The 72,089-nt window shown below is 43.6% G+C and overlaps 3 protein-coding genes and 1 long non-coding RNA gene across 5 annotated transcripts in view; 2 read left to right on the top strand and 2 right to left on the bottom strand.

Moving 5' to 3' along the window:
- Positions 1–34,185: 34,185 nt before the first annotated feature.
- On the top strand, positions 34,186–35,885 carry LOC139534093 (uncharacterized). The gene is made up of 3 exons (XR_011666905.1): positions 34,186–34,300; positions 34,713–34,824; positions 35,121–35,885. It is a non-coding gene; the product is annotated as an uncharacterized lncRNA (long non-coding RNA).
- Positions 35,886–36,734: 849 nt separating this feature from the next.
- Positions 36,735–53,349, bottom strand: etnk1 (ethanolamine kinase 1). 2 transcript variants are annotated; one of them, XM_071332826.1, is made up of 8 exons: positions 53,077–53,349; positions 47,998–48,257; positions 47,067–47,207; positions 45,968–46,110; positions 42,545–42,628; positions 42,071–42,231; positions 40,720–40,793; positions 36,735–40,246 (listed from the first exon to the last, which is right to left on the bottom strand). In XM_071332826.1, the coding sequence occupies exons 1-8, from the start codon at positions 53,221–53,223 to the stop codon at positions 40,174–40,176; spliced, it is 1,083 nt and encodes a 360-aa protein (XP_071188927.1). In that variant the 5' UTR covers positions 53,224–53,349; the 3' UTR covers positions 36,735–40,173. The 2 variants fall into 2 exon arrangements, with proteins under 2 accessions (XP_071188927.1, XP_071188928.1); XM_071332827.1 differs by lacking the exon at positions 47,067–47,207.
- A 9,123-nt stretch (positions 53,350–62,472) lies between these two features.
- On the top strand, positions 62,473–64,483 carry nopchap1 (NOP protein chaperone 1). Its single transcript, XM_071332828.1, is given in 3 exon segments — positions 62,473–62,624; positions 63,342–63,437; positions 63,439–64,483. Coding segments are annotated over 3 exon segments (354 nt in total). The 5' UTR covers positions 62,473–62,474; the 3' UTR covers positions 63,547–64,483.
- Positions 64,484–65,819: 1,336 nt separating this feature from the next.
- The window catches only part of LOC139534088 (mitochondrial 10-formyltetrahydrofolate dehydrogenase-like), a 15,088-nt gene continuing 8,818 nt past the window's right edge, over positions 65,820–72,089 (bottom strand). The window contains exons 11-23 of the mRNA XM_071332824.1: positions 70,759–70,878; positions 70,472–70,599; positions 70,121–70,271; positions 69,860–69,930; positions 69,578–69,683; positions 69,201–69,288; positions 68,879–68,972; positions 68,689–68,788; positions 68,484–68,582; positions 68,124–68,289; positions 67,485–67,590; positions 67,177–67,376; positions 65,820–66,917 (exon numbers count right to left, since the gene is read on the bottom strand). Of these exons, the coding sequence (XP_071188925.1) occupies positions 66,862–66,917; positions 67,177–67,376; positions 67,485–67,590; positions 68,124–68,289; positions 68,484–68,582; positions 68,689–68,788; positions 68,879–68,972; positions 69,201–69,288; positions 69,578–69,683; positions 69,860–69,930; positions 70,121–70,271; positions 70,472–70,599; positions 70,759–70,878 (1,485 nt within the window). The 3' untranslated portion in view covers positions 65,820–66,861. The remainder of the gene's footprint in view (positions 66,918–67,176; positions 67,377–67,484; positions 67,591–68,123; positions 68,290–68,483; positions 68,583–68,688; positions 68,789–68,878; positions 68,973–69,200; positions 69,289–69,577; positions 69,684–69,859; positions 69,931–70,120; positions 70,272–70,471; positions 70,600–70,758; positions 70,879–72,089) is intronic.

Raw genomic sequence — 72,089 nt, 5'->3', positions numbered from 1 at the left:
TGCGGTCCAGATTCGCTAATTTACGAGCTTAACATGTCTAAATGTTATTAGTATAGCTGAGGAGGTTAGCAGAGCTGCTGGAGGGAGAGATTTGTTATCCTGGCGAACAGAACAGAACAGCAGAGAGTGTTGGAGTGGTGCAGAGACATACCTGACACCCACTTTCCTATAAAACATACACACACGCACACACACACACACACACACACACACACACACACACACACACACACACACACACACACACACACACACACACACACACACACACACACACACACACACACACACACACACACACACACACACACACACACACACACACACACACACACACACACACACACACATTGGGCTGAACTCACCCTCAAGGGCAATATACAAACTTGGCTCATTCCTCTTCTCTTCTGTTCCACTCCTCTCATTCTCTAATGTGTCTTCCTCTTCTCCATTTTCTCTCTCATCTCCCTCTCTGTTCAGGCCCACTCACAACATCAAACGAAGGGCATATTTGAGTTGTCATTGTCATTGCTCTCTTATGTAAAAGTTAGATGTGTCATTCAGTACATGGTACATCTCACATATCTGTCAGTTATAATACTTGGCTCTGCAAAATAGCACATACGGTAACGGTCCTTACAGAAAACCATGATGTAAAATGTCCAACAATCTGTTATTGAGACACAGCCTGTACTGTGTCAAGATTGGATACACAGCAAATATCCATCCTTCATATCTTGTCCTGGACTTTGTGACGTTGCTATTACTAATAGGGTTTGTTGCTTTCACAGAAACGGCGACTTGAGTGGTGACACTGAGTGAGGTAAGTATCATTTAGGCCAGCAGTATTTTTTTAAAGGAAATCAGTTGGGCTTTCAACTTAATCTTTGAAGTTCTAATAGTAGAACGCATAAGGTGCAATTCCTAAATTGGGTAGTGCATTAGCAGTTTCCTCTTGTCCTGTCAGTCATTGCAGAGCTATTTATAACTTGTCAGAAATGTCCAGATCAACTATCAACTCAGCTAACACTGTTGGGTTTTCAGCCCATTGATGCTGTTGTAATGTTTGAGTCACTCAGATATCCCATGAACACACATAATAGATGGCAAAATGTGTAAAATTTTAGGAGTGGATGGGGGGGTTGGAAGAGGATGGAAGTCCTTTCCTCTGACAAGGACTGCACACTGAATATTTACTAGTCACTTTGTTCTTTGAGATATATATCACAGTGATCTGTGTCACAGTGAGATAGATGTGTGTCACAGTGAGATAGATGTGTGTCACAGTGGGATAGATGTGTGTCACAGTGAGATAGATGTGTGTCACAGTAAGATAGATGTGTGTCACAGTAAGATAGATGTGTATCACAGTAAGATAGATGTGTGTCACAGTGAGATAGATGTGTATCACAGTGAGATAGATGTGTATCACAGTGAGATAGATGTGTGTCACAGTGGGATAGATGTGTGTCACAGTGGGATAGATGTGTGTCACAGTGAGATAGATGTGTGTCACAGTAAGATAGATGTGTGTCACAGTGGGATAGATGTGTGTCACAGTGGGATAGATGTGTGTCACAGTGGGATAGATGTGTGTCACAGTGAGATAGATGTGTGTCACAGTGAGATAGATGTGTGTCACAGTGGGATAGATGTGTGTCACAGTGAGATAGATGTGTGTCACAGTAAGATAGATGTGTATCACAGTGAGATAGATGTGTGTCACAGTGAAATAGATGTGTATTACAGTGGGATAGATGTGTGTCACAGTGGGATAGATGTGTGTCACAGTGAGATAGATGTGTGTCACAGTGAGATAGATGTGTGTCACAGTAAGATAGATGTGTGTCACAGTAAGATAGATGTGTATCACAGTGAGATAGATGTGTGTCACAGTGAGATAGATGTGTATTACAGTGAGATAGATGTGTGCCACAGTGAGATAGATGTGTGCCACAGTGAGATAGATGTGTGTCACAGTGAGATAGATGTGTGTCACAGTGAGATAGATGTATGTATAGAAGTGAGATAGAAGTGTGTCACAGTGAGATAGATGTGTGTCAGTGAGATAGATGTGTGTATAGTGAGATAGATGTGTGTCACAATGAGATATATGTATGTATAGTGAGATAGATGTGTGTCAGTGAGATAGATGTGTGTCACAGTGAGATAGATGTGTCACAATGAGATAGATGTATGTATAGTGAGATAGATGTATGTATAGTGAGATAGATGTGTGTCACAGTGAGATAGATGTGTGTCACAGTGAGATAGATGTGTGTCAGTGAGATAGATGTGTGTCACAGTGAGATAGATGTGTGTCACAGTGAGATAGATGTGTGTCACAGTGAGATAGATGTGTGTCACAATGGGATAGATGTGTGTCACAGTGAGATAGATGTGTGTCACAGTGGGATACATGTGTGTCACAGTGAGATAGATGTGTGTCACAATGGGATAGATGTGTGTCACAGTGAGATAGATGTGTGTCACAGTGAAATAGATGTGTGTCACAATGGGATAGATGTGTGTCACAGTGAGATAGATGTGTGTCACAGTGAGATAGATGTGTGTCACAGTGGGATACATGTGTGTCACAGTGAGATAGATGTGTGTCACAGTGAGATAGATGTGTGTCACAGTGAGATAGATGTGTGTCACAGTGAGATAGATGTGTGTCACAGTGGGATACATGTGTATTACAGTGAGATAGATGTGTGTCACAGTGAGATAGATGTGTGTCACAGTGGGATACATGTGTGTCACAGTAAGATAGATGTGTATTACAGTGAGATAGATGTGTGTCACAGTGAGATAGATGTGTGTCACAGTGGGATACATGTGTGTCACAGTAAGATAGATGTGTATTACAGTGAGATAGATGTGTGTCACAGTGGGATAGATGTGTGTCACAGTGAGATAGATGTGTGTCACAGTGAGATAGATGTGTATTACAGTGAGATAGATGTGTATTACAGTGAGATAGATGTGTGCCACAGTGAGATAGATGTGTATCACAGTGAGATAGATGTGTGTCACAGTGGGATAGATGTGTGTCACAGTGAGATAGATGTATGTATAGAAGTGAGATAGATATGTGTCACAGTGAGATAGATGTGTATCACAGTGAGATAGATGTGTGTCACAGTGGGATACATGTGTGTCACAGTGAGATAGATGTGTGTCACAGTGAGATAGATGTGTGTCACAGTGGGATAGATGTGTATATAGTGAGATAGATGTGTGTATAGTGAGATAGATGTGTGTCACAGTGAGATAGATGTGTGTCAGTGAGATAGATGTGTGCCACAGTGAGATAGATGTGTGTCAGTGAGATAGATGTATGTATAGTGAGATAGATGTATGTCAGTGAGATAGATGTGTGTATAGTGAGATAGATGTGTGTCACAGTGAGATAGATGTGTGTCAGTGAGATAGATGTATGTATAGTGAGATAGATGTATGTATAGTGAGATAGATGTGTGTCAGTGAGATAGATGTATGTATAGTGAGATAGATGTGTGTATAGTGAGATAGATGTGTGTACAGTGAGATAGATGTGTGTCAGTGAGATAGATGTGTGTCAGTGAGATAGATGTGTGTATAGTGAGATAGATGTGTGTATAGTGAGATAGATGTGTGTATAGTGAGATAGATGTGTGTCAGTGAGATAGATGTGTGTATAGTGAGATAGATGTGTGTATAGTGAGATAGATGTGTGTATAGTGAGATAGATGTGTGTCAGTGAGATAGATGTGTGTATAGTGAGATAGATGTGTGTATAGTGAGATAGATGTGTGTCACAGTGTGTCTCAGTGTTTGGATCTCCCAGTGTTGTTCATATTCCAGAAACAGGAGTCCTCCTTCACTTCAGCCCTCTGTTACCCAGACAGATGAGTTTAACCCCTCAAAACACACACCACTCCCCCCACCTGCCTGCAGAATGGGGTAGCAGATGCAGGTTAATAAGAGAGAGAGGAGGACAGAGAGAGAAAGCGAGATATAGGGGGGGAGAATGAGAGAGACAGAGACAGAGGGAGTGCTTAGACTCACCTGCCAACCTGAGTTAGTAGAGACGTAGCATACCCTCTCTGCTCCTGCAGGCTTAGTGTCAGGGAGGGTGCCATGCCAGTGTGTGTGTGTGTGTGTGTGTGTGTGTGTGTGTGTGTGTGTGTGTGTGTGTGTGTGTGTGTGTGTGTGTGTGTGTGTGTGTGTGTGTGTGTGTGTGTGTGTGTGTGTGTGTGTGTGTGCGTGCGTGTGTGTGTGTGTGTGTGGCTCAGCAGGGGTTTCCCCTGAAGCACCTCTCTTGTCTCAGCTGGAGGTGGGGCGGGATGGCAGGCACTATGTCAGCCGCCTAAAGGGAGGAGCCGGAGGACCCCATCCCTGCCAGACAGACAGAGATGAGCGACGGAGAGGCGAGGCCGGCGGTGGGTGCACCTCCATCTTGTCTTCCTCTGCTGTTTGCCCTGCCATGGCTTCAGTGGAGAGTACTTAACTTGGATTGGTTGCGTTGCTCTGTTCTGACTTCTGAGGAGCACATTTGGCTCTCCTGCTGAGTCTATGCACACAGAAAGGTTTGATGCTTTCCATTCTGTAGCTATGATGCTAATCCTCTCACCTTTAATCCACCCGTCTAATGTACTTTGCCGTGTTGGTACTGTTATTATTCATGTGAGATTGACCAATAGGCTGAAAGCATTCTGTTTCAGACATCACTAATGTCCCTGAAGGGAATAACATCTCATCATCCAGCCTCAAATGGTACAACTGTATTGTTCTAGTTAGCTTGGCTACCAAAGTGCTGTTTTTTGTGTTTGGGTTGTGTATTGGTCTGCATACCGACACTTTGTATTCTACTGTATTTCACATAGCAAAAATGTTATTTAGCTGAGTCTTTGATTGAGGCTTTCAGCATGGGTGGACCTATGGCCCGGCTGTGCCATTCAAATATTCCATCTATTTCTGTCACATTCTTTACCGCAAAGAACTGACCAATGAACATGGACTACATCAGCATCAGCACCATATATGGTGATTTATGATCTGGTCCAGTTGAGAGGCAGGAAGCAGGACAGCCTTGAATAAGCCATAGTCTCTGACAGCTATGTGGTGAGTGCCAGTGAATTACACTATAATCACAGTGTAATGAAATGAGTGGATTACACATTTTCTGGTGGTTCATTACCTGATTAAACAACTACAACATGGACCAATTCAGCATTGACCAATCATTGAGCCACATAGTACTTACATCATATTCATGGCAGTTTCTGATTGCTCTATTCTCAACCAGTCTAAGTTATGCCTCAACTAATACTGTCAGAACTGTAAATGTGACCGAGGCAGGGTTGAACAGTGAACTTATTGGTCTGACGTTGACTTTACTGAGGTTCCCATGTTACACATCCTTGCCCCAATTACCCATTACCCATGTTACACATCCTTTCCCCAATTACCCATTACCCATGTTACACATCCTTGCCCCAATCCTGTTGAGGCCATAATTATTTTTAAACTACTACATAATTTGACATCTTACTCCACTTCGGACAAGTCCTGGTCTCCATTGACAACGACTCAAAGGCCATCTGCGAGATCAGTAGGCAGGTTTCCATTGACCCAGGTTAATTCAACAAAAGCAATGTCAACAAAGAAACATTGCGACGTGTGTAATGGGAACGGCGGCTGTGCGAGACATGTTTCTACAGATGGACAGCATTTGGATCTGTTCGACAGGGGCGGATTGTTCTTTTGTCCAACGTTCTTTCTTGCAACAAGTAGCTCTGTTTCCGTGAACTTGTCCTGTGATTCTGTGTCGACATTTAGAAAGTTCACACAGAAATAGATGCAACAATTGACTGCCCGGGCTGAGCTTACAATTAGCGATCTTGTGTCGATTAAATCAGCTGGATGTAATGACATGGTTGAAGGGTTTCCATTACCCATTTAGGCAAATTGCACTAATAAACTGGCGACAGCTTGTATGCCCTCCCACCTATCTGTTTCAGGTCTCAGGTAGCCTGCAAAAGCCAGTATGGATAGAATGCAATAATTGACTAATATTTACCATATTCTAATAACTCTCATGTGCCAATATATGGCCAAGGTCCGTGGCATGTTGAAACTTGCATTTCTGTAGAAATAATTGGATGGTTAAACGTACCAGGCAACCAGAAAAGCAAGGCGAAGCAATTGAGGCATTCTTGAAAGTCAGGACAATCCTGACTGCAAAGAAACATATAAACAACATTATTTGTTGAAATGTTTTATTTTGCCCGCAGTAGGCATTTAGAATTAAATGTGGTGTGGAGCTTACAGTTATGTGCTTACATCACCTTCAAAAGTATTCGGCCATCATAATTGACAACGAAAAACACAGTTTCCACCATAATTTGTCACAATACAGAAAGTTCTACAAAAGAAAAATCAACTCCTCTCGAACAGACGGATAAGAGTGTTGTCGATGTTTCGAAAAATGTCCCTATGCCGTTTCCATTACACATGTCGCAATAATTTCTTTGTCACCAATTTATTACTGCGCAATTTGCCAAAATGGATCATGGAAACACTTCAACCACTTCCCTTTTATTAGACATTCTAGGTTTTTGAGAAAACATTTTCTTTTTGGGGGGAGTGTGACGTCATTATGTCCAGCTGTTTTTATCGACAAGACAGTTCAAAGGAAACGTAGCAGGTAATTGTCCCATCTATTTTCTATGCCTAGAAGGCCAGCATCCCAGAGTCGCCTCTTCACTGTTGACATTGAGACTGGTGTTTTGTGGGTACTATTTGATGATGCTGCCAGTTGAGGACTTGTGAGGCGTCTGTTTCTCAAACTAGACACTAAGGTACTTGTCCTCTTGTTCAGTTGTGCACCGGGGCCTCCCACTCATCTTTCTATTCTGGTTAGAGCCAGTTTGCGCTGTTCTGTGAAGGGAGTAGTACACAGCGTTGTACGAGATCTTCAGTTTCTTGGCAATTTCTCGCATGGAATAGCCTTCATTTCTCAGAACAAGAACAGACTGACGAGTTTCAGAAGAAAGGTCTTTGCTTCAGGCCATTTTGAGCCTGTAATCGAACCCACAAATGCTGATGCTCCAGATACTCAACTAGTCTAAAGAAGGCCAGTTTTACCGCTTCTTTAATCAGTACAACAGTTTTCAGCTGTGCTAACATAATTGCAAAAGGGTTTTCTAATGATCAATTAGCTTTTTAAAATGATAAACTTGGATTAGCTAATGATGGTTGCTGATAATGGGCCTCTGTACGCCTATGTAGATATTCCATAAAAAATCTGCCGTTTCCAGCAACAATAGTCATTTACAACATTAACAATGTCGACACTGTATTTCTGATCGATTTGATGTTATTTTAATGGACAAAAAATTTGCTTTTCTTTCAAAAACAAGGACATTTCTAAGTGACCCCAAACTTTTGAACGGTAGTGTAGCTACAGGAAGAACTAGTGTTCACTGTTCACTTTCATTGTAGCTCAATGTCAGACGCCGGAATGAAAACTAAATGGTGTACTGGAATTAAATAAAACCAACGTCAGTATTTCAAAGCAGTTTAATTAATATAACCAGTGCTGTTGCAAGAGAATATCTTCAACACCTCAGACATTATTAGAGACAATTAACAGGTGACAGACAGGTGATAGTAAAGGTGCTTGTCCCACCTCCCTCCCTCCTCTCTTCCTCAACCCCATCCACCCTCCTAATTCTTACCTCTGTCTCTGTCTCTTTCTCTTATTTCCCCCTTACCTCTTTCCATCCCTATCCTCCATCCTCATTTTTACCTCTCTCCCTCCCCTTCTCCCTCCCGGTTCGTACCTCTCTGTCGACTCTCGCCCACGCGGGCCTCGCGTGTTTCTCCTCGCCAACTCTCAGGGCACCCGTCGATGCCCGAGGCTCTGAGCATCTCTATCTGTCACACACACGCCAACGCCTCTCTCACACACACTCACACACCAACACACACACACATTCTCTCTCTCTCTCGCACGCATACACACACACACACACACACACTCCTGTCACCTCCACAGCACCAAGCCATCTGTAGAGCTCCGGCACACCGGCACACAGCCCAGCCACTCACAACCTTACAGTCCTATTTGGTAACTAACTTCCCAATCAACTCAAGAGAGAGAGAGAAAGTGTGCGTGTGTGTGTGAGAGAGAGAGAGAGAGAGAAAGTGTGTGTGTGTGTGTGTGTGAGAGAGAGAGAGAGAGAGAGAGAGAGAGAGAGAGAGAGAGAGAGAGAGAGAGAGAGAGAGAGAGAGAGAGAGAGAGAGAGAGAGAGAGAGAGAGAGAGAGAGAGAGAGAGAGAGAGAGAGAGAGAGAGAGAGAGAGAGAGAGAGAGAGAGAGAGAGAGAGAAAGAAAGAAAGTGTGTGAGAGAGAGAGAGAGAGAGAAAGAAAGAAAGTGTGTGAGAGAGAGAGAGAGAGAGAGAGAGAGAGAGAGAGAGAGAGAGAGAGAGAGAGAGAGAGAGAGAGAGAGAGAGAGAGAGAGAGAGAGAGAGAGAGAGAGAGAGAGATAAAGAAAACAGAGAGAGAAAACAGAGACGGTTGAAGGGCACAGATGTTGAAAATACAGGAACAAAGAATCTGAGAGACATAATGAGCATAGTGAAGGACATCCAGCAGTAAGGCAGGGCAGAGCTGGGGCTGGGTGAACCCATCTATTGATGCTGTAATTGGGAGCGTGACCAACAATTACCTGTACCCTATCTTTTTGAGGCTCTCCACAATGGAAACACAATGGAGAGAACCCTTTCTACACCTTTTAGACGTGCTACTAGGCTATGCTACAAAAGTCTATAAGTCATTTGTTGATATCACCTCACATCACCACCCCATTGGAGACACTTCCTGAGAAAAATGTTCAGTAATTCCTAGTAGAGAAAACAACCTATTACTCTCCTCTCCTCCCTCTCTCCTCTCCCCCCTTGTCTCCTCCTCCTCCTCTCTTCTTTTCCAGAGAGGTTCTACAGGCCACCGAGTGGAGGCTGTTGAAAATCTCACGACACTTTAATGACTTATAATGAGATTCATAAAACACGGATAAAAACTTGCAGAAAGAGAGAAAAAACAGTGGCCACGCTGACAGCGAGCAGGCTTGACATTTGGCCTTTCGTAATTAGTGAAGTGCCAGATCCCATCCCACTAAATCTCGGCGCTAAATCATTATTCTCCGCGGTGTTGACTCTGTCATGACGCTCGCCTATAAGGCTTTACCATTTCTGTAAATATTGCAGCCAAAATTACATTAAAAATTTTTGCAAATCCCCCCACCCTCCCCCTTTAATTGCTTGCCCTCCGAACACAAGCTGCTTTGGCAATACATAAGATGGTATGTGAGTTAATATAGACAGGGAATTGGCAGGGAGGGAGGTGTGTGCGCACGCGTGTGTGTGTGTGGCTCTGAAAGGGAGCACTAACAAGATGAGATGAAGTGTGTGTGTGGAGTGTGTGGAGGAGCTGGAGAGAGAGAGCGACTGATCACACAGGCAAGCTGAGGAACAGCAGGCCCATGCCATAGGAGCACGGTTGTCAGCAGAATGGAGGAGGGAGGGAAAGAGTAGACAACACTGTACAGAGAGACAGTGAGACAGAATGTAGAAAATGAAAAAGTACAAGTGAAAAGGTACAAGGAAGAAGTAGGTGTATGGATGCATGAAGAAGGTATCAGAATCTGAGGTGATTTTTTACCTGTAAAGGTGGGATAGTGACAGGTGTAAGAGCGGGAGAAGAGAGAGAGCATTATCTGAATCTACATAATAGTTACCATGACACCCATCCAACATCAGCTCACCTACCACCTATGAAGAAGTTTAACAAAGTTCCCCCTCTCCTCTCTTCCTCTGATCATCTCAGTGGGCACTTAAAAGAGGCATCATTCAGGGTCAGTAATCTCAGTGATGTGGTGATGGCTGAAGGACCCTTGGGTTGACAGGGGCTCAAACTACACCCGTAAACCCTACAGCTATTAACCACTAATCCCTATGGGCGAGCCGAAGGACGGAGAGACTGAGACGACACCCAGTAAATATCAATAACAAATAAGACAGCTGGTATGGTGGTATTAGGGCCCCTAGCCCCTACAGCTGCCCTCTCCTAGCCTCATCAGACCCCAATCTTATATTTATGGGGATTTGGGCTGTTTTAATCTGTGGGGCCATTCCTGACACTCAATTAAAAGAGAAGAATGTTCCTCTCTCTCTCTCTCTCTTTTTCCCTCTCTCTCAATCCCTCGTTCTCCCTCACTTGTCTCAGCCCAGCACTGTGGAGTTCAAGGCTCTCTCTCGATCCCTCGTTCTCCCTCACTTGTCTCAGCCCAATACTGTGGAGTTCAAGGCTCTCTCTCGATCCCTCGTTCTCCCTCACTTGTCTCAGCCCAGCACTGTAGAGTTCAAGGATAACTTTTTATTCCTCTCCTATGAATGACTAGAGTCGTGATGATGTTAGACCCCCTGCAGATGTGATGAGATGAAATGGGAAATGATGGGATGGGGGAGAATTGGGTAATTATAGGGTTATACTGTAGTGTGGTTATAGCATGGTAGACACGCACAAATTCACAATGATCTTGTTTGCAGACGGGGCAATTATAGATCATATTGGATGTTCCGGCTCACATGTGGGGTAATGGTACAGATGTAGGATCTTAATTTGAGCCTGTTTGCTGCAGCAGGAAAATAATCCTGCAGCAACAAGAAATGTAAATTATTATGTGGATCATAATTAACGGACATTTTTCGTATAGGGACAATCAAGTTTGAAATGCCAAAGTGGAAATTGCAAACTTCAGAAGCTTTTTTAAACCTCAAATACACTACACGCTTTACATTTTTAAAGTTCTCCTGCAACAGGGGGATCAAATTAAGATCCTACATCTGTAGTTAGATTCGCTCTCAACAGCCCTAGGGTTAAGGCTGGAGTCAGGGTGAGGGTTTGGGATAGGGTTTGGGATAGGGATAGGGTTAGATAACATGCTAGTATTTTCAAAATGTAGTTAAAAAGTAGTAAGTTGTTGCAAAGTTGCTAATTAGCTAAAATGCTAAAGTTGTCCGCAATGAAATTTCAACACGCAACCTAGGGTTAGGGTTAGGGTTAGGGTTAAGCTAAAAATAAATATGTTGATATATACTATTACTGTAAGATGAGTGAAGGAGCAAAAGAATGCATTAGTGAAAATCAAATGTGTTTATCAACATTCACTCTTACAAGTCACACAGCATACCAAAGACAAGACAAGGCATGAAATCAAAAAATAAGTCCTGAGTGTGTGTTGTTTAGTGTTGCCTCATGTTTAGAACATGTGGTTTAAAAAATAAATAAATAAAAAGATTTGTGGGTTGTTCTAAGGGCAGCCACCCAGGTGCTGCTGTGAACCAGAACAGAGAGGCTAAACAAGGCCCGAGGATCCCCCTGGTCTCCTTAACACCACTCCCAGGACAGAAGCTCTTGAGGCCAGCCTGACCCAGCCCGACCAGCCCCTGCCCGGCCCTGCTCTAGACCTCAGACTTCAGCTCCAGACCTGGCTTCAAATAGTATTCGTTTTCTTTCAAATCATTTTGAGCGTTTGATTTAGCCTGCCTGGAGTGCCAGGAGAGGTGGGGTTTGCACTTTTGGGACTATTCCACTGGTTTCATGTGTAGTAGGCAAGCTCAATCAAACACAGCTACTTAAGTATTTGAATGAAGTGTCATATTATTTGAACCCAGGTCTGCTCCGCTCAGGGAACAGGGAATACGACAATAGCCAAGAATGTGTTTGGAAATGTCATCAGCATTAAACCTCCTCTGACTTGTTTGGTTTTCTCTCACAGTCAGTTTGTATGTGGTTGTCAGCGTGAAGACCTCTACTAGAACAACTCACTGGGTATTATTCCTGTGGTGGATGCACATCTGTTTTGACAGCCTACTTAAAGCTTGGCTGTTGACAGCAAATGTTTTCACTCAAGCACACTTTTCAAATTATTGTTTGTGGCTGCTTAGAGAAATAGCTGGAATAATTTCCTTCAGATGGCTCTTGTTCTCAGTACTTTCTGTTTGAGCAATTTCCCTTCAATGAAACCTGCCATTGTTGTGCTGAAGTGTTTGAATTGTTGTTGCAGTATAGATTATCTTTCTGTTTCATTCAATCTAAGCAAATGTGCAATTCCTGCTCAAATAGTGAAGTTCCGTACACAAATTTGACAAGGCACAAATGAAAAATGAAAATAAACTGCAACTCAAAGCATTCCATTTACATTACATTTAAGTCATTTAGCAGACGCTCTTATCCAGAGCGACTTACAAATTGGAAAGTTCACACATATTCATCCTGGTCCCCCCGTGGGGAATGAACCCACAACCCTGGCGTTGCAAGCGCCATGCTCTACCAACTGAGCCACACGGGACCGTTCCAAATTAACTTTTCAGTCTTATCCCAAAACCTGACCAGCGGCTTTGACTGAATAGGGGGATCTGTCTGTCGGTCCGTCTGTCTGTCCCGGCTATTATAATGCAGCAGTATCGAAGAGTGGCCCCTGTTCTGACCTCTCATTCCCCCATCTGTTCTAACCCAGACTTGATGACATTGACCTGGGCCACGCTCTACGCTTATCTTCCCTGGTCCACAATAGCTCCCTGTCCTTCACCCACCTGAGAGAATGGGAGAGAGACATGGTGGGGATTTGACACTACTACTGCTCTGATGGATGTAATCATATGATTTCTATTATCTAAAATGAACCCACTAAAGTGACTCTGTTTGACCTTACTGATGTGTTTTAGAGTGTGAGGACCATGGTATATAAGGAAATGACTCAGACCGTTACTGATGGCAGAATAATATGTGAGAGACCCACTAAAATAGCACAAGGCAGCGCTAAACACTTATTTACAACTATTATTGTAATCTGAGGACCAAGTACTTTCACTATACAAGTATCTTATATCTTTTTTTATCTGACCCTCACTCTTTACCATTTATTTTACATTACTTTTTAGTCATTTAGCAGACTATGGACTTCCCACTGGGCACAGACGTCAGCTCAAGGTCTAGTTTTGGTTTACGTTTGATTGAGTTTTCAACTAACGTGAATTCAATGTGAAATCAACCAAAAATTGCTAAGAATTTGGGTGAAAAAAAGACTAAATGCCCTTAAATTGATGACTTTTTGCAAATCCAATCAGTTTTCCACATTGTTTCAATGTTCTCACATGGATTGTGTTGGTTGAAATGACATGGAAACAATGATAAGATTGCGCTTGTTAATTAAGATGGCGCCGACAGAGATGGTCGACCTCGCTTCGAGTTCTTAGGAAACTTTTAGGAAACTATGCAGTATTTTGGTTTTTTTCATGTATTATTTCTTACATTGTTACCCCAGGAAATCTTAAGTCTTATTACACAGCCGGAAAGAACTGTTGGATATAAGAGTGATGTCAACTTACTAACATTACGACCAGGAATACGACTTTCCCAAAGCGGACCCTTGTTCGGACCACCACCCAGGACAATGGATCTAATTCCAGTAGACGACCCAAAACAACGACGCCGCAGAAGGGGCAGACGAAGCGGCCGTCTGGTCAGACTTTGTAGACGTGCACATCGCCCACCGCTCCCGAGTATACTACTAGCCAATGTCCAGTCTCTTGACAACAAGGTAGACAAAATTCGAGCAAGGGTTGCCTTCTAGAGAGACATCAAAGATTGTAACATTCTCTGCTTCAAGGAAACATGGCTCTCTCGGGATATGTTGTTGGTAGCGGTTCAGCCACCGGGCTTCTCCATGCATCACGCCGACAGAAATAAACACCTCTCTGGGAAGAGGAAGGGAGGAGGTGTATGTTTCATGATTAACGACTCATGGTGTAATCATAACAACATATAGGAATTCAAGTACTTCTGCTCACCCGACCTAGAATTCCTTACAATATAACATTTTACCTACCAAGAGAATTCCTGTCAGTTATAGTCACAGCTGTGTACATTCCCTCTCAAACAGACACCAAGACGGCCATCAAGGAACTTCACTGGACTATACGCAAACTGGAAACCATATATCCTGAGGATGCATTTATTGTAGCTGGGGATTTTAACAAAGCAAATTTGAGAACAAGGCTACCTAAATTCCACCAGCATATTGATTGCGCTAAGCGCATGGGCAAGACCCTCGACCACTGCTACTCTAACTTCCGCGATGAATACAAAGCCCTCCCCCCGCCCTCCCTTCAGCAAATCCGACCACGACGCCATCTTGCTCCTACCGTCCTATAGGCAGAAACTCAAACAGGATGTACCAGTGACGAGAACACTCCAACTCTGGTCCGGAAGCCACGCTTCAAGATTGTTTTGATCACGCGAGCTGGAATATGTTCCGGTCAGCCTCAGAGAACAACATCGACCTATACGCTGCATTTATAAAGAAGTGCATTGGAGATGTTGTACCCACTGTGACTATTAAAACCTACCCTAACCAGAAACTGTGGATAGATGGCGCCATTCGTGCAAAACTGAAAGCACGATCCACCGCATTTAACTATGGAAAGAGGTCTGGGAATTGTTCCTGTACCCAAGAAGGCAAAGATAACTGAACTAAATTAAGTGTCATCATGAAGTGCTTTGAGAGGCTAGTCAAGGATCATATCACCTCCACCTTACCAGCCACCCTAGACCCATTTCAGTTTGCATACCACCCCAAAAGGTCCACAGACGACGCAATCACCATCACACTGCACACTGCCCTATCCCATCTGGACAAAAGGAATACCTATGTAAGAATGCTGTTCATTGACTACAGGTCAGCATTCAACACCATAGTACCCTCCAAGCTCATCATCAAGCTGGAGGCCCTGGTTCTCAACCCAGCCCTGTGCAATTGGAACCTGGACTTTCTGACTGGCTGCCCCCACGTGGTGAAGGTAGGAAACAACATCTCCACTTCTCTGACTCTCAACACTGGGATCCCACAAGGGTGCGTGCTCAGCCCCATCATGTACTCCCTGTTCACCCATGACTACATGGCCATGCACGCCTCCAACTCAATTATAACGTTTGCAGACAACACAACAGTAGTGGGCTTGATTACCAACAACGACAAGACAGCCTACAGGGATGAGGTGAGGGCACTCGGAGTGTGGTGTCAGGAAAACAACCTCTCACTCAACATCAACAAAACAAAGGAGATGATCGTGGACTTCAGGAAACAACAGAGAGAGCACCCCCATATCCACATCGAAGGGACAGCAGTGGAGAAGGTGGAAAGTATTAAGTTCCTAGGCTTACACATCACCGACAAACTGAAATGGTCCACCCACACAGACAGTGTGGTGAAGAAGGCGCAACAGCGCCTCTAATTTGGCTTGTCACCCAAAACCCTGACAGACTTTTACAGATGCACAATCAAGAGCATCCTGTTGGGCTGTATCACAGCCTGGTACGGCAATTGCACCGCCCTCAACCTGCAAGACTCTCCAAAGGGTGGTGCACAACGCCATCAGAAGTTAACCAGCTAATTAGATACTAGTTATTTAGTCATTGTTGGCCACTGCTAGCGGCCTTTACCTTCTGCACAGGCACCAACCATTCTTTTTAGCCTGGATAATACCTACCAGCCTCGGACTGTTTCTCTACACTACAACGCCGGATTCCTGCCGTAAAAACCTGGACCATTACTCCTGATCATCCCAGCTAGCTAGCTGCCACCGAGTGACCCAGCCCCGAAGCTAGCCCTGAGCCAGGCCCACCTCCCGGCCTACTCTGTGATTACCCGGCTACCCAGCCGATGCCTCCCGGACACGGCTAGAATCCACTACTCCACCGGATATTTGCCGTAAGCTCTGGACCTTTGCAGCGGATCATCGCTGCTAGCTAGCTGTTACCAAGTGGCTATAGTGGCTAACGCCCCTGCCCCGAAGCTAGCACCAGTTAGCCGCGAGCCAGGCGCATCTCCCGGCTAGCAAACAAAATTACTACAACTACAATACCTCTTTCGCCATCTGGCCCGGACCCTTTGTCGACACGGCGCCCCGCCGTGCCACCACGACTGGTCCACAGACGTAATTCCATCTGCAGTGCCCTCAACCGGACGTTGCTGGACGTCTGAGCAGACGCTTCTACTTACCCCAGCCTGCTAACTTTAAACGCCGTGTCTCCCGCGTGCTAGCGTAGTAACGACTACCCCGCGGCTTCCCTGTTCCATCTATTGCTGTTCACTGAACCATATGATCACTTGGCTACATAGCTGATGCCTGCTGGACTGTTCATTTATCAAGGCACTCCATTTTGTTTATTTTTTTTGTTTATCTGTCAGCCCTAGCACCGAACTCAGGCCCTGTGTCTAGTTAACCGAACCTCTCTGCCCATTCATCGCCATTTTACCTGTTGTTGTTGTCTTAGCTAGCTCTCCCAATCAACACCTGTGATTGCTTCATGCCTCGCAGTGTTAATCTGCTAAATTGTAATTATTCGATTTATTGCCTACCTCATGCCTTTTGCACACATTGTATATAGATTCTCTTTTTTTCTACCATGTTATTGACTTGTTTATTGTTTACTCCATGTGTAACTCTGTGTTGTCTGTTCACACTGCTATGCTTTATCTTGGCCAGGTCGCAGTTGCAAATGAGAACTTGTTCTCAACTAGCCTACCTGGTTAAATAAAGGTGAAATAAAAAATAAAAAAATTATGTCTCTGTCAAATGTCAATATGCCTTGTATACTGTTGTTTAGGATAGTTATCATTGTTTTAATTTACAGTGGAGCCCCTAGTCCCACTCTACATGCCTCAGATTCCTCCTTTGTCCCATCTCCCACACATGCGGTGACCTCACCCAGTATAACCAGCACGTCCAGAGATGCAACCTCTCTTATCATCACTCAGTGCCTGGGCTTACCTCCGCTGTACCTGCACCCCACCATACCCCTGTCTGCACATTATGCCCTGAATCTATTCTACCACGCCCAGGAATCTGCTCCTTTTATTCTCTGTCCCCAACGCACTAGATGACCAGTTTGGATAGCCTTTAGCCGTACCCTCATCCTACGGGTGATGTTCCTCGGGTGATGTGGAGATTAACCCAGGCCCTGCGTGTCCCCAGGCACTCTCATTTGTTGACTTCTGTAATCGAAAAAGCCTTGGTTTCATGCATGTTAACATCAGAAGCCTCCTCCCTAAGTTTGTTTTACTCACTGCTTTAGCACACTCCGCCAACCCTGATGTCCTTGCCGTGTCTGAATCCTGGTTTAGGAAGGCCACCAAATATTCTGAGATTTCCATACCCAACTACAACATTTTCCATCAAGATAGAACTGCCAAAGGGGGAGGAGTTGCAATCTACTGCAGAGATAGCTTGCAAAGTTCTGTCATACTTTCCAGGTCTATGCCCAAACAGTTCGAGCTTCTAATTTTAAAAATTAATCTCCCCAGAAACAAGTCTCTCACTGTTGCCGACTGTTATAGACCCCCCTCAGCTCCCAGCTGTGCCCTGGACACCATAACTGACATTTATTCCTGATTATTATTTGACCATGCTTGTCATTTATGAACATTTTGAACATCTTGGCCATGTTCTGTTATAATCTCCACCCGGCACAGCCAGAAGAGGACTGGCCACCCCTCATAGCCTGGTTCCTCTCTAGGTTTCTTCCTAGGTTTTGGCCTTTCTAGGGAGTTTTTCCTAGCCACCGTGCTTCTACACCTGCATTGCTTGCTGTTTGGGGTTTTAGGCTGGGTTTCTGTACAGCACTTCGAGATATTAGCTGATGTACGAAGGGCTATATAAAATAAACTTGATTGATTGATTGATATGTGAATTGATTGCCCCTCATCTATCTTCAGAGTTCATTCTGTTAGGTGACCTAAATTGGGATATGCTTAACACCCCGGCAGTCCTACAATCTAAGCTAGATGCCCTCAATCTCACACAAATCATCAAGGAACCCACCAGGTACAACCCTAAATCTGTAAACATGGGCACCCTCATAGATATTATCCTGACCAACTTGCCCTCTGCTGTTTTCAACCAGGATCTCAGTGATCACTGCCTCATTGCTTGCATCCGCTATGGGTCCGTGGTCAAACGACCACCCCTCATCACTGTCAAACGCTCCCTAAAACACTTCTGCTAGCAGGCCTTTCTAATTGACCTGGCCCGGGTATCCTGGAAGGATATTGACCTCATACCGTCAGTCGAGGATGCCTGGTCGTTCTTTAAAAGTAATTTCCTCACCATCTTAAATAAGCATGCCCCTTTCAAAAAATGTAGAACTAAGAACAGATATAGCCCTTGGTTCACGCCAGACCTGACTGCCCTTAACCAGCACAAAAACATCCTGTGGCGGACTGCAATAGCATTGAATAGTTCCCGCAATATGCAACTGTTCAGGGAAGTCAGGAACCAATACACGCAGTCAGTCAGGAAAGCAAAGGCTAGCTTTTTCAAACAGAAAACTCCAAAACATTTTGGGACACTTTAAAGTCCATGGAGAACAAGAGCACCTCCTCCCAGCTGCCCACTGCACTTAGGCTAGGTAACACGGTCACCACCGATAAATCCATGATAATCGAACATTTCAAAAAGCATTTCTCTACGGCTGGCCATGCTTTCCTCCTGGCTACCCCAACCCCCCCCCCCCCCCCCCCCACCACCACACCACACACACAGCTACTTGCCCGAGCCTCCCCAGCTTCTCCTTCACCCAAATCCAGATAGCAGATGTTCTGAAAGAGCTGCAAAACCTGGACCCTTACAGATCAGCTAGGCTAGACAATCTGGACCCTCTCTTTCTAAAATGATCCGTCGCCATTGTTGCAACCCCTATTACCAGTCTGTTCAACCTCTCTTTTGCATCGTCCGAGATCCCTAAAGATTGGAAAGCTGCCGCGGTCATCCCCCTCTTCAAAGGGGGTGACACTCTAGACCCAAACTGTTATAGGCCTATATCTATCCTGCCCTGCCTCTCTAAAGTCTTCGAAAGCGAAGTTAATAAACAGATCACTGACCATTTCGAATCCCACCGTACCTTCTCCGCTGTGCAATCCGGTTTCCGAGCTGGTCACGGGTGCACCTCAGCCACGCTCAAGGTCCTACACGATATCATAACCGCCATCAATAAAAGACAGTACTGCGCAGCTGTTTTCATCGACCTGGCCAAGACTTTCGACTCTGTCAGTCACCGTATTCTTATCGGCAGACTCAACAGCCTTGGTTTCTCAAGTGAATGCCTCGTCTGGTTCACCAACTACTTCGCAGATAGAGTTCAGTGTGTCAAATCAGAGGGCCTGTTGTCCGGACCTCTGGCAGTCTCTATGGGGGTACCACAGGGTTCAATTCTCGGGCCGACTCTTTTCTCTGTTTATATCAATGATGTCGCTCTTGCTGCCGGTGATTCCCTGATCCACCTCTACGCAGACAACACCATTCTGTATACATCTGGCCCTTCTTTGGACACTGTGTTAACTAACCTCCAAACGAGCTTCAATGCCATAAAACACTCCTTCCGTGGCCTCCAACTGCTCTGAAATGCAAGTAAAAACCAAATGCATGTTTTTCAACCGTTCGCTGCCCGCACCCGCCCTCCCGACTAGCATTACTACCCTGGACAGTTCTGACCTAGAATATGTGGACAACTACAAATACCTAGGTGTCTGGCCATACTGTAAACTCTCCGTCCAGACTTATATTAAACATCTCCAATCCAAAATCAAATCTAGAATTGACTTTCTCTTTCGCAACAAAGCCTTCTTCACTCAAAGCTTCCTCAAACCTACCCTCGTAAAACTGACTATCCTACCGATCCTCGACTTCGGTGATGTCATCTACAAAATAGCCTCGAATACTCTACTCAGCAAACTGGATGCAGTCTATCACAGTACCATCCGTTTTGTTACCAAAGCCCCTTATACCACCCACCACTGCGACCTGCATGCTCTAGTCGGCTGGCCCTCGCTACATATTCATCGTCAGACCCACTGGCTCCATGTCATCTATAAGTCTTTGCTCGGTAAAGCTCCGCCTTTTCTCAGCTCACTGGTCACGATAATAACACCCACCCGTAGCACACGCTCCAGCAGGTATATCTCACTGGTCATCCCCAAAGCCATCACCTCTTTGGCCGCCTTTCCTTCCAGTTCTCTGCTGCCAGTGACTGGAACGAATTGCAAAAATCGCTGAAGCTGGAGACTTATATTTCCCTCACTAACTTTAAACATCAGCTATCTGAGCAGCTAACCGATCACTGCAGCTGTACATAGTCCATCTGTAAATAGCCCACCCAATCTACCTACCTCATCCCCATATTGTTTTTATTCACTTTTCTGCTCTTTTGCACACCAGTATCTCTACTTGCACATCATCATCTGCTCATTTATCACTCCAGTGTTAATTTGCTAAATTGTAATTACTTCACTACTATGGCCTATTTATTGCCTACCTCCTCCCGCCATTTGCACACACTGTATATAGACTTTCTTTTTTTCTATTGTGTTATTGACTGTACGCTTGTTTATTCCATGTGTAACTCTGTGTTGTTGTTTGTGTCGCACTCCTTTGCTTTGCTTTATCTTTGCCAGGACACAGTTGTAAATGAGAACTTGTTCTCAACTAGCTTACCTGGTTAAATAAAGGTGAAATAAAAATAAAAAAATTACCTGCCCTCCAATACACCTACAGCACCCGGTGTCACAGGAAGGCCAAAAAGATCATCAAGGACATCAACCACCAGGTCAGTACAGGTGCATCAAGACTGGGACCGAGAGACTGAAAAACAGCTTCTATCTCAAGGCCATCAGACTGCTAAACAGGAATCACTAACTCAGAGAGGCTGCTGCCTACATGGAGACCCAATCACTGGCCACTTTAATAAATTGATCACTAGTCACTTTAAATAATGCCACTTTAATAATGTTTACATATCTTACATTACTCATATCACATGTATATACTGTATTTTATACCATCTATTGCACCTTGCCTATGCCTCTCAGCCATCACTCACCCATATACTTATATGTACATATTCTCCTTCACCCCTTTAGATTTGTGTGTATTAGGTTATTGTTGGGGAATTGTTAGATTACTTGTTAGATATTACTGCACTGTCAGAACTAGAAGCACAAGCATTTCGCTACACTCGCATTAATATCTGCTAACCAGGGGTTACAATTCCTGCAGTCATCTTAAAGGGGCAATCTGCAGTAGCTACATCCATTTTTGAACCTAGAAATGAATGATAAGTAGGCCTACCCATTGAGCTTAGTTCAACTGTTGTAACCCGTCAGTACCCAACATATAAGCTTGTTTATTTACTCCAATGTAAGTAAACAAAATCAATTTAAACAAACACTGTATAGCCTCAAAACATGGTTAAAACTAGCATTTTTATATCATGGATGGTCAGTCCTTGCAGCCATAGCCCTGTCTATGAATTTGAGAGTGGTTACATGTCTCCAGCCCAGTCCATTAGCTTCTTGGCGAAACTGTGGTGAGATCGCTTTGTTATTGTTTCAGCTGCTGATCGCTGTTTTCTAGATACCATAACTTTTGATCCTCAAAGCCATCTGTCAGAGTGTGTGTGTGTGTGTGTGTGTGTGTGTGTGTGTGTGTGTGTGTGTGTGTGTGTGTGTGTGTGTGTGTGTGTGTGTGTGTGTGTGTGTGTGTGTGTGTGTGTGTGTGTGTGTGTGTGTGTGTGTGTGTGTGTGTGTGTGTGTGTGTGTGTGTGTGTGCGCGTCCGTGTTTGTTTAACTATCCTTGTGGGTACCAGAAGTGCTCACAAGGATAGTGAAACTAGGAAAATTTGGGCAAGTGGTGACATTTTTCCAGTCCCCATGAGGAAAAATGCTATTTTAGGCTTAGGGGTTGAGTTAAGGTTAGAAGTCAGGGAAAATAGGATTTTGGATGGGAATCAATTATTTGGGGTGTGTGTGTGTGTGTGTGTGTGTGTGTGTGTGTGTGTGTGTGTGTGTGTGTGTGTGTGTGTGTGTGTGTGTGTGTGTGTGTGTGTGTGTGTGTGTGTGTGTGTGTGTGTGTGTGTGTGTGTGTGTGTGTGTGTGTGTGTGTGTGTGTGTGTGTGTGTGTGTGTGTGTGTGTGTGTGTGTGTGTGACCTGTAGGCTGCTGGTTGTGGGGCGTTTTGTGGCGAGTGGTCCAGCAGGCCTTTTAGAGTGAGGCTGAGTGAGCAGACTCGCCCGGCTGAAGCAGCCGAGGACAAGACACACAAACACACACACGGAGGAAAAACCCTGAGCTTTGTTTATGCTTTAGGGTCCTTCGTTGCTCAAAGAGCGAAATGGGGAAATAAAGTCATCCTTCACTCCCTAGCCACTGTTCTGCAATGTCGTCAACAAATGAAGTCAGCACCTCACACCAAACAGATGGTTTGGGGAAGAGCCCGTTGATGTAACAAACAGCTACTCTGAAGACATTTCCCTACTTACTAATCAATGCTATTCCCTCAAAGAGCTAAGCTTGTTGTCAGACTTAGGCCTATTAGGATCTGTTGATACAGGTTGATGGAATACATAGAATGGAGAGACAGTACTATTGGGCTATGTACTGTACATCTATGTTTGGTAATAGGTTTGGTAAAGGGTACATGATCCTAGTAAGAAGACACAACCAACCAACCAAAACACCTTGATCAGACAGAAGCAAACAAATCATTTAACCCCCCCAAAAAACACAATCTATTTTTTATAAAATATATATTTGTCCTCTAAAACGTCTTTTTGTTTGTATAAATCCTTTATTCTTCACACCCCGGTGAAGTGTCTCTGTACGCGGCAGATAAATAGGAATTCCTAACTCCAATGGTTCATTTGTCATGGTATGAATTCCAAGGGTGGAATCTAGAAATAGCTGCAGCAATGTTCATGTGCGACGCCTGAGGCTTCCTAGCATGTAGGAGGTTTTAGTGATATTTTATTTTTGCATATTTTGTTCTGCATTAAAATAAAAAATTTGGGGGGGGGGCTTTCCATTGCAAACATTTTTTGGGTTCAGTTACAGTGCTGTAGTAGGAGGCTATGCCCATTATTGTGTTATGACATTACAGTTTCAATTTAATTGAATCCAATTTATTCTTAAGAAAACTTTTAATTAATCACCATATGGACAGATTGTGGAGAGAAGTGGCCTCTGTGATTTTCCTTAAGGGGAAGCACAATTAAGAATATGAACTATAATGACACACAGCGATACTGGAAACGGGCCGTCTCAATAGGCCTTGTATAAAAGCTATTGTCATCGCCCAGACATCGAGAAGAACAGACTCCTTGGAGAGAATATAACTCCCCGAGCAGAGGTCTCCTGAGTAGAACTACCCATGGATGGACAAACTGAAGACAGAGGAACGAAAAGGTGCCTGTAGACTGTATCTAAGGACAGTTTGCAGCTTCCATTTAAAGCTGAAAAGATGAGGAAACTGAAGAGAGGAAGCCACTTAGACTGAGTGAAATAAGAAAGTGAACGCTCCTTCACAATAAAGCATTGTATTCACCAGTACTGTTTATCTGTGACCCTGAAAACCTGTACTATTGTGGTCCAAACACACAGACCGAACTATAGCACTGTTGGATCTTGAAGGAAACTTCCATATTCACAAAAATGCTACAAAGCAATGACACACAATCCCCTGTCTGTTAGCTCGTCCAATACTGTCTGTACAATACTGCACTACAAAACACTGCCTAGGACAATAAGTGCGGTGGAGAAGACTAAGCCTATGGATAATAACTGTTGAAGTGCTGTGTTCTGTACAGTACTGTAGGAGTTAATGAGTCAAGGGAAATAGTTTTCAGGGAACAATCGGCAGCCTAACGACACATTCCTGTAGTGAAGGTGCAAAGCAAAGGAATAGTCAGGCGAAGGTGTAAAATGCCTGCGACACAAAAGGAGAGCTCAGAGAGAGGGGAGGAGAGGAGAGAGGAGAGAGAAGAGAGACCCAAGGAGAGGGAAAGCATTCAGGCTTGGATAACAAGAAAACAAAGGCATAGAGAAAAGAGAGAGAGGGAGTGAGACGTATAAAAGATAGGAAACAGTGTTTGGCGCAACAGAACTCATTTACAGAGTGGTGCGAGACTTGAAAGCAATTATCAGTCATCTCCCTCCTATAAACCTCTTTTCGCTCGCTTTGTTTTGGCCTTTGTTTTTCTCAAGGACATATTCATTATTTCAGATGAGACCCATTTGGGTCTAGATGAAGAATTTCTATTCCACTCTCTCAGATCGCAGGTCTTGTGATGTTCCTTCTGCATCTGAAGGGAGAATGAAAACACATTTGAAAGCGCTTGATGAAAGTACGTGTTTGTGTTTTGGTAACGCAGCTTCCGTTCCTCAACGTTTTTCCTCTCTTTCTCTTTCCCCCTTTTCAGGAGTCTGATATTTGATATTCAACCTCCCTGGTTTCCTCTACCTTTGGAGGGGAATGTTATTTTAATATCTCGCTCTTTTTCAACCTTTCCGACCCGACGAAGCCTGTATATCCGTGTTTGAAAAGGCTTTTGAAACCAGGCCACACATTCTTCCGAGTGCTGAAAGGAAAAGGCGTCCATTGATCACAGCTGCCGAACAAAACAGCGCTAACAAATGGTAAACAACAGCCTGAGAAGTCTTTCGTGACCGATGGAGATGTCACCGGGCCAAAGAGCAGGCTTCTGAACACACCAGGGCTATTCCTCCTGGGTCACAATGGCATCCACATGGAGTCATACTGCCGGAGTCATCACAGGGCCCGAACGCACACACACTCCCACATACACACGCACACACATTTGCACGCTTGCTAGCGTGCATGCACGTGTACGCGCGCGCACACACCCACAAAAGCCTTCAAGAGTGCTGCATTCCACACTTAATTGACAATCCAGCAAAGTGCACCCTGTAAAGTAAACTTCTCAGAGTTGCGCGTCGTCCAATCAACAGCCAAGGCTAGGTCTCTAGGGTTCTGGAGTCCCCGCCCTCTAGATTTGGGCACAGATGACCTACTGTCCCACCAACACTGGGCGCGCACATACATACACACATAAGCACACACACACACACACACACACACGCACACAGTCACACACACACACCACGCAAGCATATGTAGCCTCTCTCTACTCTTCACAGCTCCATAATATTTGGACTTTCCTTACAGCACAGTGTGTGTGACCTTGACACAAGTCATACATATAAAAAAAAAAATCCTCTCACTGTCAACTGCGTTTATTTTCAGCAAACTTAACATGTGTAAATATTTGTATGAACATAACAAGATTCAACAACTGAGACATAAACTGAACAAGTTCCACAGACACGTGACTAACAGAAATGTAATAATCTCACAGCAAGAACTGGCAAATCTGGTGCAATCCATGAGGAGGAGATGCACTGCAGTACTTAACAAAGGGGGGTCAAAATCAAAAGTAACAGTCAGTATCTGATGTGGCCACCAGCTGCATTAAGTACTGCAGTGCATCTCCTCCTCATGGATTGCACCAGATTTGCCAGTTCTTGCTGTGAGATGTTACCTCACTCTTCCACCAAGGCACCTGCAACTTCCCAGACATTTCTGGGGGGAATGGCCCTAGCCCTCATTACACCGAGTACAGGCCTCGGTGTAATGATCATTCCTTTGACGATAAACATGAATCCGACCATCACCCCTGGTGAGACAAAACCGCGGCTCATCAGTGAAGAGCACTTTTTGCCAGTCCTGTCTGGTCCAGCGACAGTGGGTTTGTGTCCATAGGCGACGTTGCTGCCGGTGATGTCTGATGAGGACCTGCCTTACAACTGGCCTACAAACCCTCGGTCCAGCCTCTCTCAGCCTATTGCGGACAGTCTGAGCACTGATGGAGGGATTGTGCGTTCCTGGTGTAACTCGGGCAGTTGTTGTTGCCATCCTGTACCTGTCCCGCAGGTGTGATGTTCGTTTGTACCTATCCTGTGCAGGTGTTGTTACACGTGGTCTGCCACTGCGAGGACAATCAGCTATCCGTCCTGTTTCCCTGTAGCGTTGTCTTAGGCGTCTCACAGTACGGACATTGCAATTTATTGCCCTGGCCACATCTGCAGTCCTCATGCATCCTTGCAGCATGCCTAAGGCACGTTCACACAGATGTGCATCTTTCTTTTAGTGTTTTTCAGAGTCAGTAGAAAGGCCTCTCTAGTGTCCTAAGTTTTCATAACTGTGACCTTAATTGCTTACCGTCTGTAAGCTGTTAGTGTCTTAACGACCGTTCCACAGGTGCATGTTCATTAATTGTTTAAGGTTCATTGAACAAGCATGGGAAACAGTGTTTAAACCCTTTACAATGAAGATCTGTGAAGTTATTTGGATTTTTATGAATTATCTTTGAAAGACAGGGTCCTGAAAAAGGGACATTTTAGTAACTTTAACTTGAAAAAATATTTGTTACTGTGTTTTTATTTATTTTCTAGAGAAGGTGGTTTTAAAACGCTAATGCATCACATAGGAGTAATAGGAGGAAGACATATTTAGGCCAAAAAAATTTGTAAAAATGAGAACGTTTACAAAGTGGGTTACTAAGGTTACTGAAATTGATGTTTTTGGATTAGGAATCTTTCAAGCACTCTACACATACAAAATACAAAAACCTTTCTATATATTTTCTTCTCCTCTCTTCTGTTATCGTCTGTCTCTATATATGTAGAAGCATGAGTACATTTAGACTAAATCAATAACTTTCAATGAAGGGAAAATGATCTTGTTGGAACATTGGAATTACACGATCAAAGAAATGTCAGCGCAGTAATGTATAAATAACATGAACAAATAAATAATGTTATCATTTTAGATGCATTATGTTGATTACAGTGACACCTGCCAATCAACGAACACATATAGTAACATCTCTTTTATGTTCTGTGTGGAGACCTGTTTTTTCTCTGGTAGTTAAAGCAGGATAAATGTGTGGTAAATAACTCATAGACTGACCATAGAGATACAACATATTATGATGTGTACTATCTAATTATGTGAGACTGAACAACACTTGCTTTGCCTCATAGTATATTTCCCTCCATTTTGTCTGAAACAAAAATGTGCATTTTGGGGCACAATTTCGCACCTGGTCTCTAAAGTAAAATATATTTTAAAGGAATGTCTAGAATTATTTAAATGTTCTATTCTATCATGTCTGCCATATTGTATTTTGCCCTGTGTTTTGAACTTGTACAGTGTTTAGATATATTATCACAATTCTCAGTAAAACAACTCAAAATTAATGAATTAATCTAGGTTGATCCGTTATATTTATAAGTATTTAATCCAGATATTAAAAGCTAAATTGTTAAGAGGATGTGAATTGGAGTTTAATTATTGTAGTGCATTAGAATCTCTCATATCTAACAACTGAAGAATATATTGATTACATTCATGTGGACTTTTTACTTGTGCTCAAATGTACCAAATTATCAATTGTAAATATATCCTTTCTATTGAGGCGATTGTGATATTATGCCGTCAATATTCAGAGGTATCTAGATAAGTGTTCATTAAAGGTCTGCCTTAAGATCGATCTATCTCAAGTTTAGTCACATCGGCCAAATGATAAGACCTAAACATTTTTGCAAAGCTCACTGCTACCATCTGGCGGAAAAACTGGGAAATTTACAATTTGTGTGTTGAAAAAGAATTCCTCGTGCACTCGGTCAGTATGAGCTATGAGGTGCAGGAGGCATAATGTTTCTATAGAAATGTTATCTTCCCTCTCTGACTCACAGACCGAAATCACTTTTATGTAGGGACTGTGTGTGTGTGTGTGTGTGTGTGTGTGTGTGTGTGTGTGTGTGTGTGTGTGTGTGTGTGTGTGTGTGTGTGTGTGTGTGTGTGTGTGTGTGTGTGTGTGTGTGTGTGTGTGTGTGTGTGTGTGTGTGTGTGTGTGTGTGTGTGTGTGTGTGTGTGTGTGTGTGTGTGTGTGTGTGTGTGTGCGCGTCAGTGGAGGCTGCTGAGTGGAAGAAGGCTCACAATAATGGCTGGAACAGAATAAATGGAATGGCATCAAACACATGGAAACCAGGTGGAATGGATTTAATAACATTCCACCTATACCTCTCCAGTCATTACCATGAGCACGTCCTCCCCAATTAAGGTGCCACCAACCTCCTGTGGTGTGTGTGTGTGTGCTTTTTATCAAGCAACTGTTTCCTGCCTTCTGTCTACCTATTCTCCTGTTCCCCGACTCCCACAATGCCCTGCTGTCCATTTGGCCCCCCTCCACTTTGCCAGAATGCTCCTGTGAGCTCCTGACGTATCTCACCATCCCAGCTCCTAGGCCACACACACACACACACACACACATACACACACACACATACACACATACACACACAGCCCTCTTGAGCCAGACAGAGAGGGCAGAGAGAACATGTCGTATGTGATGTGGATTGTGTTTAATGTAGTCTTGTTGGGTGCAATCTGATTGGTTTCACAGCAGAAGGCCCCACAGTGTCCCCTCCGTAAGTCTGTGTCAACAGCCCTTTCGCTCAGTCCTCACAGGGACTGGAGATATGTCACTCCACAGGAAGTGTGTGTGTGTGTGTGTGTGTTTGGGGCAGGGTGTGTGTGTACGTGTGTGTGCGCACACACGTTCGTGTGTCACTACTAATGATGACTAGAACACTGGAGGCGTTCAGCGTTGAGTGGCTAGGGAAATTAGTCCCACGAATATGTATGAGCAAAACAATTAAAAAATAAAAACAATTATAGCAAGTTTATCTAATATGAGAGTCACTGGTAACGGATTTTACCAAGCGGTTCTTTTGCTAATACTGTAATTGCGAGGCAGCATTCATATTGGTGATCGGCAGCTCAGGGGCCTTACAGTGCATTCATACAATACTAAACCGCTGTTGGCTAAACAATGTGGCTACACTGGTAATAGTACAAGCTGAGTGGCTTACAATACAGCTATGTTGTTGCTGATGGATCCCACAACAGGGACAAACAAACTCCTGACAAAGGGGTTTAACTGTATTAGTCGTCCATCATCAATAGTGTCAGCACCACACTCTGTTAATCTCACAGTAGATGCGAGAATAGCAGAGTTGAGATTAGCCCCCGAGGCCTGTGAGTGAGAGAGAGAGAGAGAGAGAGAGAGAGAGAGAGAGAGAGAGAGAGAGAGAGAGAGAGAGAGAGAGAGAGAGAGAGAGAGAGAGAGAGAGAGAGAGAGAGAGAGAGAGAGAGAGAGAGAGAGAGAGAGAGAGAGAGAGAGTGAGAGAGTCTGTGAATGCGAGAAACGGACAGAGCGAGGGAGCGAAAGAGCGAGAGAACGAGAGAGCGAAAGAGAGATTGAGATAGAGAGTAACAGCTCTGGGAGGCAAAGCCTGTTTGATCCTGAGGGGATCGGAGGGGATGTAAGACGTTTGAAGCTGACAACCCCTTTGTGATGATAACACATGTTTTCCAGCGCATTATCCCCCCCTCTGCTCTCCTCCATCCCTCCACCGCTCCATCTCTCTATTGTATTAAGCCCTTCCAGACGGAAGCTCCCTGTATTGTAACGTCAGCGCTAATCTGAAACGATATCTTTAGCTGTCTGAGTTTATGAACAGCTGTTGGTATTGTGAGAGCCATGTTAATCTGGTTCAGTATCTTTAGCCCGTCATTTAGTGCTTTGATCCTTTCCCATTATGGTGTGGCCTCTGTTTCTCTCTCTCACACACACACACACACACACACACACACACACACACACACACACACACACACACACACACACACACACACACACACACACACACACACACACACACACACACACACACACACACACACACACACACACACACACACACACACACACACACACACTGGCTGTCGATCTGTGGTGGAATCTTTCCACATGGATGAAAATAAAATCTCCATTATCGGCCATCTATTAGCAGATGTAAAATAATCTCTGTTATGTGCATTGAGATCTAATGAGCTGTTACACCTTTTTAATGCTGTTCAGAAAGAGGATTGACACACTAGGCTTCTGTACTGTATTATCTCTGTACAGTTATAGATAGCCTAGCGGTTAAGAGCTTTGGGCCAGTAACTGAAAGGTCGCTGGTTTAAGTCCCCGAGCCGACTAGGTGTAAAATCTGTTGACGTGCACTTGAGCTAAGGCACTTAACCCTAATTGCTTCTGTAAGTTGTTCTGGATAAGAGTGTCTGCTAAATGACTGAAATGTAAAATAATGCCATGTCAGTTGACTCTAAAGATGTTAACAGCAATGTTTACAGCAATGACAGCAACCGATTGTGATTTCCGATTGTGATTTTTTGTTCATTTATTTGCGTTGTTTGTAACTTATGTTTTTACTTATTTTGTACATAATGTTGCCGCTACTGTCTCTTATGACCAAAAATATCTTCTGGACATGAGGAATGCGATTACTCACCACAGACTGGCAGAATCCTTTTTTTCTTTTGACGAGTCTGACGAGGCCGACATGAACGATATACTGCTTTCTCTGGAACAGGCCCAGATCCCCGTGATTTGCGTGAGGCGGAGAAAAAGGGGCCGGAGGGCGGGCTGCCTTCTGAGAATTCGTAGGCGTTTTTTGTAAATAACAGCTGGTGCACGATATCTAATGAAGTCTCGAGCTATTGCTCGCCTGAGGTAGAGTATCTCATGATAAACTGTAGACCACACTACCTACCTAGAGAGTTTTCATTTGTATTTTTCGTAGCTGTTTACATACCACCACAGTCAGAGGCTGGCACTAAGACAGCATTGAATGAGCTGTATTCCGCCATAAGCAAACAAGAAAGCGCACACTCAGAGGCGACACTCCTAGTAGCCAGGGACTTTAATGCAGGGAAACTTAAATCCGTTTTACCAAATTTCTATCAGCATGTTAAATGTACAATCAGAGGGGGAAAAAACTCTGAACCACCTTTACTCCACACACAAAGACACGTACAAAGCTCTCCCCCGCTCTCCATTTGGCAAATCTGACCATAATTCTATCCTCCTTATTCCTGCTTACCATCAAACATTAAAGCAGGAAGTACCAGTGACTAGATTAATAAAAAAGGGGTCAGATGAAGCAGATTCTAAGCTACAGGACTGTTTTGCTAGCACAGACTGGAATATGTTTCCGGGATTCCTCCGATGGCATTGAGGAGTACACCACATCAGTCATTGGCTTCATCAATAAGTGCATCGATGACGTCGTCCCCACAGTGACCGTACGTACATACCCCAACCAGAAGCCATGGATTACAGGCAACATCCGCACTGAGCTAAAGGCTAGAGCTGCCGCTTTCAAGGAGCGGGACTCTAACCCGGAAGCGAAACTCTAATCCCGCTATACGGGACTCTAATCCCGCTATGCCCTCCGATGAACCATCAAACAGGCAAAGCGTCAATACAGACTAAGATCGAATCATACTACACCGGCTCTGACGCTTGTCGGATGCGGCAGGGCTTGCAAACCATTACAGACTACAAGGGGAAGCACAGCCGAGAGCTGCCCAGTGACACGAGCATACCAGATGAGCTAAACTACTTCTATACTCGCTTCGATGCAAATAACACTGAAACATGCATGAGAGCACCAGCTGTTCTGGAAGACTGTGTGATTACGCTCTCTGCAGCCGATGTGAGCAAGAGCTTTTAACAGGTCAACATTCATAAGGCCGCAGGGCCAGATGGATTACCAGGACGTGTACTGCGAGCATGCTCTGACCAACTGGCAAGTGTCTTCACTGACATTTTCAACCTCTCTCTGCCCGAGTCTGTAATACCAACGTTTTAAGCAGACCTCTATAGTGCCTTTGGCCAAGAACACTAAGGTAACCTGCCTAAACGACTACCAACCCGTAGCACTCACGTCTGTAGCCATGAAGTGCTTCAAAAGGCTGGTCATGGCTCACATCAACACCATTATCCCAGAAACCCTAGACCCTCTCCAATTTGCATACCGCCCCAAAAGATCCACAGATGATGCAATCTCTATTGCACTCCACACTGCCCTTTCCCACCTGGACAGAAGGAACACCTATGTGAGAATGCTATTCATTGACTACAGCTCAGCGTTCAACACCATAGTGCTCTCAAAGCTCATCAATAAGCTAAGGACCCTGGGACTAAACACCTCCCTCTGCAACTGGATCCTGAACTTCCTGACGGGCTGATCCCAGGTGGTAAGGGTAGGTAACATTACATCTGCCACGCTGATTCTCAACACAGGGGCCCCTCAGGGTGCGTGCTTACTCCCCTCCTGTACTCAATGTTCACTCAGGACTGCATGGCCAGGCACGACTCCAACACCATCATTAAGTTTGCAGATGACACAACAGTGGTAGGCTTGATCACCAACAACGACGAGACAGCCTATAGGGATGAGTACAGAGACCTGACCGTGTGATGCCAGGACAACAACTTCTCCCTCAACGTGATCAAGACAAAGGAGACGATTGTGGACTACAGGAAAAAGAGGACCAAGCACACTCCCATTCTCATCGATGGGGCTGCAGTGGAGCAAGTTGAGAGCTTCAAGGTCCTTGGTGTCCACATCACCAACAAACTAACATGGTCCAAGCACACCAAGACAGTTGTGAAGAGGGCAGGACAACACCTATTCCCCCTCAAGAGACTGAAAAGATTTGGCATGGGTCCTCAGATCATCAAAAGGTTCTACAGCTGCACCATCGAGAGCATCCTGACTGGTTGCATCACAGCCTTATTATGGCAATTGCTCGGCCTCCGACCGCAATGCACTACAGAGGGAAGTGCGAATGGCCAGTACATCACTGATCCAAGCTTCCTGCCACCCAGGACCTGTATACCAGGTGGTGTCAGAGGAAGGCTCTAAAAATTGTCAAAGACTCCAGCCACCCTAGTCATAGACTGTTCTCCCTGCTACCGCACGGCAAGTGGTACAGGAGCACCAAGTCTGGGTCCAAGAGGTTTCTAAACAGCTTCTACACCCAAGCCATAAGACTCCTGAACACATAATCAAATGGCTACCCAGACTATTTGCATTGCCCCCCCCCCCTTTACACCACTGCTACTCTGTTGTTATTATCTATGCATAGTCACTTTAATAACTCTATCTACATGTACATATTACCTCAACTTACCGGAGCCCCCACACATTGACTCTGTACCGGTACCCCCCTGTATATAGTCTTGCTATTGTTAATTTACTGCTGCTCTTTAATTACTTGTTTTCTTCTTTTCTTATTCTTATCCGTTTTTTAGAAACTGCATTGTTGGTTAGGGGCTCGTAAGTAAGCATTTCACTGTAACCTGTTGTATTCGGCGCATGTGACTAATCACATTTGATTTGATTTGATTTGACCTGGGGTCAAGAGTTGTACACGAGAATGAGAAAGCTGGAAAGTGCAAATGGCTGTAAGTGAAGTGTTCAACTCAAATTCAAGGTCTAATTATACAGAGCAACCCTCTAATCTAAGTCATCTCTGATCTCAGATGGCATCTACTACTATGAGCATAACAATAGAAAACAAGCGGTTCCTGTGCCTGATGACAGGCACAGGAACCACGGAGCAACAAGCCAGGCTGTGTACAATTAACAGAAATATAAATATCACTTCATGGTGTCCCAAATGGCACCCTATTCTCTGTGTAGCACTACTATGGCCACCTCGTAGCGCACTACCTATGGGTTATGGTCAAAAGTAGTGCACTAGACAGGGAACAGGGTGCCATTTGGGACAATATTTAATCAGTCATTAATCAGATATAAATAGTGTGAAGCCTTTAGTTGATTAATGAGGTAAGACTTGTGCTAATTACTGTTTCCTGGGCTTGTAATTAGGTTGGCAGAGATAATCAAGATGAATGAACGCTCTGACCCCCTTCTCTTCTCCCCTATAAGGCTCCAGGCATTGTTCTCTACTGGTGTGTCTGTTTTGATTCACTGCTACTGTTGCTGCTCAGTCATGTAGCATGTAGCAGCCCTCATCGTGACGCATACAATGCTCATGAAGCATCATGCTTAAGAAGCCACAGACATTACCTATCTGCTATTGTCCCATCAAAACCATGCATGGCAATAGTCTACCTCAAGTCAGTTCTTCTATGCTGCTCTTATTGTCTATTTAGATAGTACAGCTCAAATAATGTCTTACGGGTACTGTAGAAAACGCTAACATCCCCCCTTCCCTGGAGGGGAGCCTGCCCCTTATTGGCCCCCACACACCTTCATCAAACATAATCAAAGACCCAATAACGACCACCTGGAAAGAGGCGGGACATTCCCAGTAAAGGGTGCTCACCTGCATTCATTAGGCCTCTTTCCACCTACCAAACCAGTTCAACAGAGTCCTACAAATGCTTGTATAGAAAGTAAGTAATGTATGACTGTGTTCTGGCCAATGTCAAGTATATCCCTATTGTAAATGTAGCCCAACTGTATATATTGTTTGTAACTCAGTGTGCTAATTGGAGGCCGTATTAAAACATGCATTATTGCTACAGCCTGAGTGATTTAATACTGATTAGCAACAATCCGTATTAAATCAATCAGGCTGTAGCAATAGTACATGTCATTCATCCTCAGACAAACCATGTTTTTCTGGTCATAAAACTATTTGAATAATGATGTATTGCTTGAAATGCAGTTTTTTATAAAGTACAGTCTCTAACTGTTACAGTTAATAATAATATGTCATATGTTAAGGGATGTTTTTTTAATTTGTTATGCTTCACCAGCCTTATTTAGGTTGTTGACCCACTCTTTCATATTGTGCCTCCCCAGATGTTCCTGGAACTCTAAAATCAAGTGCCTAGGCAGCTTTTTGAGTTGGGTTTTTATTTACATTTTGGGGAAAACCCCTCAACTGGGAAACAAAATTAACTGGACCCACAAGGTAGATTCCGTGACTGATACGTATAGGTTGTCTACTTCACCACTACAACTACTATGAATTTGATTATATTACTGCACTACTGGTGACCACAGTCTAATACCAACCCCACCCTTGGCTTTCCAGAGACGGTTATACTAGTTTCCTGGGACCACGGTTGGGGAACAAAACATTTTTCAATATGAAGGAGACATGTAAATTAACCTTATCAGTCCCAAGCCAATATCTGCTTTTTTCACTCATTTCATTTATCTGCTTGTACAGCCTCACATTGAGGTGTTTTACCATATTCTTTTCAGGATGGTCTCATGGATGTTCCCCGGGACCACGATGTGACTTGAGGGCTGCCATAAAGAGAAAATGTTTTTTGTTTTGTTATTTTGGAACAACTTTACTTGTGCTAAATAAATGTAAGTTGTTTATAGTACTATTTAATCAACGAATTGTACTTCTATGTGCTAAAATGACCCCACTTAAAGTATACTATGTGTAGTTGTAAGACATTATTTGAGATGTCTTCTATACACTTACAATGTAGCGACATGGAGAGCTACTCGCAAATAGTATGAAGTACAGCAGAAGTGTCACTAGAATATCCCACGTGCACTTCAGCTTTGGTGTACTCTTTCAGTACTTCAATACAGACTTTCATCAAACTGGTCTCTTTTATATCAGTGCATTTATATGGTATTGCAGTACATTACATTGTAGTGTTATTATACTAAATCACCTTTGTGTGTGTTTATATATATAACATGTTTGACATATTTACACACTTGTACTGTAGGCCTGAGTGTTTGTCTGTTTAATTGCACTGGGATGGCTTCTGGCATTGCACACTCTCCAAGATTGTTCCAGTTGGAAGTGGTTATTGTACGTTGACCTTTTGTGTGAAATGAAAACAAGTTGACTAGCAGATATTGAATCCACAATGAACGTGTAAATTAGACAGAGCTGGAGCAATGCTGTCGTTATTTCAGTCTGAAACTGCTGCTCACATTAAGACGAGCTGAAGCCATGATCTGCCTTGCTGCTCTCAAAATGATTGTTCGAAAATATTGTGTGCATTTCCATAATGCTGTGTTGTATATCCCCCCACTCAGTCATTCTGTAGGGGTCTATAGCCCTGGAATAGGATGCATATTTCCAAACTGCTTTTGCGTCAAGGACCGAGGGACCATGTACACAAACTCACATGATGGATTGTTCATTCAAAAGAGCACCATCCACTTGTACAGAGCAACTAAATACGGGCAACTGCCAAAAGAAAAGAAACAATAGGGCGTCGGGCCACCACGAGTTGCCAGAACAGCGTCAACGCTCCTTGGCAGAGATTCTACAAAAAGATTCTACGAAAAATTCAATTTGGTGTTTTGTTGATGGTGGAAAATGTCCCAGGCGCCGCTCCAGAATTGCTCATAAGTGTTAAATTGGGCTGAGATCTGGTGACACACACACAACCCCCTATGCTCTTTTGAGACCCCTCTTTTAAAGTCAATGAGATCTCTTCAAGCCATGGTAGCCAAAATAACTGGGCATTCTTCAGCATGGGATGTTGATTGCTCATTTTCCTCAGGAACCACACCGGTTTGTTATATACACTGTATTTTAACATTGTCATTTAGCAGACAGTGAGTGCATCTATTTTTCATACTAGTCCCCCGTGGGAATATAATGTTCTTCCAACTGAGCCACACTTTATACCCGTCATTTACTCAAGTGTGTTTATTTTGGCAGTTACCTGTACAACGCAACAACGCTTGGCCTTTCATTTCATCATGTTTGGCGCCATCTCCTGGTAACCTTGTGGTAGATCTGTGGTTAACAGGCAAATACTTCCAGCTGGGAGTAATCAGACTAAATATTACAAGAGGTGCATATAAAAAAAAAAAAGATATAAAAAAGAAACAGGACAGGGTAATAGACTTTAATCTCCTTTCACAGCACTTGTGTACAGTATTCAAAAGTTTGATTATTTCACAGTTAAACAAAAGACTAATTGATGTTAGAGCAATGTTTAGAAAAAAAAAAACTATGTACAGTCATTCACATTTGACAGTCCAAGCAAAGATATTACATTTGATTTTGAAATGTACATATACACATATGCTACAAATGCCAGAGAAGAAATAAGAATAGAGCATTTATACAAGTTTTAAAGAAGCAGACCAGTATTGAGTAAGCTGAAAGTATTATGTTGCTTTTTTACAAACGTTTAAAAAAAAAAAATAATTAACAGTGGTCTTGTTCATTTCAAAATGAAACTCAACAGGGAAACAGACTTGCGTTACGAAGTGTTTTTATGATTCCTTTTTAACATTATAGCGCACGTGTGTAGGCTACAGCTGTACAATTCGACAGTATATTTCAGCACTATTTGTGCACCCTGTGTGATTAAAAACATGGCACGGTCTGCAAACAAGGACAACACACAAACGCAACCCTAACTTGAGTCAAGTGTAAATTAAACCTTGTCAGAAATCCATGCTCAGATGTCAGTAGAGAACTTTCACAAAAGTTGAGCAACTTAACGCGCAACATCTCTCAAGTTAGGATCTGATCGACAACCACCCATTTCTGACCCGTCCTCCCATTTCCCAGTGAAGGAACATAGACCGAACATCTCAGACACTGCAGTCACAGACCCAGAAAACAGACATGTTGATTATCATTAAAACAAAGCCACATCAAAATAAAAGGCAGGCTCAAATCAAAAGTGAACACAGAGTTAAGACAGGCATATACTGTAATGCCTGGCTGACTTCCCAGTTGGTTTCGTCGCTATAGTAGACGGGGTTCACTTAACATGTAGAGGGCTGCACAGGTCAGGAGCGTAGGGTATAGGGAGAGGCATCGGTCTGGAGACTCGCAGCCACTTCCTGAAAGGTGCCTTGAAATGCGGTTCTCACAGGTGCTAGCACCCCATAGGACCACGGCTGCAAGTCTGCAGACTGATACCGTTGGCATGGAAGTGTTGAGTATGAATGGAAAATACAGTCTGTCTTCATCCGAAATAGCCCCCTATTCCCTATACACTGCACCCCTGGTGACCAGCGCCCCATGTCAAAAGTAGTGCACTATGTAGGGTATAGGGTGCTATTTCAGCAGCCTATCAAGAGGTCTCTTCATCCAGGCATCTATGCAGTAACAACATAGACCTGTCCTGACTAACATGGAATCTGTTTTAACACACTCCTAACATACTCCAAGACCTCCCAGTCAGAAAACAGATGCTCACTTAAATAGGTATAAAACTGCACTTTAAAAAGTAAATATTGTACATTATCAATATTATTATTTCTAAATGGAAAAATACAATGTGCAATTATGTACAAGCAAAAAAGATCAGCACTTTGGTGTAGGTTGGTTTTGACCTAGTAGATGAACTTTTTGTCGTAAAGAACTTCTAGAACCAAGCAGCGCATACATTATAAACAGATGAAGACATGAAGTACTATACCGTTAGAGAGAATCTTTCAGTCAAAGATACATATTTCAAAGACACTCCCTACCAAAGCCATTGGTCCTCCAATCATAGGTCTTACCTCAGTTGTCTCACAGATAATTGCACTAAACCTTGTCAGACAACTCACCCTGAATTGAATTTCGCTGCTCTATCGATCCCTACATACATTGTCTGAAACTGCCATCCTAGAAGTTGTCTGTGTGACTTCAAAATGAGGGGCATTGTACAAAACAAATTCAACAGCGATTGGATGGTCTAACAAAATCTAACCAGAGTATCAAAGTTGATAACGTCATCCATGAAGGCCCGGATCTGGCCCAACCCATCAGTTTCTGGGACCAATCAGAACGGTCAGAATGTGTCCACATTCTAGAAATCATCAGGGAGGGAGGCAAATCCAGACTCATCATGGAGAAGAAACTTCAGTTGGCCGGAGTGATGTGGATGGGTAGCCAGGCAACAATATACCAGCTTAAGCCTATACTCCTTGACTAAAAATCACTTCCAATGGTGACGCCATTGAACATCAACTCTCCATTGAAAGTGCCTTTCAGTCCAGGATTAGGCTGAGTCGAGTCAAATGCAACTGCCCCATGAGGTTACATGATAAAACAAAAAGTGAATCTAAACGACTTAATACAGTGAACATAATAGTCATGACTAGGGCTTGGAGGGTTTCCAGACCAGAAGGCCCAGAGTTTCTCCTGGTCAGAGTTTCCCCAGGAAATGGTCGGGAAATACTCCTGGCCGTCATCATGACGACACATTTCCCATGAATCAAACTACAGCCTAGTTACGGTAGGGAAGTGGACGTCGTTTCAGTCAGGGGAACAGAATGTAAACAAGATGGATGCCCTCCTGTTTGTTACCTAGGAGACAGTACGTAAGTGAATCTAACCATTTAACCAACAAATATATATTGGTGACTATACCAAGTGCACCAACACATATTGGTAACTTACTATATAGCCTACCATTAAACCAACAGATATACTGGTGACTAAATAATCAGTGGACCAGTTAGCCCAGACAAGAGATGTATATATCCAATAGGAATGGCTCGGAGTGAGCCCACGCACACTAATATTCCCAGTCAGTCAGCAGCACAACACAGGAGACAAGTTACAGAGTTGTTCCAGGTCTCCCCTGTTGTGAGTTACCCCTGTGGGCGGGCACAGACTGGGGTGAGAGATGCTACTGGAATGTCACACTGAATTAGCCATATTTTACGTGACAGTTTTCATTTGGCTGTTCTTAACAAAACAAAAAAAACATGATAGTGCTCTTTTTCCCCTTGCATATTTAGACATTTTGGAGGACTGGGTCTTAATTAAAGACTTTAGTCTTTATGAAGAAGTGTATGGTTCTAGGCTTCTATAGCGAGCTAGGTAGGGATCTGTCTGTAGCAGTGATGCTATGGAATTGGCCCTGTGGAGTGTCAATGGATGCTGAGTCATGGTTTCTAACAGCTATGAGTTCTCAAAGGGTTCTATGAGTTCTCATATAGTTCTATAAGTTCCCATAGGGTTCTATAAGTTCTCACAGGGTTCTATGAGTTCTATAAGCTCCCATAGGGTTCTGTGAGTCTCCATAGGGTTCTATGAGATCTCATATAGTTCTACAAGTTCCCATGGGGTTCTAGGAGTTCTAATATAGTTCTACAAGTTCCCATAGGGTTCTATAAGTTCCCATCGGGTTCTAAAAGTTCCCATCGGGTTCTAAAAGTTCCCATCGGGTTCTAAAAGTTCCCATCGGGTTCTATGAGTCTCTAGTGAGTGCCGAATGAAATCCACAGGAAGTGTGGACTAGGCTCTCTCCGGGTCTTCTTTCCGACACCCCCTAGAGGGCACTCTACGGTGGACATGAGGACCAGATAGGGAGAACTTTTATTCTGGAAAGTTCAGCGCTGCAACCTCTGGCTTCATCTTGAAATACTGGCTGAAGCGAAGGACTGCGTATCTGAAACGAGCGAGCCAATGTACGTCAACGTTAGTAACACAATATCAAGGCAATGACCATATATCATAAGAAAACAAGATACTGCGTAATGGCATAACATCAGAAGGTCATTCAGAGTGAAACACAGTACTCAAAACATTATTACAGAAACTATAAATATGCTATATCTGCTAGGGCTGTAATGTCATGTCTTTGAGAGCTTGGGACTGTAACGTTCTATCTGCATTTCGGACAAAAGAAAATTACTGACAAAGCCTTGTTCTGGTCAATGTTCTCTACCTATATAGTACTCTAAAATACCCCAACGCAAGTTGAATTGAATACAACAGAAGAATTGCTGACACCATTCAAACCAATGAGGGTTCGGAACTATACAGCCAATTATCTCAGAAGAATATTTTTGCAGACAGAACTTTAGTGCCAAGCTCTCGACTTGTCTCTGGATCAAAACCTACATTTGTGAAGCCACTTACCCAAGGAAGTCAAAGTCAATGGTGGAGAACTCTGCCTGAATCAGAGCCCATAGGCCCCAGAAGAAATGAGATGCCTGGAGAGAGCGGGAAAGAATGGGGGAATAGTCATGTTATTAAATGTGGGTCCGTGTTCATAGTCCTGACTGGAAATCTTTAACACCATTGTCACACCAAACATGACAAAACCCATAGTAACAACCAACAAAGGTGTTGTCTACCGCGGAAACCACTTCTATCTACAGTAAACACACGCGTAGTTACCAAAGGAGGAGGTAGGGCCTCAGTCTCAGGTGGAGTTGGGATAGTCACCCAGGAGGGTGCTACTGTTGACTGTGCAAAATCAGAATTCTAGATCGTCCTGGAAATCACCGAGGAGCATGCTATTGAGTCTCCCTACTTCAAAACCGGCACAGCAAGCTTCTTTTGCTGTTTGTTTAGCCTATAGATTTGCGGTCCTACCCCCATGTATAGCTAATGTATGGATAAAACCCCCAGGAGCGCTATTGTCCACAACAAGGCTTAACGCTTCTCATTAGTTTTCAAAACATTTGCAAGGTCACTTCTCTCTATGTGACATTGTATACATAAGTCGATCTAGTATGGTCCCTCCTTTGATCGTTGAAAGCAGTGTTACGCTTCTATTGCTATTCAACCGCTTTGGACATTTCTTCAGCTAAGCTGTAGTGTAAAGTACTCTGGGAAATTGGCAGTACTGCACTTCCGTTGCACAGCAAACAGTCAGACGGTCAATTAGAAATATTTTACAAAGCCATTGATCCTGCTTCGTTTGTCTCTCATTTGCAGGTCTACTATGTGTTTCTTTCAAAGTTCTCCTCTGCCTTTCAATTCCCAGGGGACATACCTTCTAGATGTGTCTATGTGTTCAGGGAAACAATCTCTGCTAGGTACCAGAGACAGTTCAACACAATAGACTACACTGCCCTAACCATTGATTAAAGGCCCAACCAATTAACCTTGAGCGATTGGCCCGAACACGCACATCCTTGTGCAATTGATTTGTGTTGGGTACATTGTGTCGTTTCTCTGAAAGAAGGAGATGAAGAAAGAGGGAAGTTGAAGGGCAGAGCAGTGAACTGAGAACATCAAACAGACGGAGATGACTGGCATTGAAGATCTCCTTGTTGAAAAGCTTCAAAAGAGCCTTTCAACTTTACCTAGGAATGCTACTGGCTGATTTCCCTGTGTCAAAGTCTCGCTAAACATCGGTCTAATACTTCATCTTGTAAACAAAACTCAAATAAAAATGTGACAAAATGTACGAAGGGTCGCCAACTTAGTCTTCGGCGGAAGCCACAAATTAACTACACAAAAAAAGGAGAAGTGAACTCACCAGGGAGAAGCGGTTGACCTGTACGTAGAGCACCTCCACCTCTGTCTCAGTGACCTCTGACCCTTGACCTTTGTGTTCCTTATAGGCCTCCAAGTAGGAGCGCAGCCACTGCAGCTGCAAACTCCGCTCTGGGTAGTGGCTGTAGTCCACCTCATTCAGACCTACACAGGACACACACACACGCTAAGTAAAAGGTCAAACACACAAACGCTTAATACAATGACCAAACAAGCTTAACACACGGACCATAATATAATAATAGTAATTTAGCAGATGGTTTTATCCAAAGCAGTCATGAGTGCACATTTTACGAGTGGCCCTGGGAATTGAACCCACTATCCTAGCGTTGCAAGCGCCTCTAGCAACTGAGCTACAGAGGACCACAACAGATACTGTACACGCAGCACTTAGGAAAATGACCAATGAGCATTCGCACTTGGCAAAGTGACCCAAAACACACACACACACTCTTACCTGCAAACTCATTGAAGTGGTTCCCAATGTCATAGGCTTGGTAATTGTACCCAGCGTATTCGTAGTCAATGAACTTGACATTTTCTGAAAGGAGCAGAGAGGAACGTTTGTTTAGTACAGGACAGAGACCAGTCACATTAGAAATGATAAAGCTGTGCATTATTAACCCATTATCATCCCTCTCTCTAGTCTAAGTGGTTCTGATGCATCACTGACAGCCTACTGTAAATACCGTAGGCCTCTGGGGTTGAGGAGTAAGAGTTTGCATTTTGAAGGGAAGTGAGAATGTGTAGAGATAACGAAGAGAAGGAAGTTGATAAAAATGCAGACACATAGAAAGTGGGCAGACAGACATATAGGCCTAATTGATGCAGACATGCAGTTCGCCTGGTCCAAAAGAGGTAAATGTGCGTTTAGCCGATTCCTCTGACTAGCGTGGTCATGACAGTGGTTGTCATGTTATATAACAGTCAGAGGAGTTAGCTAAAAATACAACATTCAGATGTAGGACCAGCTTCCACCCAGTTTGAATTTCAAAGTGCTCTGGAAAAAGTTGAGAACTGATTTTTGAAAATAGAGTTAAAAAAATAGATTTTATGTTCTCCTTCTCGGTTTCACTTCCATTTTTTCTGTCATTATATAAGAGTGGGGGTGATTCCAATTCCAACGTAGGCTACAGGAACCAGTCATGTGATCGAAAAAGGGATTGGATTATCAAATTCAGAAGACAAATAATAGTCCGTTATCAACTTTTCCCAGGAAATTTCCTGATTGGCTTTGCAAACAAATTAGCTCACACAGATGCTATTATACACAGAGGAATAATGTATCATTTTTACTTTTTGCTGTTGTTTGGTTAGTGAGATATGTTAGAAATAAATACACAGAAATACACAGAGGAATATGAAAGGAGTCGAAATGCGTCATTTAAAAAAAAGTAAGAAATCTATATTACTTTCCACGGCAAGTTTATATTGGCTTGGTTTGGCTCATACGCCGTTGTGGAACTTGCAGTGGAATTGGTTTGGTAAAAGGTCATGCGTTGAGGAAGTGATTGTGGTGGAAAGATGGAAAAAGAAGCACCATGCAGAAGGAATGTGGTGTTGGGAGGTAAAGAGACGCAACACTGCCCTCTAGCGAAGAAACAGTGTACAGCATGAGGGGATGTCAACATACAAAGCCTTACCCCCAAAATCTAACTAGAAAGAGCTGTTTTAACTCTCCCTGACAACAAAAATACCCATTCAAATGCTTTTGGGTCTTTATCGTTTTAGCATTTGATTTACTATGCAGGTCATATTCAAGAGTGCTTGTTGAAGCACCCTAAATTACAAATGTGTTTGTCACAGTACAGTTTCACATACAGTGTGTGTATGAGTGTTTTGGTGTGTGTTTTTGAGGTTGACTTAGTAAAGACACGTGAGATGGTTACCGGACGCCGGGCGGTCCTAGCAGGACACAACAGAACACCTCCAGTCAGTGGCTAGTAGCCCTGTACAGCAGACGAAAAGGTTTGGGCAAACTCACATCCATCACACACACACACACACACACACACACACACACAGACACAGACACACTCTCTCGCATTCACACACACAACCACGGTCACACAAACTGCAGAAACTGCCAACTCTGGTCTCTCACACTTCCCCCTTTTCGGAACAGGCCCCTTTCAAAGCTACACTCTGATTGGTCCACGTGGGACCTAATGGCACGACACCTCCCTGCTCCTATGTAAATGAGATAATTGAGTGGCTTCCTGTTGTAAACTAAGCAACACAGGTTTGAGTCTCAGGGACTTGGGGCAGAATTTGACTACTTCTCTCCCTTCATCACCTGACTTGACTGAGAGCAGAAGGATAAACAGAGTGATGAGGCCTTGGGGAAAAAAAAAAGGGAGGACACTGTTTTTCAGATGAACGAGACAAACAACCCTGCTCTCTTATTGGGTGAACTGAAATTACTCTTGTAAACATCTGAAATCAGTTTAAAGTTTCCCTAATCTTTCAATTGAGTCAGTTTCAGAGGGTAAATTGCTTTGTTATTGTTGGAAGGAAGAATCTTCCCTCTGCTCTCACAGAGAGACCGTACTAAAACTGTCGCTGAGAGACTGTGGTTGAAAGAGCTGTGTGTGCTCTGCCTACACTTTAACTGTAGTTAGTCATGTTATCAGTGATTATTTTTTGTTATTGCCGAAGCTTGAGGTTTCCCTCTCATAAAACAGAACAGAGCTACACTGTCACCAAGTAAGCCAGGTGTGGTCTAGCACTGGGTTGGATAACAGTATGGTAAAGAGCTAGCACTGCAAGGGCCGTCAGTCACGGAGTGAAAGTAATAAGAGCAAATGGTGCACTGAGCTAGCTAACACAGAGCGGTCGGTCACTGTCTGAGTGAAATGAGTGAGATAGGCCCTACTGCTGCTCTGAGCTGAGGCGTAGAACAGTGGTTCTGAACTGGGTCTTTCAACCCTCCCTCTGGCTGGCCAGCCTCTCCCGTCTGTCACTCTTAGGAGAGAAAAGCTGGACACGAGCTGTGAGATCACCCCGCCCCTCGCCGAACAGATCAGCGAAGGGTTAGACAGCGCTCTCCCTCATTCCCATGTTTTCTCAGGTAAAAATCAGCTCAATCCCTCTCCCCCACCTTAGCCTCAGGTAAGAATGCTCTCCTCCACCACCCTCCGGTAAAAGCACCCGCCACTCCCTCTGCAACCATTGGCCACCTGGCGGGTCTAGTCTGGTCTGAGACCATTTCTACTTGCATCCTCTTTGTACACGGGCGGCCGTTAGTACCAAAGGCATTCACAACACAAACAAAACAGCATTCCCAAAGAACCACAAATAAAAACATGTATTTTTAAATTTTTTAAATGGGCTACGGAGCTCCCTCCCTTCCCACCCTTAGCTAGCATGACCATGATGGGCAAAGCCTGTTGGCTCTGTGATGGTAGTTGGCTACACAAGATGCACTAAAGTCACGGCCCTGTTTAGTTGAGCAAAACAGGAGAAAACACTTTGAAACAAAACAAAATAAGCTAATTTAACAAGTTTGGGTACTTCATACCTCCTCTGTTTCAGAATGCTGTCTCAAAATGTTTACCTACTGAACACTTTGGTCAGTCTTTCCTGTGGTTTGTGGCTTGTGACTGGGTGAATGCCGTGCAGAGCAGTAGTGCAGTGCCTCAAATCTATTTTAACTCCAGAACTAAACTAAAATGCAATTTCTCCTCATTTGTCTTCAAAGTGGAAAATCAGAATTGGAATTTCAGTCGACTTCCTGAATCAACTGAATTTAAAAATGGAATTGACCCCAAACTCTGGTGCAGTATATGAAATCAGGCCTACCTGTGACTGGGTAGTGGTGGACAGTACAATAGTGGCTAGGTGCAGTGCAGTATGTTTGGGCATGCAGGGTGAAACTCACCTCCTTGCTGATTATAGATTATGTTCTTACACAGCAGGTCGTTGTGGCAGAGGACTACAGGAGAGCCCAGCACAGACAGACTCTGCTGCGTCCACACCATCTCTTCCCTCAGTCGCCTTCGACTAGGCACCTCACTGTTTAACCTGGGGATGGAGGGAGAGGGTGGAGGCAGAAAGGAAAGAGAGCAAAAGAGGCAGAGAGATAGAGAGAATTGGAGAGAGAGAGACAGGGGGGGAGAGAGAGAGAGATTACAAAAGTACACGGGGAAAGAAGTAGAGGTGTTGCGCAATCTCAAAGGTACAGTATTATTGTTCCATATCGGACCAATAAAAGAAGTGGGTTGGAATCTACTAGAAAACTGACATCAGTCAAGAGTAAACTCATCAATACGTAATCTCAGATCAATAAACTACGACTGCATAGAGGAGTCTTGTAAAGGCTTGAAACTCCAAGAATAGTGCATAATCTCCAATCCACACGACTTTATTAAAACGGTCAACGTCCCGAACTAAAACTGTACAGTATTTTTTATTTAACCTTTATTTAACTAGGCAACAGTACATATCGTTCATGAATAGTGGGTGTGGTTTGAGTGACAGGGGGCTCGTCCTCTTCAGGTAAACACACCTGGTGAAGCAATGTGAGGAATGGCAGACACTCACTGTGCAATCGCTCAGGCATGCCAGAGGTCACAGGTCAAGCATCTCTCGTATAACTCTAGTGTTCCATTCAAGAGCTTCCTGGCGGAAAGTTCCAGACTAGAGCCCCGGGGAGTTTCCTCATCACTATGTAAACAGACCTTACCTAGAAAAACTCCTGGCCACATTAATGAGTCCTAAAGTAGGAAATAGGTGGAGGCAAAATATTCATGCATCAATAATAACAGTTTTATAACCTTAAAAGGAAACCTCCAGATTTCATGTGTCCCTACAAAGATAACGCAGTCCTCCTATCTAGACCTCAACTATGTCCCAATAGCTCAACTAGCATACTATTCAGTGTGCATGGCATGAAATACACCAACACAGGCCTTCATACCCCCGTACCATGCAGGTCTGGATATTGGGACCCAGTTCATTTCTTTATCTACACCACTCACCTTATGTTCATCTCTGGGTCTTGGAAGAACTTGGGCACCAGGGCGAAGTACTTGCCCATTGTCAGCCACAGGTCTGACTGGGGCACCCATCCGTTGTGAGCATGGATGGCATGGTACTTAGCCAGCTGCCTCGCGATGAGCCTGTAGGGTGGTGGAAGCGATGTGAGTTGGCGATAGGGGGTTTTGAGAAGAGGGACCAAATTCTTGAGGCCAAGACCGTAAAACTCTTACTTCAGTACTGGCTTATACACTAGAGGCCATATTTGTAAAGAATCCCAGAATTTAATGAAAGTCAGGTCATAGGAGACAACCAAGACTGTCAACTCACTAAGCTTAAGGTGAGTTTACACCTACGGGTGAAGCTATATTTGTCTATGTACATCGGTGTACCCGATATTGGACACATGTGAACTGAATGCATAGCCCTGGAGCGGTTGGGCTTTAGCTAAAGAATGGTTCTGTAACCATAGAGCCAGGATGAGCTTTCAATCACACTCCTGACCTGTAGCTGTCTATCTATGTCCCATGTTTCCACTGTTCGTAATGCTCCTCAAGGGAACAAGTCACATTACCTTCCCATACGGACTCACCCATATATTAGGTTCACAGAAGCACCACACCTTATATGACAATGCCGAAGATTATGGAATGTGTAAAGAGCTGGTGTACTGTGGTTTCACCTGAACATGAAATCAAAAGGTGTGGTGTAATGTAGAGCACTGCCTTTTTTTATGTGGGAGTAGTTCTTCTAAGATTAGGGCCTGGTAGGATAGCTCAGAGTTTCTACTCTTTTCTATCCAAACCTAAGGGGGGAGGAGAGACAGGGTAGGTAATGGGGGAGGGTGTGGTTATCTCAAAGATTTAGGATAGACTAAGAGTGCTCTTGGTTCAACAAGTTGTACTCAACGCGGTGGGCTATCTGTCGCTGTACCTGGACGTGGGCAGGCTCCGGATGTGTTCTGGTTCCAGTGCCTGGCCCTGTAGGAACTCATAGCAGAGGCCGTTGTTGAAGGTACAGTAGAGACGCGGGGCGCAGCGGTGTGCGTGGAGCGTCCGGAAACTCTTCACCTCGTTCTCCCGGTCCACAAACAGCTCTGTCTTGTTGCCATAGATACGCACCAGGACCACGTCCTGCATGACCCCGCCCACGTAGCAGCCCAGCAACTTATTGGTGATTCCATCTGTGAAGAACTGAGAGAAAAAGATGATTGGTAGACAAATTATTGCAATCGGGCATCATCGCATCCAATGATTCAGTATAAAATAAATATATATATTTAGGAAAATTCACTCAGTTATTCATAGGCTTATGTCAAGTCATGCAGGATTTCATAACAGGGATGGCTATAGGCCCTATATAGCTGATTTACTATAGGTATCCTATACTACAGGTACAGTAGACGTCCTGTCAGGTAGGCTACAGCTTTATCATATTTCTATTAATACTACGGACGAGGACATTTCTAAATACGAATATGTCTACAAGCGTGGTCCTCTGGACCTCTACCACCCACACACAGTATCCTGCCGCCTACTGTAGTATAATTTTCATCCTGGGACTGAACTCTATGGTTCCTTTTATAGGTTGTCAATTGATTTCGGATCTGATGGCAAAACAAAAGGACCCCAGAATGCATTGATGGAAAAGAGGAATTGTCTGGGTGGGTTTAAACCCAATGGTTGTTTTCATCCCCAATGAAAACTGGAACATTTCTGGGGGGGGGGGGGGGGGGGGCAGGCATTCCACCCCTGATCGTGTGACCATGAGCGTAGAGGCATGTCCGGAATTTTATTTTGCAGGAGCAAGCCATGGCTGGCATGTGCTGAGTCCTTGCTTTGTGAATGAAAATAAGCAGGGTGGTTGTGTGTGTGTCTACCCTGCCTACAACACCCCCCTAGAGCTGTGTTTACAAAGAGAAACCACACCCCCAGTTATGTTTTTATTTAGGAGGTGGAAACTGAAATTGCCCCAATTGTGACGCTCTTGTATGGTCACTAAGTCTTACGATACCGCCCGTTTAATGATCAGCATGCATGACAAGACTTGTTCTACTTGTTTACATAAGCTAGGTGGTGTAAACCTGTGTGGTGGGTTATTAAAAGTTTGCCATGAACAAACCACATGACTAGTGGGTCATAAGACCAGTTAATGGAACTAGGCTGTTTCCTTTCTCAAAAGTGTGTTCACCATTTATACTAGTCCAACTTTAAAATCACACAGAGCCCAGGAGAAACTCAGATTGGATTAAGTAGTTTTTTCCCCTCATCAATCTCCACACAATACCCCATAATAACAAAGCAAAAACATGTTTACATTTTTTTGCAAATGTATTATTAATAAATGTCACATTTACATAAGTATTCAGACCCTTTACTCAGTACTTTGTTGAAGCACCTTTGGCAATGATTATATCCTCAAGTCTTCTTGGGTATGACGCTACAAGCTTGACACACCTGTATTTGGGGAGTTTCTCCCATTCTTCTCTGCAGATCCTCTCAAGCTTTGTCAGGTTGGATGGGGAGTGTTGCTTCAGTTATTTTCAGGTCTCTCCAGAGATGTTCGATCTGGTTCAAGTCCGGGCTCTGGCTGGGCCACTTAATTATGGACATTGAGACTTGTCCCAAAGCCACTCCTGCGTTGTCTTGGCTAGGTGCTTAGGGTCGTTGTCCTGTTAGAAGGTGAACCTTCTCCCCAAACTGAGGTCCTGAACGCCCTGGAACAGGTTTTCATCAAGGATCTCTCTGTACTTTGCTCCGTTCATCTTTCCCTCGATTCTGACTAGTCTCCCATTCCCTGCTGCTGAAAAACATCCCCACAGCATGATGCTGCCACCACCATATTTCACTGTAGGGATGCTGCCAGGTTTCTTCCAGACCTGACGCTTGGCATTCAGGCCAAAGAGTTCAATCTTGGTTTCATCAGACCAGATAATCTTGTTTCTCATGGTCTGAGAGTCCTTCAGCGGGCTGTAATATGCCTTTTACTGAGGAGTGGCTTCCGTCTGGCCACTACAATAAAGGCCTGATTGGTGAAGTGCTGCAGAGATGGTTGTCCGGTCCCAGAAGGACAACAGGTGGACCCCAATCAAGTTGGAGAAACATCTCAAGAAGGATCAATGGAAACAGGATGTACCTGAGCTCAATTTTGAGTCTCATAGCAAAGGGTTGAATACTTACGTAAATAAGTTTTTTATTTATTTATTTTTATAAATTTGCACAAATTTCTAAAAACCTGTTTTTGCTTTGTCATTATGGGTTCATGTGTGTAAAAAATATTGTATACATTTTGGAATAAGGCTGTAACGTAACATAATGTGGAATAGGGTCTGAATACACTATGTGTACTACATTTTGTAGTAAAAAAAATATAGGAAGATGTGTTTCCAATGACGTCAACCAATTAGTAGACAATGCCTACTCATAATTGGTTAAAATAATATTTTCACATATGTTGATGGGGTGGTGTTGGAGATGATGAATATGAAGTGGAAAAATTGACATTTTCCTTTAAATCGCTCCACCCTTTCCTGGTTGCTAAAAATCAAATAATTCACTTAATGTGACAAAACAAGCAAGTATAGTGTAGAGTCATTGTACCATCTAAACCGCTGTGAAATATATTTTCCACTGCCAAAATGTATTTGGTATTTTTAGCTGTTTGAAGCTGTAGTACAAAACTGAAAGTAAAATAATCAAAAACAAAACTTACGAATAGGAAGCATATGTAACCGATGTGAAATGGCTAGCTAGTTAGCAGTGGTGCGCGCTAATAGCCTTTCAAACGGTGACGTCACTCGCTTTGAGACCTTGAAGTAGTGGTTCCCCTTGCTCTGCAAGGGCCGTGGCTTTTGTGGAGCGATGGGTAACGATCCTTCGTGGGTGACTGTTGTTGATGTGTGCAGAGGGTCCCTGGTTCGCGCCCGGGTCGGGGAGGGGGAACGGACTAAAGTTAAACTGTTACATTGATGCTGTTGACCCGGATCACTGGTTGCTGCGGAAAAGGAGGAGGTCGAAAGGGGGGTGAATGTAACCGATGTGAAATGGCTAGCTAGTTAGCGGTGGTGCGCGCTAACAGCCTTTCAAACGGTGACGTCACTCGCTTTGAGACCTTGAAGTAGTGGTTCCCCTTGCTCTGCAAGGGCCGTGGCTTTTGTGGAGCAATGGGTAATGATGCTTCATGGGTGACTGTTGTTGATGTGTGCAGAGGGTCCCTGGTTCGAGCCCGGGTATGGACGAGGGGACGGACGTAAAGTTATACTGTTACACGTAGAAAAAGTGCACTTTCAATGAGAATAACAGATCCAAAGAACTCACATGTCTATGTGAATTTAGTCAGGTTGCCCAAAAAGTGACATATTGCAGCTTTAAGAGGGTGATTTTAGGTTGTCATTGCGTTATTGGTTTAAGTCAGTACACTACTGATAAAAACATTATTTGCCCACTTTATAATGTAATAACCAATGCATAATGAGCCAAAATTATTACTTTGTGTTAAGCATATTTATTAAATGATCAGCATTTATTACATTATAAATGCAAAAGTTATACAATTATTAGGAGCCCATTACTTTATTGGCAGTTATTACATTATCAGTTGCTACAGGGTTTAAGAATTTACATTTTTTAACTTCAATGCATCAAAGTATCAAAAGAGTCGGAGGTTAATAAAAAATAAATTGTGCTTAACTCATTCATAGATAGGTGAAGTTTTGCTGCAATATGCAACTTTTTGGGCGACTTACACAGAATGTGCGTTATAGATCTGTCAGTCTTATTGAAAGCATGTCTAAGAAGCAGTAGATCTGTTCTGTGCGCGCTATTTCTATGCTTCCGTTTTTTTCCCTTTTGTACACCAATATATTTCACAGCGGTTTAGATGGTTCAAGGACTACGTGCTTGTTTTGTCAACAACCAGGAAATGGCAGAACGATTTCTGCATCGTGCATCTTCAAGAGCCCCAACTCTTACTCTAAACAATAACACGCATAGTTACTGCGGTACTGTTTTGGAAAGATAAGGAACGTATCTTTCATATCAGCGAGTACTGAATATAGATAAATTACGACACAACTTTATAGGGTTAGTGTACCCACACGGCCATATCTCCGTGTTACAGCGCTTGTTTACGGAAGAAGGACGGAAGACGTCGCCACCTGGGCTAATCAGCCATCTAGCGTGCAACGAACACCAGTTTGTAAGCTAACAGGAGAAGAAGTGTAGTTCGTCAACTGGAGGCAAGCGTTGAATAGATTTGTGCAAAACTGCTACAGCAAGTAGCAATCGTTTTTATTTTAACGTTTATTTCTCGCGGACATAAAAACAAGAGGTATATCACAATGTTTCGAAAACCGTTTCGAAAACGATGATTGACGTTTTTAAACGTTAAAACACAGCGTCGGAATTGTAGTTTACACGGGCGCCAAATGTGGGCGAATGTAATGTGGCTGAAGGGTTTTCGAGATCTAGTCTGCGCTCAGCTCCTTGTTGGAGTTGAGTTAACGTTACTTGGCAACCAGTCCCACTACTCATGATCATAGATTCCTGGAAGTTGTCTTGAAATCCTAGAATGGCACTTAATATTACAAAGACATAAGAAAATTGGCACCAGATCAAATGCATAGCTACTAAACCTGGCCAATTGTGTTTTGTGCCTGATGACGCCTATAATAGCCTTGAATTTGATAGATGCTTTGTTGCAATCTCTTGATGTGATACATAACGCACAGTGAGTTACTTACTTATCTTACTAGATCATGCAAACTACGTCAAGCAAGAGGCCTATGAATTCCACTGCCTCTATTCATCCGTCAATCGGCTGGCTTGAATGCTACACTGTTGCTAGCTAGCAAGTTGACGCAGCTTCTATTTAAAAAGGCGCAACACTCCAGTTTCAGAATTATGTAATAGCTGCCTGGTAAGCAGTATGCGACAGATGGCGACTGACTAGTCTCTTACAGTCATCGTAGAAAGATATTAGAAATTAATACGTCGAATGTGACAAATGTAATACCTTCATTTTGACCTCGGATGGTTTCCAGAACGGTCTCAGTTCCTTGATCAGTCTCAACGCACCAGATCTGTAATCGTTCTCGTCTAATGTGACATCTATTTTGGGTACAGCGGGCGCCTCTTCGGGTACATGAATGTAGTTGGCCATAATGAAAGGTTCAGGCTAAATTGAGAAGAAGTTCACTGTAGGCGGCTGCAAATGCGTTTGTATGAACTATTGCTTGGCTGCGGAGGTTAAAAGTCTACTCGCTTCTAATGCGGCAACGCCTCTCAGAAAATCCCACCCATAAAAAGAACTGATTTGCAGTGCATGCTGGGAAATTCGTGACTCATCAATCGCCATCAACCTTCTTATGATGGTCTAAAAGCTCAGCCATTTTGGTAAGGGAGTTAGTCAACCATAGTTCGCCAGTGGTGTGATAATATTTTTATTTTACCTTTATTTTATTGTGTAAAACAATGAATTTGAACCTTATCTGCACTGTATGTTTGTTAGAGGAATGCCAGAAAGTTTTAGAGGCATGATTCCATATTTATTTTAATTTTATTTTTTCACGTTAGTTTAACCAGGTAGGCCAGTTGAGAACAAATTCTCATTTACAACTGCGACCTGGCCAAGATAAAGCAAAGCAGTGCGACAAAAACAAACAACACAGAGTTACACATAATCAAACGTACAGTCAATAACACAATATAAAAAAATCTATGTACAGTGTGTGCATATGTAGAAGAGTAGGGAGGTAGGCAATAAATTGGCCATAGAGGCGAAATAATTACAATTTAGCATTAACACTGGAGTGATGGATGTGCAGATGATGATGTGCAAGTAGAGATACTCGGGTGCAAAAGGGTGGGGCATGCTATGGGTGGGCGTTGCTATGGTGACCAGTGAGCTGAGATAAGGCGGGGCATTACCTAGCATAGACTTATAGATGACCTGGAGCCAGTGGGTTTGGCGACGAATATGTAGTGATGGCCAGCCATATACGGTAGTATATGAGGCTTTAGTGACAAAACGGATGCCACTGTGATAGACTACATCCAATTTGTTGAGTAGCGTGTTGGAGGCTATTTTGTAAATGACATCGCCGAAGTCAAGGATCGGTAGGATAGTCCGTTTTACGAGGGTATGACTATGTTTGGCAGCATGAGTGAAGGAGTATTGTTGCGAAATAGGAAGCCGATTCTAGATTTAATTAATAGATTTAAGAAGGGCCAGATGTATACAGAATGGTGTCGTCTGTGTAGAGGTGGATCAGAGAATCACCAGCAGCAAGAGTGACATCATTGATATATACAGAGAAAAGAGTCGACCCGAGAATTGAACCCTGTGGCACCCCCATAGAGACTGCCAGAGGTCCGGACAACAGGCCCTTCGATTTGACACACTGAACTCTATCTGAGAAGTAGTTGGTGAACCAGGCGAGGCAGTCATTTGAGAAACCAAGGCTGTTGAGTCTGCCGATAAGAGTGCGGTGATTGACAAGAGTCGAAAGCCTTGGCCAGGTCGATGAAGACTGCTGCACAGTACTGTCTTTTATCGATGGCGGTTATGATATAACCGATATATGATATAATTAGGACCTTGAGCGTGGCTGAGGTGCACCCATGACCAGGTCGGAAACCAGATTGCATAGGGGAAAAGGTACGGTGGGATTTGAAATGGTCGGTGATCTGTTTGTTAACTTGACTTTCGAAGATTTTAGAAAGACAGGGCAGGATGGATATACAGTAGGTCTATAACAGTTTGGGTCTAGAGTGTCTCCTCCTTTGAAGAGGGGGATGACCGCGGCAGCTTTCCAATCTTTGGGGATCTCAGACGATACGAAAGAGAGGTTTAATAGGCTAGAAATAGGGGTTGCAACAATTTCGGCGGATAATTTTAGAAAGAAAGGGTCCAGATTGCCTAGCCCAGCTGATTTGTAGGGATCCAGATTCTTTAGCTCTTTCAGAACATCAGCTTTGGGTGAAGGAGAAGCTGCTAATTAACTGCCAATATGCCAGCATTCCGTTTAAACAATGCAGTCAATCCACAGCCATACACTGGCTGAAATTACATTTACATTTTAGCCATTTAGCAGATGCTATTATCCAGAGCGACTGTTTAACATTTACCAACGGATGGCATCACTGTGCCATCTTACACCCATAACAGCGACTTACAGTAGTGAGTGTACACATTTTAATACTGCTTTTCATGCTTGTCTCCTGTGGGAATCGAATGCTGCAAGCGCCATGCTCTACCAACTGAGCTAAATCAGTTGATGAAAGGACTTATTCAAATTGTAAATGCAACAAGTAGGCCTACTGATATTGTATCATATAATAACACTCACAGCTTTCAAAGAAAACAACATTTTAGACATTTGTGTTCTGTTTACTTATATTTTAGAGGCTATTTATACAGAACATGTGAATAAAAGCTTCATAACTGTATTTATAATTATACAACAATATTTTGGGGTGACAATATTTTTTATACACAATTTCTGATATATTACATGCCTTTTATTTTCCTGCATAAGTAAAAGCAGGAAATGCATCACCTATGCCTCTACTGCCATTCGTTCTTTTTAGACTGGTTTGGATTTCTCTCAGACCAAAATGGCTGCCATTTACACTCCATTCTGGAATTTTGAAGGATTATGACATAGCATATAGCCCCTCTAGTAATTTAGTAGGATCTCTATGCCCGCCGCCCACTGACGTTGGTGACAGTGGTGATTTTAGCATGTAAATCTTGGTGGGGCAACAAACAAAAAAACGTGGGATGCATGCCAGCAAAGCCACAACGCAACGCAACACTAAACGATACATGAATTGACAAACGGTGCCCACAAACGGCCTACATAAAGATGTCCCAACAGCAGTCACAACATCTTACCACTGCTACACCTGGCTATCAGTGGAGCCTTGTCTGGCAGCGAAACAGTTTCTTCAGCCTCATTTACATAAACATAGCTGATATGGCTGACTTGCTTAAACAAATGTGGTTTCTAATGACAATTGAGATGTACTAACTATGGCATAAGGGGACGACAAATGGATAAGAGGCAATCCGCCATTTCGATGAAGACATTAATGAGCGAGCTTGGATGGACGTAGTCAATATAACTATTTGTTTAGCACTTTTTAAATGTACAGCGACAGAATTCAGAACATGGGCCATTCTTACAGTGTTTTCCCTGTACACCAAGTCAGAACCGTAGGATGAATAAAGGGGGCATATACGCAGACAATGAAAGCTCTTACAATATTCAATGATTACATTTCTCTAAAACAGGTTATAGGCTACATGTGCACCACCAAGTCAGAACAGTAGGCGAAATGAAGAGGGGTAAATAGACCAAATTATTAGGGTGACTGTCAAGGTGTGTATGAAGGCGAAGTCAGGTGCAGGAGAGCAGAGTATAATAAATAAAGCGCACTTTATTATAGTTCCAAACCGGGAGCACAACAAAACAAACACGCTCAAAAAAACGGAACAGTAAAGTAAAGCGCTAAAGAACATAGCTTGACATGAAAACAATTACACACAAAACATGATGGGAAACAGAGGGTTAAATACAATTAGATTGATTGGGGAAATGAAAACCAGGTGTGTATGAAAACAAGACAAGACAAATGGATATATGAAAAATGGAGCGGCGATGGCTAGAAAGCCGGTGACGTCGATCGCTGAACGCCGCCCGAACAAGGAGAGGAGCCGACTTCGGCGGAAGTCGTGACAGTGAAGCACATGGGCTATTAACATCTTACTACACAACATACACTTAGTATTACTTTCTTAGCTACAGTATACATATCTCATTGGCATATTACACCATTTATGCAGCAGCATACAATACATTTTTGGACTCAACTTGTTGTACTGTGCTCACTTGAACAGGAAGGTGAACAACAAAGTCTGGCATTCTCTAGATTTATGGTGCTTTCAAAACAACTGGGAACTCAGAAAAAAACAAGTTCGAATCATGATGCCGTCATTGATCTTAAGGTCATAGGTTTAGAAAGAGACCGGATTTAAATTCCGAGTTGAATGACCATTCAAAACGTATTTTCAAATCAAATCAAAAAACGTTATTTGTCACATGCGCTGAATACAACATGAGTAGACCTTACCGTGAAATGCTTACTTACAAGCCCTTAACCAACAGTGCAGCTCAAGAAAGAGTTAAGAAAATATTTAGCAAATAAACTAAAGTCAAAAATAATAAAAAGTATCACAACAAAATAACAATAACAAGGCTATATACAGGGGGTACCGGTACCGAGTCAATGTGCGGGGATACAGTTTAGCCATGTAGGTAGGGGTGAAGTGACTATGCATAGATAATAAACAGCAAGTAGCAGCAGTGTAAAAAACAAATGGATGGGGGGGATCAATGTAAATAATCCGGTGGCCATTTGGTTAAATGTTCAGCAGTCTTATGACTTGGGGGTAGAAGCTGTTAAGGAGCATTTTGGTCCTAGACTTGGCGCTCCGGTACAGCTTGCCGTGCGGTAGCAGAGAAAACAGTCTAAGACTTGGGTGACTGGAGTCTTTGACAATTTTTATAGCTTTCCTCTGACACCGCCTAGTATGTAGGTCCTGGATGGCAGGAAGCTTGGCCCCAGTGATGTACTGGGCCGTACCCACTACCCTCTGTAGAGCCTTACGGTCAGATGTTGAGCAGTTACCATACCATGCGGTGATGCAACCGGTCAGGATGCTCTCGATGGTGCAGCTATAGAACTTTTTGAGGATCTGGGGACCCATGTCGAATCTTTTCAGTCTCCTGAGGGGGACTAGGTGTTGTTGTGCCCTCTTCACGTCTGTCTTGGTGTGTTTGGACCATGATAGTTCGTTGGTGATGTGGACACCAAGGAACTTGAAGCTCTCCACCCGCTCCACTACAGCCCCATCGATGTTAATGGGGGCCTGTTCGGGCCGCCTTTTCCTGGAGTCCACGATCAGCTCCTTTGTCTTGCTCACATTGAGGGAGAGGTTGTTGTCCTGGCAGCACACTGCCAGGTCTCTGACCTCCTCCCTATAGGCTGTCTCATCGTTGTCGGTGATCAGGCCTACCACTGTTGTGTTGTCAGCAAACTTAATGATGGTGTTGGAGTCGTGTTTGGCCACACAGTTCTGGGTGAACAGGGAGTACAGGAGTGGACTAAGCACACACCCCCGAGGGGCCCCAGTGTTGAGGATCAGTGTAACAGACGTGTTGTTGCCTGTCCTTAACACCTCGGGGCGGCCCGTCAGGAAGTCCAGGATCCAGTTGCAGAGGGGGTTAGTCCCAGGGTCCTTAGCTTAGTGATGAGCTTCGTCGGCACTATGGTGTTGAACGCTGAGCTGTAGTCAATGAACAGCATTCTCACATAGGTGTTCCTTTTGTCCAAGTGAGAAAGGGAAGTGTGGAGTGTGATTGAGATTGCGTCATCTGTGGATCTGTTGGGGCAGTATGCAAATTGGTGTGGGTCTAGGGTATCCAGGAGGATGCTGTTGATGTGTGCATGACTAGCCTTTCAAAGCACTTCATGGCTACCGACATGAGTACTACGGGCGGTAATCATTTAGTCAGGTTACCTTCGCTTCCTTGGGCACAGGGACTATGGTGGTCTGCTTGAAACATGTAGGTATTACAGACTCGGTCAGGGAGAAGTTGAAAATGTCAGTGAAGACACTTGACAGTTGGTCCGCGCGTGCTTTGAGTACACGTCCTGGTAATCCGTCTGGCCCCTCGGCTTTGTGAATGTTGACCTGTTTAAAGCTCTTGCTCATATCGGCTACCGAGAGCGTTATCACACAGTCGTCCAGAACAGCTGGTGCGCTCATGCATCCTGCAGTGTTGCTTGTTTATTCACGACTTCCCAGTTGCCTTGACCTCACTGATGTCAAGTTTTCGCAGTTATTAGTTAACAGTTGTTTTGAGCGCCGCACAACTCATGATTCATTCACTTTGTTAAATGTTTATCATTTTAAACTTGGAAAAGAGCACCTTAATCCCAGATTTGGGACCACACAGCCACTCCACTGAATAGCCGGCTAGTGATTTCTTTACAATAATTGAAGTTAGCCACTGTTACTGATTCCTTCCAAACCACTCATTGTTGAATTTGCGATTTCCAACTTGTTGTGTAATGTTTATGTGCAATGGTTGATCAGCACCGATAAGTTTTATCTATAATTTCTCTTCATTATTTCTCTTCATATGACAAGGATTATAAAGGATTTGCCAATAGAATGTCAACTTGATTCATGATGATGACTGCTAGCTAAGATTTTGAAAGTATGATGTTGACATGATCAGTCCAATCAAAGCTACTGTTCATATAACGTGATTTGACGTCATTTTATCTGTGACCAATGACCTTGAGCCATCTTGGATGGGCACTTCTTATGTAACTCTATGGCAGCACCCAAGGAGCTAGAATTTTCTATCTCTACCCTTAGACTTGGTGGTGACGTAGTGTCCCCATGAGTGACAGAACAGTGAGCCAATCACGGCACAACGTCCGTATTCTCTGCAGGCTTGCCGCACCACCACAGAAAGCACTGAGCTAGGCTGAAACACCTGTATTTTGGAGCTGCCTTACTACAGGAAACAAAAAAGAGAACATGTTTGTATGCAGCTTTATTAACTAAATGATATATATATATATTTTACATTGTTTGCAAACTGATATGTGACACGTATTAATGCCAAAATAACATGCAAAACAGACAAGCCCCCCCCCAAAAAATATATATATTTGTGTTTTTTTTGCTTAAAATGTGGGGCTCAAAATGAATGACGGGTTGCCACTGGTTGGTGATAATTCCTCGGATCATATGATCGTATGTCAGAGCACTTTACTTAATGTACAAAATGTGTTTTCGCCCCCTTGGTTTTGCGCCCCCTCGGGCTCGTGGAGGAGATCTTCGTGGGCTATACTGAGCCTTGTCTTAGGGTAGTAAGTTGGTGGTCTGTTGATATCCCTCTAGTGGTGTGGGAGCTGGGCTTTGGCAAACTGGGTGGGTTTATATCCTGCCTGGTTGGCCCTGTCCGGGGGTATTGTCGAACGGGGCCACTGTGTCCCCAGACCCCCCCCCCCCCCGTCTCAGCCTCCAGTACCTATGCTGCAATAGTCTATGTGCTGGGGGGCTAGGGTAGGTCTGTTATATCTGGTGTAATTATCTTATCTTATCTGGTGTCCTGTGTGAATTTAATTCTCTCTCCCTCCCCTCCCAGAGGACCTGAGCCCTAGGACCATGCCTCAGGATTACCTGGCCTGATGACTTCTGGCTGTCCACAGTCCACCTGGCCGTGCTGCTGCTCCAGTTTCAATTGTTCTGCCTGCGACTATGGAACCCTGGCCTGTTCACCGGACGTGTTACATTGTCCTGGACCTGCTGTTTTTGACTCTCCCTCTCCCTCTCCCTCTCCCTCTCTCTCTCTCGCTCTCTCGCTCTCTCTCTCGCTCTCTCTCTCTACTGCAACTGCTCTCTCGAACACTGAATGCTCGGCTATGAAAAGCCAACTGACATTTACTCCTGAGGTACTGATTTGTTGCACCCTCTACAACAACTGTGATTATTATTTGACCCTGCTGATCATCTATGGACGTTTGAACATCTTGAAGAACAATCTGGCCTTAATGGCCATTTACTCTTATAATCTCCACCCGGCACAGCCAGAAGAGGACTGGCCACCCCTCAGAGCCTGGTTCCTCTCTAGGTTTCTTCCTAGGTTCCTGCCTTTCTAGGGAGTTTTTCCGAGCAACCGTGCTTCTACATCTGCATTGCTTGCCGTTTGGGGTTTTAGGCTGGGTTTCTGCATAAGCACTTTGTGACATGTGCTGATGTAAAAAGGACTTTATAAATACATTTAATTTGTTTGCCAGAACCTTCTAAGCCTGTTATGTTATTTACAACATCATAAAGCTCCAAAAGCTTTCTTTGCACAAATTGCAGCACTCACACTCCTGATGCTCTACAAATGTCATAGGTTTAATAAAAGATGTCAGTTCCGTCAGTAATAATATTACATTTAGCACATTATAATAAGAGTCTTCGTGATATAGATAAATACAGACAGTAGTGACCAATCATTTGGAGTTTAATATAATTAATCAAATTGTATCACCAGAAAAATTCAAAAATAAACTTTAAAAAGTAGTTGACAAATTGTACAATTATAGCTATTTCATTTAATTTTACCATCAATGTCATGATCTTGACCATGAAATTAGAACAGGGACAAATATTTTTTAAACAAAACAATATATATATATTTTTTTTTAAATACTTTTTTTATTGACAAATGATTAAAGTCAGGCAAGAACACATATAACCCCCCCCACCAAAAAAAAGATGACAGACCACATAACTTCATACATAAAATATTGCATTATAATATTAGTCTAAAGTACAGACATTTTTTCTGTTACTATGTAATAGCATAGACGAATAGCATTGCCGGCTGTGCCTTGAGCAAGGCACTTAACCCAAATTTGCTCCAAGGGCACCATACTACTATGGCTGACGCTGTGTAAAAACAGCACATTTCACTGCACCTAACACGTTTATGTGACATCCTCTTCCTGCTACGAAACTCAGGGACTTTTATTTTGAAACGTCGTCGGCGTTCATGACACCGGAAGTGGATTCCACGTTGCGGAAGCAAGCACAAAACAGCGGCAGCACACACGCTGAAGCAAAATCATCATACGAAGAAAATGGAATTCAATTTGAACAACAAGAAAACAAGCTCACAAGACTTGTTCGCGTGTGGCAACGGAGGAGGTTTGATCCTTTTTCCGGAATTGCTTTATCAACTGATTTGACTGAGTTGACAAATTGTACAATTATAGCTATTTCATTTAATTTTACCATCAATGTCCTAGCTACATGCACCAACTCTTAACAACACTGTGTTCCAGTGGAGGCTGCTGAGGGGAGGATGGCTCATAATAATGTCACGACTGAAAAAAACATGTGTTTGATACCATTCACTCCATTCTGGACATTGTTATGAGCCGACCTTCTCTCAGCAGCATCCACTGTTGTGTTCATACTATCAGTGTGGTCAGATGTAACATTTCGGTGTCCTTGCACATAGGTCTTCATGACAAGCTTCTCCTCAAGTCGAAGGGGCCCAAAGCTAGCAGTTCTTTGCAAACCAAGAGGGTCCCAAGAAGTAGTGGTGAGTTAAAAACATTTCTAGCGTTTGTTTGTAGATGGGCTAGATTCTACAAATAGCCACGTCTTCTGCCAGGGTGCGCTGTTATTCCGTTTCAGGTCATTACCGAGACAGAAACAGAATAATAACAGCACACCATGGTTATTTGTAGATTCTAGCCAATCGTAATGTGTGTATTGCTTGCTAAATATGTTAAGTAGATTGCTACGTGTGTAGTTACAGTTGTATGTAAATGTGTCGTGTTTCAATTATGGACAGACTGCAGAACTTCCTGCCCCAGATGGCCCAGGCCAATGAGAAGCTCAAGTTGCAGATGGAGCAGGCACCTGAGGGGCACTATGACATAGAGAGGGTGGAGGAGTCTGGAAAGGTCATAGAGATGGTGAGTCTAGTGTGGCTGTCTTTTATAGCGAGGGGAAGTGTGACGTCGGAACACCACGAGCAGGCCTATCATATTGTGTAGCCTGAACAGCCGCTAGTGGTCGCTGTTATCTCGGTCCCACTCCAAAAGAGAGGTAAACAGCGACCACTAGCGGCTGTTCAGGCTACATTTTGTGGAACAACTGAGCAGAGAAAGGGTCCTTCCAGTTTCCATCAGCTCAATTAAACTGAGACTCTGCGATATGACTTTGCCACAATTAACAGGTTGAACCGCAGATGAGTGCAACAAGTCCTGTGATTAAAGGTCACCCTGTAGCCTTCACCTGCATTGTGGGAGGCTCTATTGTCAACCAATCATTAGGCTGTTTTTGTTTGACTCACGTGAATGTGACCAAGGACGTGATTGAAACAGGAACCAACTTTGCTGCAATTCATGTATACAGTGGATATGTACAAATTTAATGTGATATGAGTCTTTCTCACGAATTGATTGTACAATGTACGCATATATTTTCAGTTTGTGAGTGTGATATGTGGGTTGGAGATGTTTATTTTGACATAAAGAAAAACTTTGCGAAAAAATGGGAGCACTGAGCCTTGCTATTGTAAAACACATCAGTGTCCGACTTTCGGCTTACCATTCAAATGAGCCCATTATGTTGATGGGATAAATTTTGTTATGTCGTTGATGACATTGATTCCCTTGTCTCTCTATCAGGGTGTGTCGCTGGTGGAGCTCAGTAGTTCAGACAGCGACTCAGACAAAGAGTCTTCACAGGACAACGACGCCAACTCAGATTCTGAGGAGGAGCGCGCTCACAGAGGAGAACCTCAAACTGCCTGGCAACTACCAGAGGCAGAAAAAGAAGGTTCATATCCAAGTCCTGGAGAAACAAGTGGATTATGCTGTTATAGGCCTCTAAAGAGACTACTGGGACAGTTGCAGTGTGGAATATTGACATGCGTTGGTAATACTAATCAACTGACATGGGATCAGTTCTCCTTCTCCAAGCCCTTTTCATAACCATTATGAGTGAAAGAATAAGAAGTTACCGTAGGAAGGTGGGGAGATGGTCCTGGAGGGCTAATGGATTAACAGTGGTTCAGTGGATGGAGACCTGCTGCAGTGAGGGATAAAGGGGACACTGGTGTCCTCATAGGAGGGTGTCTGTACTATAAGGGCCAAATATCATGTGTCAAAAAGTGTTTCAGTGCTATTTGAGCCATAATGAGATGGGGACTAAGCATGCAGTAAGAATGTGCCTTACATAATTTCCTGTTTATCTGATGACCATAGGATACTTGTAAGGTTGACGTTCATAGTGGCTTGATGGTTCATTGACGGCAGAGAAAGAAGACATTTAGCCTATCTGTAGTCAATCCATTTTCAATAGAACATTTTCATATTGTTTGTGTACATTTTTAAATAGGATTTATCACTAGCATAGATAATCAAGGCTACATTTGAATTATTTAAGCAGAACCGTTTGACTGTATTTCTCATCTTCAACACCAAATGCTTTATATCTGTCTGCTTTGTTTTATGAATAGTCCCAGCATTGTTACGGTTGGTCACAAGGTTTGTGAGCTGTGAAGTTTTTCCCAGATCATTTGTTTCCTGAAACAAAAAGTACTGAAGCCGTGTACTGTATTTCATAAGTGTATGAAATCCAAGGTTGTTGTGTGGTTGTGTGGTTATGACACAGCATACACAAACGCTCGTGTTTAAAAGGAAAAATGGAAGTATAGACCATGACATCGGATAAATAAGAAACGGGTATTCACCATTGTACAACAGAAATGTCCTTGTTTTTGAAAGAAAAGCCCAAAACATTGTCCATTAAAATAATTGATCAGAAATACAGTGTAGACATGTTAATGTGGTAAATGACTATTGTAGCTGGAAACGGCTGATTAAAAAAAAAAGTAATATCTTCATAGCCGTACAGAGGCCCATTATCAGCAACCAGCACTCCGGTGTTCCAATCTGTATCATTTTAAAAGGCTAATTGATCATTAGAAAACCCTTTTGCAATTATGTTAGCACAGCTGAAAACTGTTGTTCTGATTAAAGAAGCAGTAAAACTGGCCTTCTTTAGACTAGTTGAGTATCTGGAGCATCAGCATTTGTGGTTTCCTTCTAGGCAGGGTTGCAAAGAAAAAGCCATATCTCAGACTGGCCAATTAAAAGAAAAGATTAAGATGGGCAAAAGAACACAGACACTGGACAGATGAACTCTGCATAGAAGGCCAGCATCCCGGAGTTGACTTTTCACTGTTGACATTGAGACTGGTGTTTTGCGGGCACAATTTAATGAAGCTGTCAGTTAAGGACTTGTGAGGCGTCTGTTTCTCAAACTAGACACTAATGTACTTTCCCTCTTGCTCAATTGTGCACTGGGGCTTCCCACTCTTTCTATTCTGGTTAGAGCCAGTTTGCGCTGTTCTGTGAAGTGAGTAGTACACAGCGTTGTACAAAGATCTTCAGTTTCTTGGCAATTTCTCGCATGGAATAGCCTTAATTTCTCAGAACCAGAATAGACTGACGAGTTTCAGAAGAAAGGTCTTTGTTTCTGGCTATTTTGAGCCTGTAATCGAACCCACAAATGCTGATGCTCCAGATACTCAACTAGTCTAAAGAAGGCCAGTTTTATTGTTGCTTTAATCAGCACAACAGTTTTCAGCTGTGTTAACAAAATTGCAAAAGGGTTTTCTAATGATCAATTAGTCTTTTAAAATGATAAACTTGGATTAGCTAACACAACGTGCCATTGGAACACAGGAATGATGGTTGCTGATAAATGGACCTCTGTACGCCTATGTAGATATTCCATTAAAAAGCAGCCGTTTCCAGCTACAATAGTCATTTGTAACATTAACAATGTCTACACTGTATTTCTGATCAATTTGATGTTATTTTAATGGACAAAAAAGTGCTTTTCTTTCAAAAACAAGGACATTTCTAAGTGACCCCAAACTTTTGAACGGTGGTATATGTTGTAAGACAAACAATACTGTATGTACCGGGGCTGGTTTTTGCACAAGGTTCGGAGGAGAATAGTCTCTCACATCTCCATAGAGACCAGATTTCCCTGTAGTTTTCAAAATGCTAATTGAAAATGGCACATACGATGAAAATATATTCTTGAACGTATACTTTCTTAGTGTTAGCCGTTGTATTCGTATATCAACACTAGTCTTTCAAAGGTAGTTTATTTAATATCCTATTTAAATTAATATATATATTATTTACTAAAAACAATCTGCAGTTTCTACATTATTTTTGGACTTATAAATTGATATGTACTCATTGATTCTTGAATATACCCTAGAGATGCTTAATGAGCTTAGTTCAACTGTCGTACCCCATCGTAACCCCAAATATAAGCTTTTTCTACTTCATTTTTTGTGAACAAAACATGGTTAAAACTATAATGTTGATGTCATGGAAGGTCAGTCCTTGCATCCATAGCTCTGTCTATACATTTGAGAGTAGTTAAATTTCTTCAGCCCCATCCCTCAGTTCTTTTTACCAAAACGGGCAGGTAGGTTGGTGTGCTTTAAAAATGCATAATCTAGTGTTGTAACCTACAGTGCTCCTTTTCTGACAGAAATACAATGTCAAAAAAATATCAAATTATTCAGTGTGTTTTCTTTTGTTATAAAATATTTACAAATAACAATTTAACTAAGGGAGTTGTGGATATCTTCAGCAGAAGTGTGGCACCTAACATTGCTGAGCAGAAATGACATACGAATCTGAACCTGCATGCTTGAGCTAAAAATTAAATGTTGCAAAAAATGTGTGACTGACAGAGCAGGAGGAGATTGCCTGAAGCGCTCGGCTTTTGAAAAGCAAAACGTTCTTTCATGATGAGCGGAGGAACCGAAACCTTAAACTCAAAGTGAAGGGGTGTTGATCCAGACGAATCCACCTTGGCTCTGGAATACTGAAATCCACCTCTGCGTTTGATACGTGCGATTTTCCTTTTGTAACTTTGGGGAAAACCGCCTGTGTCCATGATGTGTCCGTAATGCAAGTTCCCGAACAGAATGCTCAAAACTGTTGGCACCTTGAGACGAGGTCCTGGCATAGGGTAGGCTACACATCAAAGGTCTCCTCTCTCGCACACACCTGCTGTTAGGAAAGCGGAGCTGGACTCCTGATCGAGACTGACTGGTGAGTCGTGATCAGGTGGATTGATTGATCAGTCGTTGTTACAGTTTATTCGGCTGCCTTAGTACTCCACAGTCACTGCTTTGGTCCTGAGGTATTCGTTAAGAGCATCCTCTCCTGCCGACAGAACCGAAGCACAGTTAATCGGTCAAACTCAAATCAAGCATGTTGGGCTCACAACAAAGCTTCTAGGCTCATTTTCTTTGAACTCTGAACTATGTTTCAAGAAAAAGCTAAATAGATTTCCATGTATTTTCCATTGTTTATCACAGACCACCAACTAAAAGTCAGTATACGATATGATCCACATTCCAATATGACAGTATCCAACATGAAACCCCTTGCCTAATGATGACATGATTAACCCCAGACTCACCAAGGTCTTTGCCGAAGCCGGACTGTTTGAAACCGCCGAACGGCGATGCCACGTCGGTCTTGTTGTAAGTGTTGACGAACACGGTCCCGGCGTCCAGCCTCTCGCTCACGTACATGGCCTTGTTGATGTCGCGCGTGAACACGCCGGACGCCAGGCCGAACTCGGTGTCGTTGGCTCTGTTTAGCACGCCATCTATGTCACTGCAGGTCAGAAGGGGAGAAAAGGGGATGTTGGGAACCACACATAGCTCTATTACTTGGGTCTGTGATGAGGAAAGGTTCTCTCTTTAGAAGACTGAGGAGACGTACCCGTCTTTGAACTTGGACACCACCATGATGGGGCCAAAGGACTCCTCTTTGGCGATGAACATGTGATCCTCCACGTCTGTGAACAGTGTGGGCTCCATGAAGAACCCTGGAGAGAAACCACGTCATAGTGTAGTTAGCGATGATGATGGTGGTTGGCTGAAACGGTGCATTACAGTGGCCTCCAATTGTGTTGTACTGTACCATCAGTATTCACTAACCAGTCTTGTGTTACCAACTATTCAACTATTGCGGAACATATACTATTATATCCTACGTATTCTTCAGATATACTACATATTCTATCCACATACTGTCCATAATGTCTATACATCCCATCATATATATATACACTCTGACAATGCTAATATTTCTATATTCCTTAATTCCATTATTTTACTTTTAGATTAGTGTGTATTGTTGTGAACTGTAAGATAATACTGCACTGTTGGAGCTAGGAACACAAGCAATTCGCTACACCTGCAATAACATCAGCTAAATACTGTATGTGTATGTGACTAAAACAACTTGATTTGATTTTAAACACAGGTTATTCTACTGTAGCTACTTTGGTAGGAGTGCATACTGTGATACTAAGAGGGGCCTATAGTATTGAAAAGACACTGCTTCAAAAGTGTTTACCTGGCCTGTCCACCTGTTTGCCCCCGTACACCAGCGTGGCGCCCTCCTTCATGCCCACCTCACAGTACTCCACCAGCTTTTCCATGTGGGCCTTGTGGTTCTGGGGCCCGTGGTCCGTGGAGCGGTCCAGAGGATCACCCACTTTCATCTTCTTTATCTCCTCCAACTGATGGGGTGAAGAGGAGGGGAGACGGAGGAAGAGGAATGCAAAGGCTATGATGAGGAAAAGGATCTTGAGACCCTTGAGCTACGCTACACGGAGACTCAGTTGTTGTGGGTTGGAGGAAACGGAGGAAGGGAGGGAAGAGGAGAAGTGTATTGTGCGTTTTGGACTCTTGTGGGAGGGTTCAGGATACTCACCACTCTCCTGATGTACTCGTCGTGTATGGACTCCTCCACGAACAGGCGTCCAGCAGCGATGCAGTTCTCTCCTTTGTTGAAGAACACAGAACTCATACCCTGCAGAAAGGGAGATGGAGGGGAAGGGAATATGACGAAAATAAGAGCAGGTTCTCTTTTCCTTCTGTTTTAGTTACTCTCTCTTTTCTTTCCCTCCCTCTCTCACCATGCGCACAGCCTTGTCCATGTCACAGTCGCTGAAGATGATGAGTGGAGACTTCCCTCCTAGCTCCAGAGAAACCTTCTTCAGGTTACTCAGCGCACAGCTGCAACAGGAAATGACACGTGAGCCTGAGCAGGAAGTAGCCCAATATCAGCATATCAGGAATAACTGGGGTCCCAGCCCCCTACTGTACCTTTTCATGATCTGTTTGCCGATAGGGGTGGAGCCTGTGAAGCCCAGTTTACGGATGTCAGGGTGGTCAGACAAGCGCTGTCCCACCATCCCACCTATTAGAGATGGGGGATAGGGAGGTAGAGAGAGAGAGAGAGAGAGAAAGGGGTGAGAGGGTGGCAGGGGGAGAAAGGGTAGTAGAGATGAGGGAGAGAGGGTGGTAGATGGGGAGATGGAGTGAGAGAAACAGAAAAATAAAGTTTAGAATCAAAAACATTATCTAATAAGATCTCCTGGAGGACCTCTCCCTTCCTACAAGCTCTTGCTCCCTTGTGTCCTGTTACCTGAGCCAGGAACGATGTTGATGACTCCCTTGGGAATGCCAGCCTTCACAGTCAGCTCAGCAAACTTCAGGGCTGACAGAGGAGTAACCTTTTGGACGAGAGCAGAGAGCGAGTGAAACACGTTCCTTGATGTGGACACGGGGAAACTCTTCCAAGTGAATCAAATGACATCTGATATTCACATATGTGGTTCAGCAATGTGCAGTGCTAGAGAGGCTATTTTAACACGTCGGCCTGCAGAGAAAGGTTACGTTAGGTAGAGTTGTGTGTGACAGGTAGAGTCGTGTGTGACTGCCGTGTTACATAAGTTGTTCACCTGCTGGTATAACATCTACGACTGAATCTGTTGTAACGTATGCAGGTGTATGTTTTCTCACCTGTGCAGGTTTCAGGACCAGTGTGTTTCCAGCTGCGAGGCAAGCGGCACTCTTCCATGCCAGCATCATGAGTGGGTAGTTCCAGGGAATGACGATGGCGCACACACTGGCACCCAGGAAACACAACACTCACCGTGAGCAGGTGCCACAGGTCAGCCAAAAGCAGTGGTTACTACAACCAATACTCAAACTAAAACCACTACTCATGAATCATGTTCATATCGAAATGCATATTGATATTTCCTAGTAGAGGTGTATCACATGTGAACTCTGACCCCTTACCCCAGAGGTTCCTTCTTGGTGAAGGTCAGATTGCGATTGGGCCTGGCCTGGTTGATGGGTATCGTCTTGCCCTGTAGCAGACAGGATATAATAGAAGATATCCTTAGACTACTAGATTACTGAAAAAGATTGAGACAACTAGGTCAGGATTTGGCAAACAGGGACATGTGAATGAAAAAGAAGTGGAGCCAGTTTCATCATACAAAACCCTCCAAACATCTTCATATTTCACATATCTGGTCCATGCAGGTGAAACTGTACCTGGATCTTGTCGCACCAGCCGGCGAAGTAGCGGAAGGTCTGGATGGACATGCCTACGTGGGTCTTCAGGGCCAGGGTGTAGACAGCTCCAGAGTCTATGGACTCTATGGTGGCCAACTCCTCCTGGTGCTCCTCCATAAGGTCAGCCAGCCTGGTAGGGAGGTGGAGGTCAACAAGAGAGATGGAGGTAGGGTCCACTGGCAGTCTTTGTCCTCAAAATATATTATTATTGTATAAATGGATATAAATCTGCACTATTTAAACAAGTTCCCTGATAGTAACTATACTCCATAATGAGTCGAGGTAGATCTCCACCAGGCCTCTAGGAGGTGCTGTAGGCTTGGTGCTCACTTGTACAGCAGGGTGCCACGATCTCTAGGGTTCATCCTGCCCCAGGGGCCAACCTCAAAGGCCTCTTTGGCTGCTGCTACCGCCCGGTCCACATCTCCCACTGACGCGTAGGCTACCTTACAGATCACCTACGGAAAAGGGTTAACATTTTATGACCTATCAATACAATAATGTCCACGAGTATGTATATCAGTGTGTATGTGAGAGTGTATATCTAAGTATGATAGATGAGTAATAGTAGGATGTGTGTGTGTGTTCAGGCGTATCTGTTTAGCATTACAACTCACAGAGCCATCGGCAGGGTTGATGGTATCGGTGGTCTTGCCGTTCTCTGCGTCCTCAAACTTGCCATTGATGAAACACTGCCAAGGCATCTTCACCGTCATGTTGTTGACGTCTTTAGTTGCCTGGGAACCAAACCATGACAGTGGCATAACATTACACGTCAAAGACAAATTACAGATCCAGCTGTGTCTTATAAACACGTGTATATGTGTCATACAAACGCTTGAAAATACAAGTGGAAAGTGAGTGGGAAACAGTATGTTTATCATCATCAATAGTAACACCATCTCAAATCTAACTTTATTTGTCACATGCGCCAAATACAACAAGTGTAGACTTTACCGTGAAATGCTGACTTACAAGCCCTTAACCAACAGTACAGTTCAAGAAAAGAAGAAAAAGATTTACCAAGTAACACAATAAGAATAACAATAACGAGGCTATATACAGGGGGCACCGGTACCGAGTCAGTGTGCAGGGGTACAGGTTAGCTGAGGTAATTTGTACATGTAGGTGGGGGTGAAGTGACGATGCATAGATAATAAACAGCGAGTAGCAGCAGTGTAAAAAAGAGAGGGGGGGGGGGGGTAGAAACTGTTCAGCAGTCTTGTTCAGCAGTCTTATGGCTTGGGGGTAGAAGCTGTTGAGGAGCCTTTTGGTCCTAGACTTGGCGCTCCGGTACCGCTTGCCACGTGGTAGCGGAGAGAACAGTCTATAACTTGGGTGACTGGAGTCTCTGACAATTTTATGGGCTTTCCTCTGACACCGCCTATTGTATAGGTCCTGGATGGCAGGGAGCTTGGCCACAGTGATGTACTGGGCCGTTCGCACTACCCTCTGTTGCTCCTTACGGTCAGATGCCGAGCAGTTGCCATACCAGGCGGTGATGCAAACCGGTCAGGATGCTCTCGATGGTGCAGCTGTAAAACTTTGAGGATCTGGGGACTCATGCCAAATCTTTTTAGTCTCCTGAGGGGGAACAGGTATTGTCGTGCGCTCTTCACAACTGTCTTGGTATGTTTGGACCATGATAGATCATTGGTAATGTGAACACCAAGGAACTAGAAACTGTCAACCCGCTCCACTACAGCGCCATCGATGTTAATGGGGGCCTGTTCTGTCCGCCTTTTCCTGTAGTCCACGATCAGCTCCTTTGTCTTGCTCACATTGAGGGAGAGGTTGTTGTCCTGGCACCACACTGCCAGTTCTCTGACCTTCTCCCTATAGGCCGTCTCATCATTGTCTGTGATCAGGCCTACCACTGTTTTGTCGTCAGCAAACTTAATGATGGTGTTGGAGTCGTGTTTGGCCACGCAGTCGTGGGTGAACAAGG

The sequence above is a fragment of the Salvelinus alpinus genome, chromosome 11, assembly GCF_045679555.1.
Source record: "Salvelinus alpinus chromosome 11, SLU_Salpinus.1, whole genome shotgun sequence".
Taxonomy (NCBI): domain Eukaryota; kingdom Metazoa; phylum Chordata; class Actinopteri; order Salmoniformes; family Salmonidae; genus Salvelinus; species Salvelinus alpinus.
This window is presented reverse-complemented; position numbering and strand designations above follow the sequence as displayed.

Coding starts and splice junctions, on each gene's coding strand:
- etnk1 (XM_071332826.1), bottom strand. CDS start 53,223: ATGGCCAACTACATTCATGTACCCGAAGAGGCGCCCGCTGTACCCAAA. Junction 47,208..47,997: donor CGGAGCCTGCCCACGTCCAG/GTACAGCGACAG, acceptor ACCACCCTACAG/GCTCATCGCGAGGCAGCTGG. Junction 46,111..47,066: donor GACCCAGAGATGAACATAAG/GTGAGTGGTGTA, acceptor CTCCATCCCCAG/GTTAAACAGTGAGGTGCCTA.